General features: G+C 49.9%; 1 protein-coding gene across 2 annotated transcripts; it reads right to left on the bottom strand.

The window, feature by feature from the left end:
- Positions 1-25,392: 25,392 nt before the first annotated feature.
- Positions 25,393-67,902, bottom strand: RSPO4 (R-spondin 4). 2 transcript variants are annotated; one of them, XM_033185344.1, is made up of 5 exons: positions 67,716-67,902; positions 32,962-33,150; positions 32,195-32,335; positions 29,077-29,262; positions 25,405-25,602 (listed from the first exon to the last, which is right to left on the bottom strand). In XM_033185344.1, exons 1-5 carry the CDS (start codon positions 67,792-67,794, stop codon positions 25,493-25,495), a joined length of 705 nt encoding a protein of 234 aa, XP_033041235.1. In that variant the 5' UTR covers positions 67,795-67,902; the 3' UTR covers positions 25,405-25,492. The 2 variants fall into 2 exon arrangements, with proteins under 2 accessions (XP_033041236.1, XP_033041235.1); XM_033185345.1 differs by lacking the exon at positions 29,077-29,262 and having other exon boundaries at positions 25,393-25,602.
- Positions 67,903-71,036: the final 3,134 nt, after the last annotated feature.

The raw sequence follows: 71,036 nt of genomic DNA, 5'->3' as shown, positions 1-71,036 counted from the left end.
TCCCAGCCACAGGGCATGCCTACCCTCTTCTCACCCTGGACCCTGGCTTTGCCCACCATGGCCATCCTGCTCCCACACTCGTCAGAAACTTTCCCCCGGAAACCTGTCCTGGGCCCAGCCTTTGTTTCAGGTCCTCTTCAAGCCAAAGGCTTCCTGATGCAAGTGCTTCCTCCCTCCAGCCATGGTGAATGCTGCCCTGTCCTCAGTTGGCTTTTCATATTCATGTTTCCTTGTGATGCTGCTACTCCAGCTATCAGGGTCAGGGGCAGCAGTGCTGAGGCCCCCCACCCAACCCCAAGGTGGCAGCGACATCCATCAAGTTCCCTCCCTCCAGGAAACCATCTCTGACCCCTCACTTCACAGCATCCTCCCTCCTGTTCCACACCTGGCATTTAACACATACTGCCCCAGTCACTGAGGATGTTGTCGCTGTTGGTGATACAAGAAATAACAGCACTGATAACAATCATAGGGTCAACTACGGGAGAGCAAGAGGTTAAGAAAACAGACTCTGGAACTATTGGATCTGACTCCTCTGAGCCTCAGTTTTCTCATCTGTGAAATGGGGTCAGTGTAGTATCTACCAGCCTTGTGTAGCTGCTGGCAGATAAAATTAGATCAGTATATATCACCATCAGCACTCAGACGGTTCAGTCCATGGGGACAATTGTGGTTATCGTTGTTATTGTTGCTGCTACTACAGGGAGCACTTGCCAAGGCCTTCTTGTGGGCCACTGACTATGTCCCCACTTCCAAGTTCACACCCAAAGGAACAGGGTGCGACAATACCCATTTTGTGGTTGAGAAAAACTGAGTTTCCTCAAAGTGAGGAGATGGGTTCAAGGTACCACAGTTGGGACCTGAAAAGCCAGCAATGCACTAAAGATGTGGGTGACACCAAGGCTCAGACCCTAACGGAGCAGACTCTGAGCCATGAGGGTGGAGATCCTAGCTTAGTTCACACTGCTGCACACCCTGGCTGCAGGAGGACAGCTGGTCTTGGGGCTCTGGCCTCGGATATCCTGGGCTAATTCTTCCACCTTCTAGCTGAGTGAACCCGGGAATGTCACTTAATCTTCTTGAGCTCAGTTTTTGCCTTTGGAAGGTGAAATAATGGTCCCTACCATGCAGGGGGTTGGGGAGGATTCAATGGGTAAGTGGATGGAAAGCTTGAGCCCAGAGCCTGTGCACAGTGGGCTACTCAGGAAGGTAGAATCATGCAAGACCAGGCCTGGAAATTCTAAAGGGCAGGCACATGTTCCCCACAAACGTGACCTTGGCAGAATCAGTTTCTGAGAGCTGGCAGCACGAAGAAGTTGTATGGATGACAGAAATTCTCAAATTTGCGTATGTTCTTAAAGTGGGCATTTAAAAAATTCCACACTGGGGCAGGAGGAATGTTCTTAGCCCAGGGATTGCTATATATAGGTTCATGCATTTACTATGCATCGGTTCATCTAAGCCCAACCTCAGGGTCTTTGTATTTGCTGCTCTCTCTGCCTGGATCACTGTTTCCCCAGTGGGTCTCTTCTTATCATTCTAGTCCAGGCTTAGATAGTTGCCCTTCAAGAGACCTTCCCTGGGTACCCTATAAAAATGCATCCTTCACATAAACTCTTTCTCCCTTTCTCTACTTTGGTTTCTTCATGCTGCTTTTACTATCTGGCATCATCTTCTAAATTTATTTGTTTGTTTGTTTGTTGACTGCCTCCTTGTCTTAGCCTATTCAGGTTGGTATAACAAATTGTCATAACTGGGTAGTATATAAACAACAGAAATTTGGGCCGGGCACAGTGGCTCATGCCTGTAATCCCAGCACTTTGAGAGGACAAGGCTTGAGGTCACGAGTTTGAGACCAGCCTGACCAACATGGTGAAACTCCGTCTCCACAAGAATACAAAAATAAGCCGGGTGTAGTGGTGCACACCTGTGGTCCCAGCTACTTGGGAGGGTGAGGCAGTTGAATGGCTTGAACCCAGGAGGTGGAGGTTGCAGTGAGCCGAGATCGAGACACTGCACTCCAGCCTGGGCAACTGGGTAAGACTCCGTCTCAAAAAAAAAAAATTAAAAAATAAATTTATTTTCACAGTTCTGGAGGCTGGAAATTCTAAGATCGGGGCATGGGTAGGTTTGATGCCTACTAAGGGCCTGCTTTCTGGCTCGCAGGTGGAGCCTTTCAGCTGTGTCTGCATATGGCGGAATGGGTAAGAGGCTGTTCTGGGGCCTCTTTCATAAGGGCACGAATTCCATTCATGAAGTCTCCACTCCCATGACGTGGTTCCCTCTCAAAGTCCCCACCTCGTAATACTGTGACATGGGAATTAAGTTTCAACATGTAAATGTTGGGAAGACGCAAACATTCAGAACACAGCACTTTCCCATTAGATTGTGAGGATAAGGACTATATCTGAACCATTCACTTCTATATCCCTGTTGCCCACTATGTACCTGGCATACAGTAGGTGCTTAAAAAATGTTTGTAAAATGGGTGAATGAAATATTGTACTTTCTAATTCAAGCATTTTCTGAGCACCTACTGTGCACCAGGCCCTATGCTATGGGCTGTATATACAGAACTATATCAGTGAGAGTCCTCAACCCCAAGGTCATTGGGTCTAAAGAAAAAAGAGAAATTGCAACAAGTGCCATAGCAAACACAGCTGGGAAATTCACTGATGTAGTTTGGAGGTGTGTCTCCGCTCAAATCATATATTGAAATGTAATCCCCAGTGTTGGAGATAGGGCCTGGTGGGAGGTGATTGGATCATGGAGGAGGATTTCTTTTTTCATATCAGGAATGCAATATTAATTTAATAATAAAAAATTACCATAATTAACAGACTAAAAAGGAAAAGCCTTACAATTCCCTCACTAGTTTTAGAAAAAGCATATGATAGAATTAAATATCCTTTCATGTTTTTTTAAAATTATACTTTAAATTCTGGGATACATGTGCAGAATGTGCAGGTTTGTTACATAGGTACACATGTGCATGTTGGTTTGCTGCACCCATCAACTTGTCATTTACATTAGGTATTTCTCTTAATGCTATCCCTCCCCCAGCCCCCAACCCCCTGACAGGCCCCTGTGTGTGATGTTCCCCTCCCTGTGTCCATGTGTTCTCATTGTTCAACTCCCACTTATGAATGAGAACATGCAGTGTTTGGTTTTCTGTCCTTGTGATAGTTTGCTGAGAATGGTGGTTTCCAGCTTCATCCATGTCCCTGCAAAGGACATGAACTCATCCTTTCTTTATGGCTGCATAGTATTCCATGGTGTATATGTGCCACATTTTCTTTATCCAATCTATTATTGATGGACATTTGGGTTGGTTCCAAGTCTTTGCTATTGTGAATAGTGCTACAATAAACATACGTGTGCATGTGTCTTTATAATAGCATGATTTATAATCCTTTGGGTATATACCCAGTAATGGGATTGCTGGGTCAAATGGTATTTCTAGTTCTAGATCCTTGAGGAATTGCCACACTGTCTTCCACAATGGTTGAAATAATTTACACTCCCACCAACAGTGTAAAAGTGTTCCTGTTTCTCATGGAGGATTTCTAATGAATGGTTTTGTATCATCTCCTTGGTACTGTCCCTGCGATAGTGAGGGAGTTCTTGTGAGAGCTGGTCATTTAAAAGTGTGTGGCCCCCACCGCCTCTTTCTCTTGCTCCTCCTTCACCAGGTGGTGTGCCTGGTCTCCCTCTGCCTTCCATCAGGATTGGAAATTTCTTGAGACCTCCCCAGAAGCGGATGCCACCATGTTTCCTGTGCAGCCTACAGAACCGTTAGACAATTAAACCTATTTTCTTTATAAATGACCCAGTCTCAGGTATTTCTTTCTGGCAATGCAAGAACAGCCTAACACATTCACCTCCAGCTACTGCAAGCATTCATGGGGATCAGTGAAAGAAAGGAGAGAGGCGGCTGCTGTGTCGAGGGTTTGCTCTGTGACAGGATGGTGCACCTGCCACCTCTGGCTCATTTTACACCTGCCACACTAGCCCATTTTACAGATTAAGCATTGGGAACTCAGAGAGGTGAACTGACTTGACCAAAAGCAAACTCAGGGCAGAACGAAGACTGGGATCAGGGAGGCCTAATTCCAAACATTGTGTGTTTCACCTCGTCTACCATAAGGCCTCTCTTGCCCAAAAGAAAGAATACAAGTCCAGCTAAAGTGAGCTCAAGCAAAGAAGATAGAGATATGTAATTATTATCATTGTTATGACTATTTTTTCTCATGTAACAGATACATCAAAAAGTAACAGCCTTCAGGCATGACTGGATCTAGGGTCTCAAACACTATCACTAGAACTGCTCCATTCTTAGAGAGGCTCTCAAGTCAAAGTGACAAGATGGCTGCCTGCCATGCCAGCCTCCTCTCCTCTCCCCTCCCCGCAAAAGACCAAGTCCAGAGGGAAAAACAATGCCTCATTGCAGGCCTTTGAGGTTGGCTAATCTGGCACCCATTCCCATCAGCCTCTTCCTGCTATAAAGGCTGTGCAGCAAAATGTCCACCTTTCTGACCCTCCTACAGCTGGGTGGCCACAGGACACAGTTCTGCTCAATGAGACATAAGCTGAAGTTTGTGGTGAGGGAGAGCTTTTGCTCCTCAGACAACAGGAGCAGTTGTGGCTGGAGCTGCCCCTTCCCATGTTGCCTTGATCACAGACATGACATCTGAAGCACAGACCATCTTGCAACCAGGAGGAAAGGCCGAGAAAAAAAAATCATCACTATTTTTTAGCCCTGACATTGTTAAGTTGCTAGACTCCTAACGTCAGACTTCTTCCTAAGAGAAAAACAAACATCCGATGTTTAAGCCACTGCATTAAATTCACTGTTACTTGTAGCTGAAAGCATTCCCGACTAATACAACTCTCTGTCTCAGGTCCCCATAAAATTCCTGGGAAGGCATCATATTGGTTCTAATGGGGTCATGCTCTCATTCTGGAATGGACTATGGTGGCCAGCAGAGATGGGATGTGCCAATTGACCACTCCAGTGGCCACCCTTACTATGTAGGCTTCGAGTGGGTAGGGTTGTTCTCCAGCACAAAAGTTAGTAGAGTTGGGAAGTGGTGGCTACACTCCCTATACCTCTGAATCAGTGGAGGCAATACTTTCCTTGTTCTTGGTTTAAAGTTTCTTCCGTTATTTCCAGGAACATGAAGATATTGACTCATTTATCCTCCAGGATTTTTATTTGGAATGTGAGGGGAGGATAATTCAGTGAACTGTCTAACTAGGGGATCTTCCTGGGAATAAAGGACAAGTAATAAAAACTGCATTAAATGCCAGTGTGCACAATGTCCTTTCTATGCACCATTCTGTGCCCCCAAGACACTTTCCCTACGTGAGTTCTTGAGCCAGACAGACCTGAGTTCAAAGCTGTCTCCATCATGCCAGTGAGTGGGCAGCCTCGCCATGTCACCTCACCTCTCTGCACCTGCATCTCTAGAACTGGGGATGGAAGGACCTACTTCAAGGACCCAGTCTTCAAGAAAGAGTGGACCAAGTGCCTGCCTCATGGTGGCCCTTTGACCAGCAGCAACACCCAGAGTGCTTTCTCTCTGAACCCTTCCCTGACAATCCCAGAATCCCAGGGAGAAAATCTGCTCCCACCTGAGGCAGGAACCATCCAGCCATGAGTGAACCCATTGCCATTTCCTCCTGGCATATGGTTAGGCCATATTCCACAGCCTCCCTTGCAGTCAGGAGTGGCGCCGTGCCTGAGTTCCAATCCACTGCACTCCTTCCCCTTTGGTGGGCTTGATGCACACAGGTCTGAGGACCTCAGCAGCCACAGTGGAAGATAGCAGAGCCGCAGGACACCAGGAGCTTGGGTCCTGAAATCATTGCGCGCTAGAGCTGCTCACTCACCAGGGGCACCCATGTTGGGCTTTCGGTGAGTAAGGAAAAAATCTCTTTGGTGTTTGGTGCATGGTGCCTCTTGGGCTTACTAATGTTACCCACGTGCACTGCTTCAGGGGCACCTGTACAAGTCTGCAGATGGTCAGCCCGGGAGGGCATTCCATGTGAGCACCAGCGAAGGCAGAGGGTGGGAGGTGAGGAGGTCTGAAGAGCCAATGGCAGCCACACTGTGGTGTTGGAGCCAGATTGTCTTTCAATCCTCCCACCTTGACCCCCAGATAGCAGCCCATGATCAGGATCACATCAAGCCTGTAGGCAGGGTAAGAGATTAATAACAATAACAACAGTAATAATAGGAGACTCTGCCAATATTCAAGAGCACTTACCACTCACCAGCTGCGAGCTGGTTGCTTTCTAGGCCTGATCTCATTTAATCCTTGCCATGGCCCAGCAATGAAGGCACTACTGATGTCAGTCCCATTTTACAGACAAGAATACAGAGGCCCATGACACGTTGGAGGACATTCTCCAAAGGGCATGTTGTTGAGCTCAGCTTCTTTCCAGCACAGCCTTTCACCAGGGCTTGGAGCTTCATTCCATTTTATGTCCAGCATTATTCATAGGCTGAGGACACAGCAGTGAACAAAATAGATAGAAATCTGGACCTCGAGGGGCTGTGACTCTAGCAGGAGAAAATGGGCAATAAACACACAGAGAAGTAAATGTACAAAAGGAGTTTGGTGAAGGATGAGTGACATGAAGACAGCAGATCAGGATGCTGCCGTGGGTGAAGGGAGGAGGTGGTGCTGTGCATCTCGAGGTCGGAGGAAACCTCTCTGACACGGAGCTGAAAGCATTGCAGCAAACGAGTGAGCCACGTGAAAATCTGGGGCAGGTTGTTCCTGGCAGAGGGAACAGCAAGGGCAAAGTGCAAGTGCTAAGGCCCTGAGGCTGGAAGGAGCTTGTCATGTTCAGGAACAGAAAGGAGAGCAGTGCGGCTGGAGTGGAGTGAGGACGGAGAGGGGAGGGGTGAGGCTGCAGAGCGAGTGGGCTGGGACAAGTGGCAAGTTTTGGTGGGCAATGGTGGGAGGGGTAGAGGATCCTCCGAAAAGACTCATCTGGATGCCAGCTCTGGGGGGCGCAAGGAAGGTATTCCAAGGAGGAGGGGAGACAGTCTTGTGATGACGCCTCCGACCCTGAGAGTCAGCGCCCTCACAGCCCCTGCCTGGCCTCTCACTCGCTGTGTGACCTGGAGCCGACCACTGCTCCCCTCTGGGCTTCCCTTTCCTCCTCTGTTTGAGGAGGGAGCTGGTCTGGTGCCACCATGTTCCAGCTGTCTGTCCTTAGGCAAATTATTCAGCATCCCTGTTGATTTGTTTTTCTAAGACCACCAGAGCGGGCACAAAAGAACCAGCGAGTAGGCAAGTGTAAGAGCAAAACTGCAAGTTTATTTTGGTCACCTAAGGTGTGGGGAAGAGGTCTGTCGGCCTCCGGCAAAGAAGGCCGACAGAGTCCCCTGGTGGGGCTCTCGGACGGAGTTCCTGCAGTCCTGACATCCCGACAGAAGTGGAGGACTGAGGAAGGCCGCGCGTGGCGTCCCTCCGGAGCGGCTTTTCTAGGAGTGGGAGGGCAATAGGCGGGGCACGGGCGTGTCGGGGGGCGTTCTGCAGGTGCGACCAGGTAAATCTTGGTCTCTTCGGATTGACGTCACCTGGCGCATGCCCAGTTGGTCTGCCCCTTCCCGGGTCGCCGGCTGCATTTTCGCGCGCAGGGGAAAAGTTGGGGGGGGGGGATGAAGAACCCGGAAGTGCACCATCTTGCCTCCGTTCATCCAAACACCTGTACCTCAGTTTCCTCACCCGTGAAATGAGGATGGCCCAGTTCCAGGCTTATGGTGAGTATTAAATGCACACTACCTGGTCTCAGTGGCTGCTGGGAATTACCATCATTACTGTTGTTTTGCCATTCTATTGCTATTGCCAGTGTTGCTATTAGTATTCAAAATGCAGATTGGTGGCTGGGTGCAGTGGCTCATGCTTGTCATCTCAGCACTTTGGGAGGCAGAGGTTAGAGGATTGCCCAGGGGTTCAAGACCAGCCTGGGCAACACGGTGAAATCTGATCTCTACAAAAAAATTCAAAAATTAGCCAGGCATGGTGGCACATACCTGTAGTCCTTACCTGAGCCCAAGGAGGTTAAGGCTGTAGTGAGCTGTGATTGCGCCACTGCACTACAGTCTGGGGGACAGAGAGAGACCTGTTTAAAGAGGTATATTCTGAGCCAAATATAAGTGATCAAGACCTGTGACACAGTCCAAAGAGGTCCTGAGAACATGTGCCCAGGGTGGTCGGGTTCTAGCTTGATTTCATACATTTTATGGATACAGAAGTTACAGGCAGACATCAGTCAATTCATGTAGGGTGTACATTGGTTTTGTTGGGAAAGGCAGGACAACTTGAAAAGGGGGCGGCTTCGAGGTTATAGGTGAATTCAAAGATTTTCTGATCGGCAATTGGTTGAAAGAGTTTTCATCTAAAGACCTGGAATCAATTGAAAGGAATGTCTGGGTTGAGATAGGGGTTTTGGAGACCAAAGTTCTTATCATGCAAATGAAGTCTGCAGGTAGCAGGCTTCAGAGACAATAGAGGTAAAGGTCCCAGACTCTTCCTTAAATCTCTCTAGCATCAGGAAAAGACCTGGAAAGGGAAAAGGATTCTCTACAGGATGAAGATTTTCTCCACAAGAGACAGATTTGCAGGGCCATTTCAAAAATATGTCAAAGAAATACCTTTTGGGGGAAAATACTTCAATGTCTTTCAGGTCCTGCTATCTGTTGTGTGACGCTGTATGAGGAATTTGGTATCTTATTGCTACAGTCTGCTTTGTCAGTCTTAAGCTGTCTCTCTCTCTTTTTTTTTTTTTTTTTTTGAGACAGAGTCTTGCTCTGTGGCCCAGGCTGGAGTACAGTGGCAGATCTTGGCTCCATGCAGCTTCTGCCTCCCGGGTTTCAGTGATTCTCCTGCCCCAGCCTCCTGAGTAGCTGGGATTACAGGCATGTGCCACCACACCTGGCTAATTTTTGTATTTTTAGTAGAGATGGGGTTTCACCATGTTGGTCAGGCTGGTCTCGAACTCCCGACCTCAGGTGATCCACCCACCTCAGCCCCTCAAAGTGCTGGGATTAAAAGCGTGAGCCACCATGCCCAGCCCATTTCTATGAATGAAAAAATCTCATAAACTACGGAACATCCCTACACGCGTTACAAGGATTCACACGTATTCAAGCCCAGAGAACAGACTCACAGGAGCCCGTGAGTCTGATCTGCCCGTCTTGGCCTTCCAGGCATGAGCCACCACGACCTGCCAAGTTCTCTGTTTTCATATTAATGTTGGTCAACTGTGCCTGAATTCCTAAGAGAGGAGGGTATGAGGCAAGCCTGATCCCCACTTTCCATCATAGCCTGAACTAGATTTTCAGGGTTTGTTGGGTCCCCTCGGCTGAGAGGGGGATCCATTCAGTCAGTTAGGGGACTTGGAATTTTATTTTTGGTTCACAGTTCTGAGGTCCCTTCTGGCTTTCAGACTGGCCTGGTTGCTTCCCATCTGGTCACCTCTCTGTCAGTGCTGGGGATCAGTGTTCATCTCCCCCACGGATGTTCTGCCTGGAGTAGGGGTGGGAAATGGGACTGGACCTCCCTCCACGGGATGCACCCAGGCCCTCTCTGCTCCAGCCTTCCAGTGCTCCTCACCCAGATACCCTCCTGCAGGGACCCCAATTTTACTCCCCTGAAAAAGAAAGTTTCCATCAGTAGAAGACAGGACCTGAAATAGTCCCTGAGCCTACATGTCTACTAGAGTAGATATTTTTGAAAGCCTGGAGAGAGGAGGAAGCAGGCAGGAAGGAGACGAAACCCCAGGCCTGTCTGCTGCCTCCAGGAAGACTGGTCTTCAGGACCCAGGCGCCCTCTGCATTCCTCCTGCCTCCCTATCTCATCCTAGCTCCTGCCCCGTCCCCACCCCACTTCTCTCCCCTTTCCTAACGGGATGCCCTTTTCTCTACTCTAGTCCAGCCCAGTCCTATTGGAGAACAGCAACTTGAGCTGGTCTTTCTGTGCTCCGGTTGATTAAAATGTAGAAGGTGCCTCTGTCCAGAAGACTTGGGTTGGCCCTAATCACTCCCGGCTCCCTTGGCTGAGTGACCACCCTCTGTTGGCTGCTGTCATCCCACATTGGAAGTGACGGAGGAGCAGAAGCACTAGTGGGTCACCAGTCGGTCTTCAGGCTCCAGGACCAGCATTCAGACTGGGCAGGAGGTTTGTGGGTGGAAGGTGAGGTGGGCAGCCCATTGGCCACTCCTCAGGGCTGGATGGAAATAGTGATTAGAAATGTGGGCTTTGATGTCAGACGGCTTGGGGTTGCAGCCTGATTTTGCTATTTACTATTTGTGAGTTAAGTCCTCTGGGTTTCAGTTTCTCCATCTGTAAAAGGGGACTGATATTGGAAGACGTCCTACTTAGAATGGCACCTGAGCCATCGAAAACACTCAGTGAATCCACGGTGAGACTTCAACCCCCAGACTCCCACTGTTCCCTTGCCCCAGCTTCCCTGCACCTCTCCTGCCACTTCCCTCAAAGTTGCTCTCAGTCAGGCCTGGGGAGCCACAATCCAGAAATGAGGAACGTGACATCCCTCTTCACAGCTGTACCCAGCATCAAACAGTCAGTAGAGACTCAAAACACGGAGCCCCTACCATGTGCCGGGCACGGTTCTCTTTCCCGGCATAAACATGCCTGTTCTCTTTCTTATTTCGATACTGCAATCATTAATTCTGTGAAAAAAGTTCTAGAAGGATATAAGGCAAAGAGTTAGGTTGTGTCCCGTCCATTCACTCATGGCTCCGCTCCCACCCATGGCTGCACTGTGGACACTGCTCTGCAGCTTCTTTTGTCCGCTGCACAATGGGCTCTGGACGGAGCCCTGTTGGCACAATGAGTGAGCCCTATATCAAGCTTTGTCATCGCTGCATCGTTTTCCACTGTGTGGCTGGGCCACCGTCAGTACAGCCAACTGTCTCTGATGGACAGCTGGGCTGCAGCCAGATTCCTTCTCACAGGGCTTCAGGGAAAGTCCTTCTCAGTGTCTCTTTGCGCACAGGGCACGTTTCTCTAAGGCATGTTTCTGGATGTGAGACTGACAGGCAGCATGTGCTCCTTGCATGTGGGGGCCCTGTCAATCCCCACCTCTCCCGCAGGCTGTTCTAGACTCCAGTCCCCGAGTGGGAGGATGCCTATTGTCCTCTTTCTTCCATCCTGGCAGTCCCCAGCCTCCTTGCCTCTCTTGTTTTCTTGTTCCGATCAGTTCCAGGTGGCCAGAGGGTCGAGACTCCTCTCACAGTCGTGCAGTAGATGCTTGTCTCTCAATTGGTCAACTCTGGCTGAGATCAATATTTATCTTCATGTCAGTGGACATCATCACAGGCACCCGCAAGAATCAGCGATCGACGAGGAAGAGGTTTGGGTGCATGGAGGAGTGCTTTGCAGTGAGGGCTTTGTAGCATTGTGCCCTGGTTCAAGTCCTGGCTGTGTTCCTTGCTGGCTGTGTGACTTCGGATAAATTATTTGATGTCTCTGAACATAAAAGCTGGGTCATCAGAAAAGCCAAGCTAGTAAGAGCACGTAGCTCAGATGGCTGCTGTAAAGTTCAGTTAAGTTGATATATGCTTAGTGCTGGTCACATTAACTGTTGGTATTATTTGGGCACCTCCAGCCCACATAATAATAAAGAGACTAGGAGGGATGTTGGGAGATATCAGATGTTGCTCATTGGAGGCTGTACTGAGTGTGTAGAGAGCTTCAGGGAACCTGGAGCTTTGAGAGGTAAAGGAACTTGCCAACTGGAACTAGAAACCCACCGCCGCCTGCAGCTCTTTGGGCTGTTTCTCTGCATGCACAGTGGGGTTGTTCGGGTCCCAGTCGGGAGGGTGGCTGGTATGAGGGTAGCCTGGCCTGGATGGGAACTGGGATTTCCAAGGCTGGCGCTCAGTCCAGAGCGTGAGCCTTGATGAGGAACAGATGCACTCACAGTCCGGGGTCCCCGCCCTCTCCTCCTCCACAGCCCAGGGTTGGGGTGGCGATAGCTTCCAGATGGACTTGGCTCTGAGTAATGCCTTAAATGACTCCCTCTGAGTCCCTGAGAGGCGGGGCCGAGGGCCTCTTCCCTGGTTCTCAACCCCCCTGGCCCTGGGGGATACCTGCGGTAGTTAGGTTCAGGCCAGGTGACCTTGGGACTGTCAGCCCAGCTCAGAGCCTCAGTTTCCCCATCTGAGAAACAGGCATTGTCCATCAAGCTGGCTTGGCAGAGCTGCTGTGTCCTATGATAGCTAAGAAGAAACATGAAGGAGGACCAGGAAGCCCCAGGGAAGTAGGGCTTCTTTGGTTTTATTTTCTTTTTGTATTTACTTTCTGAATGTATAGTACATATCCATAGCGTAACATTTCAAAGGTACAAAAGGGGTCATAGGTAAAAGTAAGTCTGTCTCCCAACCCTGCCCTCCAGACTGGTGGGGCTGTTCGGGTCTCTTCCCCGAGGCAAAATCCCTGTCACCAATTTCTTGAGAATCTGCCCAGAGATACTGTATGCATACGTAGGAATTTTTTACCCAATGACGACAAACTTCACACACACTATTTCACACTGTCCTTTTGTTACTTTAACAATACCCTTTAGAGATCTTCCTATGTCACTCCATAAAGTGCTTCATTTTGTTTTCTTTGGATGCCTGGCTAAGATGGTTTCAGAATATTACACAACTGTTCAACTGACCAATCGGGATGGACCCAAGCAGTGGATACCCCTACAGTTGTATATGGCTGCCGGCTGGATGCCAGCTCTGTGTCTTCACGGTTCACCATTGCATAGATGGGCCAATTGCAGGGATGGGTAATTTGTAAAGGAAGGAGTTTTAATTGACTCACAGTTCCTCATAAGTGGGGGGACCTCAGGAAACCTACAATCACAGCAGAAAGGGAAGCAAGCAGGTCTTACATGGCAGCAGGCAAGAGAGTGTGTGAAGAAGCAAAGGGGGAAGAGCCCCTTAACCAGTCTTCAAGAGATGAGCACTGGCTGTTTCCAACATTTTGCTCTTTAAATGAAGGTTACAATACATACCCATTCTGTACATTTGTGGGAGAATATATGTAGAATAACTTTCTAGAAGTGAAATTGCATTTTACATCCGTATGTTTAAAAAAAAATCAATTTCCACTCCCTACCATACACAAGAATTAACTTGAAATCTACCATAAATCTAAATGTAAAACCTAAAACAGTAAAACTTCCAGACAGCAACATAGAAGGGAAATCTTTGTGACCTTGAGTTAGGCAAAGATTTTTTTAGGTACAACACAAAAAGCATAAACAATAAAAGAAAATAAGATAAATTTGACTTAATCAAAATTCAGAACTTCTGCTCTTCAAATGGTGCTATCAAGAAAATGAAAAGACAAGCCACAGACTAGGTGAAGATATTTGTAAAAGTCATATCTGATATAAGACTTATATCCAGAATATATGTTCAGTGCTTTCACAACTCAATAATAAGAACAAATAATCTAATAACAAATGGGCAAAAGGTTTAAAAAGACATTTCACCCAAAAACAGATATTGATGGCAGATACACACATGAAAAGATACTCAATGTGATTGGTCATCAGGGAAACATATTAGAACCACAGTGGGCTACCACTATATACGTGTTAGAATGGCTAACATGAAAAACAACTGATAATACCTGGAGAGGGTATCTAACAACTGGAACTTAGAAAAACAGTTTGGCAGTTTCTTACAAAATGACCCAGCTGTCCTACTCTTAGGTACAAAGAGTAATGAAACAGAAATTTGTGCTTTTAAAAAAAACCCTATATGCAAATATTGTAGCAGCTTTTCTCATAATCACCAAAAACTGGAAATAACTGTTGTGTTAGTCTATAAAGATACTACTCGAGATTGGCTGATTTATAAAGTAAAGAGGTTTAATTGACTGACAGTTCTGCGTGGCTGGGGAGGCCTCAGGAAGCTCACAATCATGGCGGAAGGGGGAAGCAGGGGAAGCAGGCACGTCTTACATGGCAGCAGGTGAAAGAGCCTGTGAAGGAGGCGAAGGGGAAAAGCATCAGATCTTGTGAGAACTCGCTCATTATTGTGAGAATAGCATGGAGGAAACTGCTTCCATAATCCAATCACCTCCTGCCAGGTACCACCCTCAACATGTGGGAATTATGGGGATTACAATTTGAGATGAGATTTGAGTGAGGACACAGAGCCAAACCCTATCAACTGTCCACTAACAGGTGAATGACTAAACAATGAACTACTATTCAGCAATACAAGGGAATGAATTAGGAAATAAATTATTGATACATGCAAAATACAGACGCATCTCAAATGCATTGTGTGGAATGAAAGAAGCCAGAGTCAAAAGGCTGCGTCACTGGGGGAGGAGAACGGGAAGGCATGCAAGATGGACAGGGGGCCTTTGCAAGTGGCCACAGGGCTCAAGATGCGATGGCATCGCGGTCTGAAGAAAGGGAGGCCCATTGGTAGCGGGGCAGGGATAGGGAGTGATAGGGAGCTATTTGGGACAGGAGGTCCTCTTAGTGCAGTACAGAAAGTATGAGAAACTGATACTATGTGCAGCCTAAAACCCTCCCACCCTAAGCTGTGTGGCCTCAAGCAAGAGACTGAATCCCTGTGCCTCAGTTGACTCTTCTGTGAAGTGCTCCCTTCTCTGTTGGGCTGCCTCAGGAGTGAACTGTGCCTTGGACAGAGGGAGCACCCTCAATGCATTCCTTCCTTTCTTCTTCTTTTTTTTTTAGACAGAGTCTCACTCTGTCACCCAGGCTGGAGTGCAGTGGCTCTATCGTGGCTCATTTCAACCTCTGCCCTGGGTTCAAGCAATTTTCCTGCCTCAGCCTCCTGAGTATCTGGCATTACAGGTGCCCGCCACTGCACTTGGCTAATTTTTGTATTTTTAGTAGAGACAGGGTTTCACCATCTAGACCAGGCTGGGCTTGAACTCCTGACCTCTTGATCCACCTGCCTTGGCCTCCCAAAGTGCTGGGATTACAGGCGTGAACCACCACACCCAGCCTCCTTCCTTCCTTCTTTCATTCATTCCACAACTATAGATTGTCTGCCAAGTGCCAGGTGCTCTTCTGGGTGCTTGGGACATGGTAACAAAGCAGATACAGTCCCCATGCACAGTCTAGTGGGGAAGACAAGCACAGTCAGGTGAGGGAGGCAAACTATAAAGAGGTAAACTGGCTAGGCGCGGCGGCTCATGCCTGTATTCCCAGCACTTTGAGAGGGTGAGGAGGGCAGATCGCTTGAGGTCAGGAGTTCAAGATCAGCCTGGCCAACATGGTGAAACCCTGTCTCTACTAAAAATACAAAAATTAGCCGAGTGTGGTGGTGCATGCCTGTAATCCGAGCTACGTGGGAGGCTGAGGCAGGAGGATCACTTGAACCTGGGAGGCAGAGGTTGCAGTGAACCCAGATCATGCCGCTACACTCCAGCCTGGGTGACAGAGTGAGACTCCCTCTCAAAAGAAAAAAAAAGAGGTAAACAGATAAAGAAAATACTTTTAGATCATGATAAAAGTTAGGAAGAAAAATTTTCAAGGCACTAAATAGAGAATGACTTGGAGCGGGTATGATATTTAGAGAAGGTTATCAGCAAAAGCCTCTCTGAAAAGGTAACATTTGAACAGAGATTTAGAGGGAGAGAAGGAGCCAGCCATGTGGAGATCTGGGAGAAGAGCATTCCAGGCAGAGGGGATAGCAAGTGCAAGGGCCCTGAGGCCAGAATGAGTTTGGTGTTTTTAAGGAAAGAAAAAGGCCAGTGGATGGGGCAAGGAGGAGAGGGCAGGAGGTAAGGTCAGAGGAGTGGGGAAAGTCTAGCTTGCACCCGCCCTGACATGGGACAAGACGCCCTCTATGCCCTTGGTCCTGGTGGCTCCTGCTTCCTCCTTTGTGTCCACCCAACATGATGGGTGGGCTTGGCCATCCCCAGATCCCTCTTGATGCCCCCGTACTTGCCCTGCCCCGCCCAACAGTGAGGTCCAGCCTCCCAAACAGCTCCTCTTGCTTGTCATTGGATTAATGGGCAGGAATTTCTTCTGTTTTTTCAAAGCCATTGCCCCCAACCACAGTCCCCTAAGATCATGACGGTGCCATCAGTCATACATGAACTGTTGAATGATGAATGCATCACTGTTGATGTGCAGGAGGCGCCCCAATGTGAGGGCTCGGAGCAGAGTCTCAGCCTCTCACAGATCTGGCTGTGCCCTTGGCTCCACCTCCTATGACCTAGGGCCCTGAGCCTCAGTCGCCTCACCTGTAAAATGAGGCAAAAAAACATGCAAATAGATGTCCAACCTCAGTAGTAGTTAGAGAAACAAGAGCTAAATAGCAGTGAGGCGCACCCTTTACCTCCGTTTCCTGGATTAGCAAATAGTAGAGTCAGGAACTTCCAAGTATTCATGAGCATGTGGGCCATGGGGATTCCATGTTCTGCTGCTGGGTGTTTCGACTGGTTTAGTACCTAGGAGCCTAACAAAGAGCGTATCTGATCACCCAGGCATTTTCCTCCTGGGTGTATACTCCAGAGAACTTCTCCTGAAGCTCCAGAAGGAGCCCATTCGAGGTCATGGGTCACTGTGATGGTGTTTGAGGATGTGAGCAGTAGATGAGAATCCATGTCAATGCCTGGAAAAGCAAACTGCAGGGGCCTCTAAAAAATACCAGATGAGGGCCGGACGCAGTGGCTCATGCCTGTGATCCCAGCACTTTGGGAGGCCAAGGCAAATGGATCATTTGAGGTCAGGAGTTTAAGACCAACCTGGCCAGCATGATGAGACCCAATTTCTACTAAAAATACAAAAATTAGCCAGGTGTTATGGTGTGCACTTGTTATCCCAGCTACTGGGGAGGCTGAGGCAGGAGAACTGCTTGAATCTGGGAGACTGAGGCTGCAGTGAGCCAAGATCACAGCACTGCACTCCAGCCTGGGCGACAGAGTGAGACTCCATCTGAAAATAAATAAAGAAATAAAAATAAATAAATAAATGAATAAAAAACACCAGATTAAAAAAGAAAACCAAAAAGTAAAAATAAAAAACACCAGGTGTATGGGAGAAAAAAATTGAAGACAGGGAAATCTGTAGCACAAGATCATTTATGTGAATTTTTTTTTTTTTTTTGAGACAGAGTTTTACTTTGTCGCCCAGGCTGGAGTGCAGTAGCACAATCTTGGCTAACTGCAACCTCTGCCTCCTGGGTTCAAGTGATTCTCCTGCCTCAATCTCTCGAGTAGCTGGGATTACAGGCATGCACCACCATGCCCGGCTAACGTTTGTAGTTTTAGTAGAAACGGGGTTTCGCCATATTGGCATGGCTGATCTTTAACTCCTGACCTCAGGTGATCCACCCGCCTCAGCCCTTCAAAGTGCTGGGATTACAAGCATGAGCCACTGTGCCCGGCCCATTTCTATGAATGAAAAAAACCTCACAAACTACAGAACATCCCTACACGCATTAAAGGATTCACACGTATTCAAGCCCAGAGAACAGGCTCACAGGAGCAGACGCTTGGGTGGGAGGGGGAGGGGATAGGGCAGAAAAGCATCAAGAGTGAAATCCAATTCAATCCAATTGTGCAACAGACAGTTTGCAGAATTGATGAGAATGTTTAACCCAGGTCTTGGCACCCAAAGTCCAAGTAAAAAAATAAATACGATAAAGCAGATAAAATGGGGGATGATGGAAGGGTGGCGATAGCAGTGCCTTTCTCATGGTGAATCCTCAAGGCTGTGATGAGCGAAGCCATGCAGAGTACTCAGCCAGGTGCCTGGCACGCAGCAAAGTGTCTGGTGCACAGTAGGGCTGCCCAGCTGTGAGCGGTGTGTGTATTCTCTCCAGCCTTGAATTCTGGCCTGGCTCTTTCTGCTTCTTGGGCAGTGCTGTCCTCTTGTGGCCTACACAGTGATAGGACTTACACTAAATAGAGATTGGCCATGGTCCAAGGTATCTGATAGAGCGTCGGAGGAGGAAAGGGAGGGAGTCATGGGGGAGATAGGATCACAGGAGGCAGATGGGATCACAGGAGGGAGATGGGGTCACAGGAGGAAGAGCGACTTCCGATCGGGGAAGAGATGGTGGATAAGGCCTCCTGGAGAGCGAGTGTCTAGGCTGAAGGACAGATTCGATTGGGCATCAAGGGGATTGATGAGCAAATGAAAGAATGAATGGAGTTAGGATATTGAACTTGAGCATTACTTAGCCCTACTGTGTGCCAGGGCTTTACATGCCTCATATCATTTCATCCTCTACCATCCCTGGGAAGGGGAGTTATTGCTTCTGCCTTCTTTGCAGCTGCAGAAAGGGAGGCTCAGTGGGTTAGTGACTCGTCCAAAGTCAAGCTGCCAGCTGCACACAGAGCTTGGATATACACCCAGGTTGATGTGACTTGCTGGGGGACTCTACCTTCTCCACTTTGGGGTGGACCGAGGGACCCCAGTGAGCATAGGCACAGACCACCCCTGAGTCTGTCTGGACCATGTCTTAGCAGAAGTTTAATACTAGACCTGCACAGCAGGTGGAGATGGGTGGGACCTGTGTGGACAGGAGGAAGCAGACTGTGGGACAGTGTGCAGGGGCTCACTCCAGGGCTGGACCCTCACTCTTTGGCAGGCAGCTGGGGCATCACACCCAGGGGTTAAAGGTGGAGGCTCACTTCTTAAGCTAAAGGATGTCTCCAAGGCACTCTCTGAAGAATGCCTCATTTTGGAATTTACGTCAAAGCCATTTAAAATCCTTATTAAGAATATTTAAAGATCAGTTTTCAAAATGTCTCCTAAGTATTTCATTTTTATTTTTCTTGACTTGGTAATATATTCCCATGGCTAAAAGTTCAAAAGGAACCAAAGAGAAAGGTAAGTCTCCTTTCTTTCCTCCCAGTCTAACCTCTCCCCACCCCAGAGCCATCACTGCTACTGGTTTCTGGAGTGTTTTGTCACCTGTAGGTTTTGTGAATTCATGAATCACACACACATGTGTATTTTCACTCCTTCCCTTCCCCCCACGTGGGGGCTTACTAGACACACTGTTCTGCAACTTACTTTTTTCACTTAACAAGTCACCTCAGGGATGCCCCGTCATTGTGTCAAATCCTTCCTCATGGTGCTTCTCGGCCATGCGGTGTTGCACTGAGTGCCATGAGATTGCATCACAATGCCTCTCCTCTAGATATTTAGGATGTTCCAGCATTTTGTGATCATGCACAGGACTGCAGGGAAAGCTGTGTAAGCAGGTACACCTGTTCTGCTGCACGTGGGCCAGGCTAATTGGAGGATAAATCCCTAGAAGTGGATTGCTGGGACAGGGGACATGTGCACTGTGATCTGAATAGATGTTGACTCACCTTCTGTAGAGGTTGGGTCAAGTCACTCTCCTGAGGAAGGTACGGGAGGGGGGCGGCTTATCCCCACCCAGCCAAGGCCCTGTGGTTTCATTTTCTTTGTTTTTCTTTCTTTTGTATCTTTTTTTTTTGGCTCTTAGCCAATCAGATAGGTGGAAAATGGTAGCTCTGTGTGGCTTGTTGTCATCTAATTTGAGTAAGGGTGACTGTTTGGAGTTCCTTTTCTGGATGAAGCATTTTTGCCTCACGGGGACAGTGCTGAGCTGATGACATGGCAGTGCCACTCTGGACACGCTGATTCCCCCTGACGCTCATCTTCTCGGGCTGAGTGGCACGTGCGCCTGTGGAGGCCAGCTCATGGAGTGGTCGCCTGGTGGAGGGCAAGGTTTTTGAGTTCCCATTGCACTACTTACTTTCTGAGCCTCGGATTCCCCTTCCGTAAAAAGTGGAAAGAATAATAGAACCCACTTCAGATGGCTCTGAGGAGGATGAATTTAAGTTTTTAATGTGAAATGCCTGGCACAGTTCCTAGCTCAGAGTTAGTGCTTAGGAAATGTTTGTTGAATGAAGAAATCAAAGAGATATAATCATTTTAAAAACTTTTATTGAGTACGTATTATGAAGGCTTGCTCATATATTCATATATTTAAACCTCACAGTGACACCATGAGGGATACTTTTCTTATCCTCCTTTAAAGATGAGAAAACTGAGGCACGGAGAAAGATACAGGATCTTGCCGGTCATTGGTGGCGACGGGATTTGTGATCTTCTGTCTGCTCTTACCCATCTCCCTTCCCTGCCTCCCACTCTAGGAGAGAGGTACCACCCTAAACCCCATTCCAGCTGTCCATTGCATGAAACAACCTCCCCAACCTCAGAGGCATAAACAAACAACCATTTTGTCATGTTCCTGGGTTCTGAGGATCAGGAGTTCAGACAGGATAAGGTGGGCAGCTTATCCCTGCTGGGCCTTAGATGGGAGGACTCTGTGGCTGGGAGGATTCTGCAGTGGGGAGGTAGGACAGCAAGGACTAGAAGACCCACTCGTGTGGAGGCTTCTTCAGCTGCAAGTCTGGCTGTGGATCCATTCCACCTTGGGGATGGTAGGTTGGCTATGGCTATGGGTGAGGGTGGGAGTCGTGGGGGGTTGAGTGGGAGCCATCAGACCCCGGGCTGAGTCCACATGTTCCAAGTCTGACAGCTTAGGAGGCTTAGAAATTCCAGGGCTAGCGCCCCAATCAGTAGCTTCTCCAGAATTTTGCAAGTGCTGTCCGCTCCCCCTCCCCACCCATCTCATTAACACCTCACACTCTTTAGTGTCAGCTCCGCTATCTGGTCCTGGAGGAGGAGCTTCCTAACCCCTGTATGCCTTAGATGGGATATGCTAGATCCTGAACTCATGGAAGGTCTTATCACATTGTTGGGATTGACTGTCTGCAGACTGAATGCTTGGAGGACAAGGCAGGGTCTTTATCACCAGCACCCAGCACAGTACCAGGCACACAGTAGGCACTTTATGCATATTCACTGAATGAATCAATGGGTGAGACTGATGGATTTTGAATGACTTGAACTTGAGCCTCTTTTTCCTCCTAGAAGTTAGCTGGCAACATAGCTGTGAAGGTGGCAGGAGATGGGTGGGAAATGCGAGGTTTATAGTAAGAGGAATTGGTAGAAAAATGGTAGTCATGATTTATGCTGAGAAGAGAAAAGCAAAGGAAATTAGATACTGCACCTGAAATGCTTAGCAATGTTTGGTGCATAATAGGTGCTCCATAAATATAAGATGATGTCATCATCCTCATCCTCATCATTACTATTATTTATATTATAAGAATGCATATTTCCTGAATTAGAAGGTCCACATAGGATGGCTTGAAATATTCCTCTGGGCTGGGTGCGGTGACTCACACCTGTCATCCCAGTACTTTGGGAGGCTGAAGCAGGAGGATCGCTTGAGCCCAGGAGTTCAAGACCAGTCTAAGCAACATAGCAAGACTCTGTCTCTACAAATAATTTTAAAAATAGCTAGGTGTCGTGGTGTGCATCTGTAGTCCTAGTTACTCGGGAGGCTGAGGTGGGAGGATCACCTGATCCCTGGAGGTCGAGGCTGCAGTGAGCCGGGATCATGTCACTGACCTCCAGTCTGGGCGACAGAGCTATTATCCATCTTAAAAAAAAAAAGACAGAAAAAAGAAATTTTCTTCCAAGTGAAAATGGAGAGGTGTAATCCCCACAGGTCACCTGGGCCAGATGTCTGGGCAGGAGGTCATGTTGTGGTGACTCACTTGGGGATGCTGGGCTTGCGTCATCCTCTGAGTCAGATTTCCCTTCTGTGCAAGGAAGGGCCTGAGACAGGGACCTGTGAGTCTGACACTCTTTACACAGCTGGGAAGGCAATTCAGCTGAAGTCCTCATTGCAACTATTGTCCTTCAGCCTGAGGCAGTCAGTCCTTCGGTCTGAGGCAGCCTGTCCCCTGCCCTCCGCTGCCCTCCACCCTGCTCCAGTCCTGCTGGGAGAGAACAGCAACAAGTCTCCGTTTCAGAAATGCGCTCCTTTACGAGCCTGGCTGCGACCTGTTCCTGATTGACTGGCGCCATCCAGTGGCAAAATGTGGGCATGACATGCAGGGCTGGAGTGAGGAGTCAGGCAAGGATGAGGATGGAGTGAGCAGGTGGGGGGATCTGCAGAGAGGGCCCTAGTGTGGCCCAGTTGGAAGCGGTGACAGGAAGAACCCAGCAGGGATTCCTTATCTCTGGCCAAGGGGTTGTTCTCTCCTGCTGGCATAGCATCCGGAAGGTCAATAGCAGCGGAACCTCCCCCTGGGCTCTGCCCAGACTGCCCTTCTTTGGCTGTGTAACCCCACCGGGTGTCTGAGCTTCTCCGTGAACTTCTCCAAGCTTGGCTTGTAAGAAGGGAGTGGATGATGCCCACCTGACAGCAGGGTCTCCTTCCCAGAGAGGTGCCTCAGTCCTCCAGAGAATGTGGGAGAGGCTGGGATTTGAAAGGATTGGAGCTGGGGGACAGGGAATGTCTGAGATGGAAAGGTTATAGGAGGGGCTTGGGCCCTGAAGAAATTTCACCTTGTAATCTGAAAATATTAAAAAAACCGCCACAGCCCCCAGCTGAGGACAGAGGACCAGGCCCCCCGCGGGGAAAGAACATGGCCAGGGGATTGCAGGACTGGAAACTTCCACTCTTATCTTGGTCTTTTAGAACTGTGAAAATTAGAACGCTCAGCATCCTGCAATTGGAATCTTAACAGGAAACACTATATATTGTGTGTATGTGTGTGTGTGTGTATACATACATATATTTATTTATATATGGGCTGGACATGGTGGCTCATGCCTGTAATCCCAGCACTTTGGGAGGCTGAGGTGGGAAGATCATTTGAGGCCAGGAGTTCAAAACCAGCCTGGGCAACATATTGAGACCCCCCATCTCTACAAAAAAAATTAAAAATTATCTGGGTGTGGTGGTGTACGCCTGTAGTCCCAGCTACTTGGGAGGCTGAGGCAGGAGGCTTGCTTGAGGCCAGGAGTTTGAGGCTGCAGTGAGTTGTGATTGCACCACTGCACTCCAACCTGGGTGACAGACCAAGATCCTGCCTTAAAATAAAAATAAAAATAAAAAGATATATATACATACACACACACATACACACTAAACTCTGTAGCATCAGATCATTGAGCCTTGAGGTCAGAATCAGAATTGCAGGCACAAACCTAGACTCAGCCCTCTGAGCTGGAAGTCATCTGAGAGCCACCTCTCCCCTCAGCTTGTCTTTGAATGAATGTTTGCTCCTAAACGTGTTCGCAATGAATAGATCTGGGGGAGGGCCCTAAAATCTGAATTTCTAAAAAGCTCTCCAGGGGATGCTGTTGCTGGGTCTTCCAGATTTCGGCAACAGATTCAATTTAGTCATGCTTCCTCTTCATCACATGGGGAAACTGAGGCCTGGGAAGTGGAAGTGACTTGACCTAGACCCTACCAGATAGCTGGTGACAGGCTGGAGCTCCCAACTGTGCCTCCCAATGCCAAGGCCACTCTCACTAGCAGCCCAGGGTGTTTAGATGGCCCCGTAGGACTGTCAACCTCCTAGGTGCCCCTGGTCCCTGAGACATGTGGCTGGTGAGACTGCGAGGTTCTGGGGCTCGAGGTGTTACCCTCTTCTGCCTCTGGCTGAACCTGCTTCTTAAGAGTGGCCTGGAGGGGCTAAGGGCCTGTCCTCTTTTGTCAGCTCCCCCCAAGCTGAAACCCCACCCCATCCCCAATACACCCTGACCCCTCTCAGCCCCAAGCATTCCTGCGAAAACCACTGCACATGTTTTAAATTCTGCTACTCCAAACTCATCAGTATCATGGTTTTGCAACACCCTCTTGATGCTCAAGAAGCATTTGCTTGTTTCTTTTCCCTTTATTAAAAAAATTTTTAAAAAATGTTAGGGTCTTGAAACAATAACAACAGAGCATTTCAGAGGCACAAACGTTTGCAGAAGAGAAGCTGGTGGCCTCGCCAGGCGAAGGAGGGGGCTCTAACTGTTCTCAGGGAGGTGAGAGGAGGGAAGTCAGAGAGAGGGTGGGCCTGGGGAGGGTCAGCCAGGGGCTCCCCAGCTGCCAGGTGGAGGGCAGATCTGGGGGTGGGTGCTCTCTTGGGGTAGGGGATGTAATATTTAGTCACCTAGAGCCTCTCCCCCAGCCTGCTGACCACCTTCCTTCCCCAGGCCACTCCTGGGCCCCTTGGAGCTCCGACTCTGGCTTCTCCTGCCCATTCCTGTCCCAGCCACAGAGCCCTATGTGTTCAGGCCAGCCAGTCACAGCAAATACAAATCCCCTTTCTGAAGATTCCGGGGAGCAGAGCAGGAAGAGGTGTTATGATGGCAGAAGGACAGGCAGGGAGGACAGACTTGCTTCCAAGCTGGGTCTGACCTGGAGACTCCCCCCAGCGTCCTTCCTGCCTAGGGCGAGGGGCATCACAGCGAAGCACAGATGCTCAAGTCACTGGTGGTGGGTGTGGGCGAGTGCGGTGGTGGTGGTGGGTATGGGCGAGTGCGTGGACTTTGCCTTGCTCCCAACCCACAATTTCCTATATTTCCCCCCTCAAATGACCCCCAAAGTCTCCTCTTGGCCGTGAATGTGCTGAGCAGAGCCGTCAGGTAGAAGCAGAGCCTGAAGGCTTCCTGTGTGACCCTGGGCAAGCCACTTCCTTCTCAGGCCTGTTTCCCCCATGGGCAGGAGGCACTGAAGTGGGGAACGGAGCCGCTGGATAATCTCAGCTTTCCTTTCCATTTCAATGGCCTCTTCTGGGCTGGGCAGGTAGATCCCCCAGCAGTGACAGTTCACCTGATCCAGCTTGGGAAAAAGGGGCATGGGACCCATGAGACGGAGGCCCGTCGGGGAGTGCTGATGAGGGTGGCAGGCAGCGTGCAGAGGATGACCTGGCTGGCCCAGGGCTGGCAGCCCAGCCTGGGGGAAGTGTCCAGGCCAGGCCTCTGGAAGCCCTGGAGCCTTGCCCAGCCAGTTCCTCGGGGTGGCTGGTGGCTGAGGGCTGTGGAAATGGTCTCCGGGGACTGTCCAGAGAACCAGGTGCTCACAGCTCAGCATCCTGGAGCCTCCCCCAGAGCAGAAGCAAGGCCCTCAGGACTCACCCTTGCTGTGCTCCAGCTTTACCCTCTGGAAACCCTTTCTCTGCAAAGATGGGGTCAGGGAAAGTCCTGGGAAAAGATGTTTGCTTTCTTTAAGTTGTAGTTAGAGAGAGCTGCAGGGGAGGGCACAGGCTCATGGTCCCTCTTAAAGTGTGTGTGAGAGGGAGAGAAGAGGAGGGAGAGAGAGAAGGACGTGGTGAAGGACAGGAAGAAACACAGAAAGAAAAAGAAAGATAAAAGATAAGTGAAAAAGAAGAGGGAAGGAGGGAGGGAGAAAGGAGAGGAGAATGCAGGTGGAAGAAATAAAGTAAATAAAAAAGAAAAAGAAAGGGAAGGTAGATTGACAGAAAAATGATAGAAGGGTGGAAAGAAAGAGAGGACAAATGGAGAAGACGGAGGAGGAAGGGTAAGAGGAGAGGAGGAGGAGCAGGAGGAGGTGTGCAGGGGCCAAGGACTAGGACCAGAGAGCCGAGAGAGCCGGCGGTCAGGGCTGCAGGCCGGGCTGGCGCGGCCTCACGTCCAGCCTGCGGTCCAGCTTCCTGTCCTTGCGTGGGCGCCGGTCCTTCCTGCCCTTCTTCTGGCCGGAGCTCCTCTCTGCAACGAGAGCACAGGGCCCGGTGACCAAGGCTGCAGGGCCAGTTAGGTCCTGGGAGCCTCCTCAGTCCTCAAAGACAAGGGTGCCCCACCCACTCCTCAACAACGAGGCTCAGAAGAACATTTAGGCACTGACCTTGCAGTCCCTCCTGTTGAGAGTTTGGACCGCGGGCTAAGTTACCCCAAACTGAACCTTTCTCTCTAGTTCTTCAGGGAGTGCTGAGGGCCACTAACTTGCTCAGGGCTCTTTTGTGCTGGAGATCTGGCTTGGCCAGGCCTGCAGGTTCACCTGGGGCCCCCCAGTCAGCACGTAGGGTGGCCCCATGGGAGTCCCATGGCTTTCCCCGGCACACTCCTTCCATAGCCAAGCAGGCTCTGTGCTGGACACTGGGCACCTTTCATCTGTGTCCCTGCACCAACTTCTCCATAACACTGTGGCAATAATACTTGAGCATTTAGCAAGTGCTCACCATATGCAGGTCACAGCCCCAAGCGCTTTATGTATATGAAACTCACAACAGCTGGGAGAGGCAGGTAGGGTCTGAGCCGCACCCAGTCCCGTCTTCTACAATTGCCCTCTCTTTCTCTCCACCCTTCTATCATTTTTCTGTGCCAGTCTACCTTTCCTTTCTTTTTCTTCTTTATTTCCTTTATTCCTTCCACCTCCATTCTGGCTGTGCCTGCTGCCCGGGGAGTTCTTCTGAGCAGTTGCTTGTCATTGTTATTGACAGGTGAGAAGACCACAGCATGGTTGGGAGCAAGGCCAGCCCTAAGTTTCTGCTTTACAAAGTGTCTCCACACCCAGGACATTCTTCTACATTGCTTGGGCCCCCTTCAGTTCCCTGCAAGGAGCTGTGTGTCCATTTGAACATGATGAACCTGAGGCTCCACAAGTCACTTTCTGAAGGTGTGCGGCTAGGCTGTTAGAGACCCTCCCAGCCTAGTGGCAAGGGAAGGGCAGTTTTATTCCTTAGGTGTCAACTGTGTGCCTGTCTCCCCAAGAGTCAGGACTGTGGCTCCAGCCTAAGGTCAGGCTGCCCACTTTTGGGACTCCCCACGCCCACTCTGAGCCCTTGGGGAGCACTGAAGCCAACTCCCACTCTGCGCTGTAGAGCTGACTCTGCAGGCCTCAGGTAGGACTGCATCTGGAGATGGCGTGTGGTGCTGCCTGAGTGGCCTTGCCAGCTCTGATGTGGGGGTGTGGGGGCCAGTGGCTTTGTGTCCCTACCCCTTCCCTAGGCCTGCCTGACAGCTGCTCATGTACCCATACAGTCACCCACCCATCCCTCCACTTATTTACCCACCTACCCGATTGCCGTCCACTGAACTGTCATCCACCTGTTAACTCATCTGCTTACCTCCATACCCACCTCCATACCCAATGACCCATCCATCCACCTAGGCACCCACCCATCAGCCATCCATCCACCTGTTCACCTACCGACCTACCTACCCACCCACCTAATCATCCACCTACCTACTCATCCACCCATCTACCCTCCTATCCACCCATCTACCTACCCACTCAGCCACCTGCGCACTCAGCCATCTACCCTCCCACCCACCCATCCATCCACTCATCCAACAAATATTAACTGGACACCGACTATGTGCCAGACTCTGTTAGAGGCACTAGAGAGACAGCTGTGAACAAGGCAGACAAAGCCCTTGCCCTCACTGGAGATCATACTCTAGTAAGGAAAACAAACACTGAACAAAGCAAATACGAGAATGAGCAGGCTCGTTTCAGAAGGGTGCAAGTGCTACCATGTGATATGATGGAAAATGACTCCTGGGAGGGGGACTCATGGGAAGCCTCTCTGATGAGGAGCCGCTGCAGCTGAGACCTGGATGATGCAGGGAGCTACAGTGGGGTTGTTGCAAGGATTAGAGTCATGTTTCACAGCACTGAGCACAGCCAGCACATAGTAGGTGCTTTACGAATGTTTGCTGTTGTTGTGATTACTATTATCCAGGGGAAAAGTTTTCCCCTCATGGCCCCCCCACAGCCATTCACCCCCCGTTCTTGGAGCCATGAGAGGTGCGATGTGGTAATGAGTGCAGGAGAACTGTCTGCCTCCTGTGTGAGTGCTTCCCTGGCTCTGGGGTCTCTTAGGTTCTCCGGTTCCATCTGAACCTCACTCCATCCTCACCTGCCCAGTATGACTCCCAAAGGCTCCCATCTCTGCTATCTGCACTCCCAACCCAAATAGCACAAGTCCTTCTGAAAGAGGAGTGTCCCTGAGTTCAAATCCTGGCTCCACTACATCCCACCTGGGTGCCCCGGGTGGCCTGGCTCCAGGTCCCTCATCCTTCATAATGACTTTAGATTCCTGTTTGCATGACAAGTTATGTTTGAATTCTAGGTCCACAGCTCCCTGGCTTTGTGACTCTTAGGTGAATGACTCAACCTCTCTGGGCCTCAGTCCCCTCATCTGTAAAATGGGGATAATATTAGTAACATCTACTGCACAGCATCATTGTGAAGATTACATGAGTTAACGATTATAGAGAATTCGGCACAGTGCCCAGTCAACACTGCCAATTCCGTGTAATTACTACTCACCATTCACATCTTACAAATATACCCTGTGGCCTCTCTTCTATGTAAATCAGTGGTCCTTAATATCTCCCAGACATTTTGGAAATACGTGTAGTGGTCTTGGATGCCACAGTGAAGGGGGTTCCTGTGGCATTCAGTGGATGGCAATCGGGATGCAGTGTGGGACAGTCCCCCATGAAGACGAGTTTTCCCCCATTCCATCCAGTTCTCTCACATCGTGCCCCACCCTCATGTAGCTGAAAAGTCTGCTTGCTGGGAGCTGAATTCTGTGTTACTCATGAATGCCAAGTGATTTCGAACACTTGCACTCACTGAAGACTCTAGGGCACTGCGAGTGTGGTGTCAATCAGAGATCAGTTTGGTTGGACCTTACTAACTGCCGGTCACTTTTGGGAAATCGCATCTCTGATGGCAATGCGGCCACACACTTGGAGCGCTGACCACGGCTGCCGTCTTCGCTGGGATTGTGCTCCCTAAGTGTCTGCTGTTATGTTGGGCCAAGCGCTTCCATCATGAAATTTCTTTTCTTTCTCCTCTCTATTACAGTTAGGGCACTATACTGATAAAAAAATTTACCTTTGCAAGTAGGCTACGTTCTCCATGAACTTCATTAAGAATGGTATAGGAGGTATTCCCAAATCCTTCTTATTAAAAGGGGGCTGTTCAGTTTGAGAAGGTTGGGAACTCCTGGCCAGCTCAATTTCCCTAATGTATTTGGGACTGAACCCAGCAAGGAAGGTCCTCCTTTGAAAGGACACTGGGGAAGACGATGTGTACTCCACATGATGGTATGGCTAATGGTGGCCTTTCCGGCAGTCGCATAGCTACTATTTGTGGGGCAGTGTCCTGAGTCCACTCTGTCCCTGTGGGCCTTTCCCGTCACAGCCTCATGTGCTTGTCCTGGGGCTCACCTCCTGGGCAGGGCCTCTGGATGGGACATTTCCTTGACTCAGAAAGCACCTGGCAGGTGGTTGTCTCCTCATGCCCAGCCCGGCCTGCCTCTCGTACCCGGGTCTCCAGGCCCCAAGCCGAGCCGCAGGTCTTTCCATTGTATGCGCAGGGGCTCCAGCTGCCCCAGGGACCCGGTTCACACTGCCCTGTGAAGTGAAAGGAGAGACAGACAGACAGGGTCAGCTGGCAGTGAGGGTCCTTCAGTAGGCACAGAATAAGGGCAGGGTTTGAGGGGTTCAGCTCTCTGAAGACTGAAGACACCACTTCCACCTGCTAGGAGCAGAGGGGGGACATTTAAAAGTTATTTATAAGAGCCTGGAATGAGAGCTAAACTAATGCATGCACAGACTAATATGGGCCTGAAGACAGAGTGGCCGACTGCCTAGCTTGAAAGGGGAAGGCTTCCTGGAGGAGGTGATGTATGAGTGAAAGGGAGAGAGGGGAGCTCACCAGGTGAGAAGAAGGAAGCCCATTCCAGGCAAGTGTGTAAAGCCTTGGGAGCCCGGCCCACCATGTCTGGGAGATGGGGCAGCATGAGTTGGGAGTGAAGTCTCAGGAAGTAGGGGGCAGGAGAGGAGGCTGGAAGGTCGCCTGGAAAGTCCTCAGGACCCAGACACAGGTTTTAAATTTGATCATGTGTCTTTAATCAGCTTTGGAAGGAGGAAAAAGGAGGCCATGGACATAAAAGTTCTTCATGGGGGGAATTAAAATACACACGCGTGTGTGTGTGTGTGTGTGTGTGTGTGTGTGTGTACTTTGATTATTTTAAAAGTCCATGAGAAGTAGGCACAGAATATAAGTAGCTACGAATACTCCTATTTTGTAGATTTGGACACTGAGGCCTAGAGCAGGGGTTTGCTAAGGGAACGCAGCAAGAGGCTCACACAGCAGACACAGCAAGTTCAAGATGCAGTGGGGCCCAGACCTGGTTAGATGCACACATTTGACAAGTAAAGACTGAGCACCCAGTATGTTCTAGATGCTATTCTGGGTGCTGAGGGAGCAGCAGCAGACAAGACAGACCAGGGTCTGCAGGCCTCCTGGAATTCACCCTCCGGACACCGCCGTGATGAGGGAAGCGCAGGCACTGTGGGAGCCCAGAGGCGGCATGGGTTGGGTTGTAGGGGAGGAAACTCCTGGACTGGGTCTTGAAGTGGGGGTGGGAAGGCAGGGAAGGGGACCCTAGCCAGGCTCAGGGAGGGACAGGAGGTGCTCTGGGTGAAGGCATAACCCCAGCAGAGTCCCCAGGATGATGTGGCCTGGAACTGGGCAGGCCGGAGAATGAGCTCAAATGGAAGAGGAAAAAAATGTTGGGGGTGGAAAGACTGGCAGATGGGACAGATTGCCCAGGTCCCGGGTGAACTCCGCCCGAGGGCAGTGGGAGCCACTGAAGGGTCCTGGGAGGAAAAGAAATTGAGCAGACTGTCATTTTGAAATACTCCCTCTGCTGTTGAGTGGAGAGTGGGTTGGAGGGACTGAGAGCTCAGGCAGCAGACGGGCAGGAGCTGTGGCCAGAATCCTGGCAATAGGCAGGGGGTGGCGAGAAGGCGCGAAGAGCGGGGCACAGAGGAGAGCAACAAATGGGTGGGGCTGGGGTGGGGAGAAAGGGTGAGCTGGATGGTGTGGGTTTGGGAGCTTTGTGCTGCTTCATTTTCCCCCCAAAGTTCCTCCTGCCACCCGAAATATTATGTATTTGTTCTCGGGGGTCGCTTCTGCCTCTCCACTGAAATGCCATGTCCATGAGTGCAGAGGCTTTGTTTTGTTCTCTAACATGTCTCCAGCACCTAGGAAAGTGCCTGGCCATAGCAGATGCTCCAGTAGATATTTTCAGAGTGAATAAATGAACAGATTGGATTGAATATAGGGTGAGGGAGAGAGAAGAGTCAACAGTGATATCTGCATCTCCGGCATGGTCACCCAGGGATCAGGGAGCTGGTTATTGAAACCCAGAAGAAACCCAGAGGAAGCGTTAGGCAGTGGATGGTGGCAGTGGGAGTGGAAAGGAGGAACCCAAGGGGCAGTGGAGGTAAGGGTCTGCTGCTCAGGGAGGCTAGAGACATGGAGTCAGGGGCCATCAGCAGCTGGAATGACCATGAATATGAGCCCAGAGGGAATGCATGGGCAGAGATGCACAGTTTAGCTGAGAATGCCAAGGAGCAGCCTAGTGCAGGGACGGAAGAGGGCTCACAGGCAGGAGTATGACAAGGAGCTGTCAGGAAATAATCAGAGCAGCAATAACACTGATACTGACATGTACTGAGCACCTACTGTGTGCTGGCTGCTGTACTGAGCACTTTAAATTGTACTAATTCACTTAATCTTCGTAACAGTTCCTCCCCATGAGGTAGGCTCTATGTTCTATTTTTTTTTTTTTTTTTTTTTTAACGTTTGGAGAAACTAAAGGACAGAGAGCTGAGGTGGTTTGCTTAAGACCACTAAAGGGTAAGGTTTAGAGCTAGGATTGGACCCCAGGCCAGTCCTATTCCAAAATCAGTGCTCAGCCAGTGTGGTGGCTCATACCTGTACTCCCAGTGCTTTGGGAGACTGAGGTGGCAAGAATGCTTGAGTCCCAGGGGCAGCCTGGGCAACATAGCAAGAGCCTGTCTTTGCAAAAACATAAACGCATCACTAGCTGTTGTGGTACATGCCTGTGGTCCCAGTTACTCGGGAGGCTGAGGCAGGAGGATTCCCTGAGCCTAGGAGTTTGGGGCTGCAGTGAGCTATGATCATGCCACTGCACTCCAGCTGGGTAACAGAGCGAGACCCGATCTCAAACAAAACAAGCAAACAAACAAACAAACAAAAATCAGTGCTCTTCATCTGCACTCTGCTGATTCCCTTGGCACTAATATCGATGCCAGTGTTGGCTGCAGTAGTAATCATAGTAATGGTGGTTACGTTGGCTCTAGTGTAACGCAGTTACTATGTGTAGGTATCTGGTGTACCTGACACGGTGGTGCTCGGCCTCCCCTAACCATATGGCATTCTACTGGGATTTCTTCCAGGCCCCCAACACCTCTCACCAAGCCCCCACTCCAGGGAGGTGGGGGGCAGGGTCAGGGCGGGGAGGTCACTCACCCTGGCACTCCCGTGTGTTCTGGTGGGCCAAAGTGCCTGGCGGGCAGGTGGGCAGACACTTCCCCTTGTACAAGTAAAATCGCCTCTTGCACCGGATGCAGAAGTCCTGGCTGAAGCAGCTCTCACAAGTGGCCCCACATTCTGTAACAGAGCCAGGGATACCCGGGGTGAGGGAGATTGCCAAGGATGGGGCTCACTGGAGGAGGTGGGAGGGCCTCTGGGTAGTTCCAGGCTTGGTAGCATTTGTGTCAGGACTCAGTATCTCCTTTGAAACCCAGACTTGGCCAAGGTCAAACTGGGCTGTATGTGAAGAGAACTCCTTTTCTCATTTGAGGGGAGGCTCAGAGAGAGCGAGTGACTTGCCTGAAGCCACCGGTAGATCAGGGCTGGAGTGAGGACTCCCTGCTTCTTTTTCACATCAGAAATAGTGATGATTTGCCCAAAGTTACAGCAAAAATTAGAGCCTGGAATTAGGACTCCTTTTCCTATTGGGCTAGGACCAGAGAAGGTGAGCTACATGACTAAGGCCACACTACAAACTAGGGTAGAAGTGAAAGTTCCCTGCTCTATTAGTGCTAATTAAGGCTGAGAGGGGACAGACTTGCCTTAGGCTGCAGAGCCAGCCTGGATGCAGGCAGGTATCTCAGCGTCTGGGCTTAAACATGCACCTACTTCCCTGCTGTCTGTGCTGAGGTGAGAGGGTGGGATCTAAGCCCGCGGTGTCTAGGAGCCCAGCACTAGCACAGAACAAGGGAGAAGCCACGTACTTTTGCACCTGTTGACCTCCTGGCCGCGGATGCCGAAGTAGCCAGGGGGACAGTCGTGCAGGCACTTGCCGTACTGGCGGATGCCTTCTCGGCGGATGAACAGGAAGAGCCTCTGCTGGCAGGTGGAACAGCCATTCTCCTCTGAGCAGATGATACAGCCTGTGCAGTTGCCTCCCAGGCCAGTGCCCACTGCCCACCAGATCAGGACAGAAGGAGGGAGAAAGGGAGAGAGAGATGGTCAAACCATATATGTGAACAGCTGAGATGGTCTCATTGGGATAGCAGCTGGGCACATGGCCACCCAAGCAAAAGACTACATTTCCCAGTTTCCCTTACAACTAAATATGGTCATGTGACAAAAATCTGGCCCATCAGATGTAAGGTAAAGTAGCATGTGCCACTTCAAGAAAGCTGCCTTAAAGGGCAGGGGTGTGCCCCTTGTCATCCCCTCATCCTTTCTGTTGGGTGGAATGTGAACAATGACTGGAACACAAGCAGCCATTTTCGATCACGAGGTGGAAACTGTGTCCTGTGAGGCGGTGGAAAAATCAGATAAAAAACACCTGGGTCCCTGAGGAAGGCAGAACTGCTGTACTAGCCCTAGCCTGCCTGTGCAGACTGTTACATGAGGGAGAAATCAACATCTATCTTGCTTAGATCACTGTTACTTGGAGTTTTCCATTACTCACAAGCAAACTTAATCTTTACCAAAGTAGTATGTATTTTTGAGTGTGTGTGGGTGCACATGCATGAGTGGGGTGGGGTGAGACCCTCACCCTCCTGCTGGATTCCTGAACAATACTCAACAATACTCCATTTCTCACTGTCACCATCAGCAAGGGCTCCCACCATCATCAGGAATAGCAACGGGATAAATATATTTAAGGAGAAAAATTTTTGTTGCCCCAGAATTGGTACTCAGGAGCCAAAGCTGGGGAAAAAGAGGTGGAAAGTGCTCTAGAATCTTAAGCGAGCCGTTCCCAGGCTCATAAGGAGTCTCTGTTACCCTGACCATCACCCCAGGACCCTGATTAAGCTGAACACTTGCAGGAAGGAACTCATGGGAGTTAGGAATTGTCAGCCTGGCCAGGCACAGTGGCTCATGCCTGTAACCCCAGCACTTTGGGAGGCCAAGGTGGGAGGATTGCTTGAGTCCAGGAGTTTGAGACCAGCCTGGGCAATATGGCGAGCCCCTGTCTCTACAAAAAAAAAAAATACAAAAATTAGCCGGGTATGGTGGCACACACCTGTAGTCCCAGCTACTTGGGAGGCTAAGGTAGGAGGATCACTTGAGCTGGGAAGGCCGCAGTGAGCTGTGTTTGTGCAACTGTACTCGAGTCTGAGAGACAGAATGAAGCCATGTTTCCAAAAAAGAAGAAAATAAAAAGAAGTGAGTTGTGGTGCTGTGACTTTTCCTCTGTTCCCAACCCTCCCAACAAAGTGAGGAGATGCCAGAGAAACTTACAAAGACAAGGGGTGCTAGCAAGAAGGTGCCAGCATCTCATGTCTTGCTTGAACATAAACTCATGTCCATAGTCCTGTGAATCTGCCCCCTTCCCATTCCTCTTTGAGCAGACAAAGGAGACCGGGAGACAGAAGGGCAGAGCTGAGGGGGAGAGTGTGGTAGAAGAAGCTGCACATCCTTCCTGGCACGCATGAAGGGTTTCTCAGTGGTAAGGGGCACCTTGGGGGTAGCCAGGCTTAGGTGGTATTCCTGCTGCCTGGCACAAGAGGGCTGGTTGCTGGGAGGTGCCCCAGCAGTAAGAGGCAGCAGGGGAGACCACTGGGAGTAGGAGGTGGGGGAGAGTCAGAAAATGACCAGGTGTCATTAAGTGACAGGAAAGGATAGGGCAGCTTTTGAGAGGCGGCAATTGGGGAAACAGTAAATGGTTTCATGTTTATATGTCATTAGGGTCAGACTGATTAATAATCCGGTTACGCGCCTTGATTCATCTGAGCCCCAAGACCACCCGGCAGGAAACATTCTTAGCTCTCCAGCTCCCAGATGCTCCCCTCTTCCCATTGGTGCCCATCTCCCTTTTAGAGGAATTCCCCATTGTGCGAGGTCCCGATGAGAAACACATCCTGGCACCTTCCCACTAGAACAGAAACCAAAAGAGGTCTGACTCTTCTTTAAATTGGCAACAGGTGAGAGCTAGCGAAAGTCCGGCCAGATACACATTCTGGTGACTCTAGTCCTGGGAGTGGGACTCAAGAGTGAGGGTCACACAGAAAGGGGGTTCATGGTGGAGGCAGAGCAGGCTCTCTGCCTAGCCCTGGCTGCGGTCTTTCTCTCACCCTTCCGTCCCTCAGTCCCTCTGTTCCTTCCTTCCTGCTCCAGCTCTCGGATGAGTACTGCTATGTCCCCAAACCTCATCTTCCGTTCCTTGGATTCGGTGAGGCCCCACATCCTGCTGATAACCCTATTTCTGTGGCTTATAACTCAGGAGCCTGACTGATCCAGGGTACTAACGTGTACCCTGGGATCCTTTCCCAGCCAAAGTTGGCAATGCCCTCAATTTTCTTGCCCTGGGAGGAGAAACTGCAACAGGAGAGCAGAATAAAGAGTTTTGTGTTCTGGAGCTGTATACCTGGCAGGGACCTGAGGGCAGAGAGCAAGTGTGATGTTGTAAGGGGTATTCCCAGAGTCAGAGAGATAACAACATCCACTGAGAATTTAGCAGAGTCCAGACTTCTCACTCAGCAAAAGATTCAGATTCTGATACTACCAAGAGATGGCAAGAATGAAGGAAACCTTCACCTTTTCACCTTAGATAAGAGTGTCAACTTTGGGGAAAAATCTAGCAGTATCTAATAAATCTGAAGATGTCTCTTTTCTTTTTTGTGTTAAAATGTTTGTTTGTTTTTGTTTTTGTTTTTTTTTTTGACAGGATCTCGCTCTGTCACCCAGGCTCCAGTGCAGTGGCATGATCCTAGCTCACTGCAGCCTCAAACTCCTGGGCTTAAGCAATCCTCCTGCCTCAGCCTCCTAAGTAGCTGGGACTACAGGCATGTGCCACCACACCCAGATAATTTAAAAAATTTTTTGTACAGATGGTCTCTCTCTGTTTCCCAGGTTGGTCTTGAAATCTGGCCCCAAGTGATCTTCCTGCCTCAGGGTCCCAAAGTGTTGGGATTATAGATGTGATACCAATGCCTGGCCTGGTATCTCTTTTCTAAATGTAGCAAATTAGCTTCTGGTGTATACCCTAGAGCAGCAGTTCTGAAACTCTGGCACACAACAGCAGCTCCTAGAGAGCTTGTTGGAGTATAGGTCCCTGCGTTCCACCCTGGTATGTCTGATTCAGTAGGTCTGAGAATTTGTATTTCTAACAGGTTCCCAGGTGATGCTGATGCTGCTGGTCCAGGGATCATGCTCTTAGAACCACTGACCTAGAGAAATCCTTGTATATGTGTAGAAAGAGACAAAGATATTTATTGCAGCATTATTTAATAGCAAACAACTGCAAAAAGCCAACCCTCTGCCAAAGGAATAAATACATTGTGGTATATTCATACACCACTGCCAGATACCACATACACAATCCAGCCATGATAAATGACTGTGGTAGCTACAGTTATCATTGTGGACACAGCTCAAAGATGGGGCTGAGAGGAAAAAAGCAAGGTGCACAGTGAATTATATAGTAAGAGCCATTTATATAAAGTTCAAGGACCTGCAAAGCAATATTTTGTAGCATTTGTTACTTGTAAATATGTATTCAGAGCAGAAGACATGAGACTAACCAACACTGAATTCAGGATCATGGCACACAAATGTTTATTGTATTATTTTAAATTCTTGACTTTAGGTTTGAAATAGTTCACCCTAAAAATGCATAAAGAACAAAAGAATTTAGCCTCTACTATGTCCTGGGGCAGAAGGAGGTCTACATTCTTTCTTCTTCTCCACTAGCTCCCCTCACAAGCTCTGTCCCATCTTCAAGCTGAGGTCTTGAGCAGAGGAAAGTGACAAATTCTGAAGACATGGGACTTGGGTTCCAAGAGCATTGGAGACTCGTGCCTCTGCACACTTTGTTAGTCATCCCCTCGTCCACTCTCCCCTCGTCCTCAGTAGTGAAATCCTGATTTTTATTTTATTTTTTGAGGCAAGGTCTTGCTCTGTTCCCCAGGCTGGAGTGCAGTGGCGCGACCTTGGTTCACTGCAGCCTGGACTTCCCGGACTCAAGCAATCCTCCCTCCTCAGTCTCTCTAGTAGCTAGGACTACAGGCATGCATCACTATGCCCGGCTAATTTGCGTATTTTTTTTTTGTAGAGAAATGGTTTCTCCATGTTTCCCAGGTTGGTCTCAAACTCCCGGGCTCAAGCAATCCTCCTGTCTGAGGCTCCCAAAGTGCTGGGATTACAGGCCTGAGCCACAGCGCCTGGCCAGAACCCTGATATTAAGCAGAGTTTACGTCCTCTAAGACTACATTTCCCAGGCCCTTTGCAGTTATATGTGGTCATGTGCCTATGCTCTGACCAATGGGATGTGAGTGGGCATGCCCTGCGCAGCCCCTTGGGAAATGCTGGCGCTGTTCTCCTCCCATTTTCCCTTCCATCTGCAGGACTGCAGGCTTGAGAGTGGAGCCACGGCAGATCCAGGAGGCAGAGGGATCTTACAGAAAGACAGCTTGGCGTGGCTGTATTAACCCAGGACTGCCCACCGCTGAGATTCTTTCCTGGGGAAGGAAGGAAAGCATTGCCCATCTTGTTTAGGTCACTGGGCCTTTCTGACGCACACACTGACTGATGATGTTGGGTCTTCTGCCACGCAAGGCAGCACAGAGTCATATCAGTGGAGACCAAGGTGCCCTGCTCTGTGCCTCAGCACTGTGGAAGCCCACTGGACCTGAGATGCGACCCCACTACCAAAGAGCAAGGGGACCCTCAGTTGACTTGCGGTGATCTCTACCACCTGGCAGAATAGGACTTCAAATTGCAAATTATGTTAAATTACAGAAAAACAAAGTAGCATTTCCTGCAAAATGAATCTGTGGACAGAGACTCACACCCTGACATGGTGTTGCTGCCCATTTTGCAGCTGAGAAAAACCGAGAATCAAGGAGGTGAAACGACATGTCCAGGGTCACACAGAATTGGCAGGGGCGGACCCACATCACTCTGCCCCATGCTGCCCTCTTAGAGCATCTGTCCAGGGCCTCCTGTGTCAGGCAGAGCCTGGGGCCATGCTGGTGAGCCACGCATGGCCCCTACCCCTAGAGGACAAACAGCCTGGTGGGAGGAACTGAAGTCCACAGAAGTGACAGCAAAGCAGGATGAGATAAGGGGTCAAGATGGAGACAAAGCAAAGCTCTTACTACTCTTAGAAGAGCTTAGAGGTCACTCAGCATGTCTCCTGCAATTTCATTGGGGACACTGAGGCCAGAAGGGGTGGAGCTTTCCCCAAAGGTAGGCAGCCAAACTGCAGAGAAGCCTCAGTCCTCTGTTAGAGTTACAGTACTATTTGTTTTTGTTGTTGTTGTTGTTTGTTTGTTTGTTTTTGAGATAGAATCTCACTCTGTTGCCTAGACTGGAGTGTAGTGGTGCGATCTCAGCTCACTGCAAACTCCGTCTCCCAGGTTCAAACGATTCTTGTGCCTCAGCCTCCCGAGTAGCTGGGATTACAGGCACCAGCCACCAAGCCCAGCTAATTTTTTTTTTGTATTTTTAGTAGAGACAGGGTTTCACCACGTTGGCCAGGCTGGTCTCGAACTCCTGACCTGAAAAAGCTTGGGTATATGCTGAAAGCCAAAGAACGCAACAAAGACCCTCCCAGACCTCAAAGAGTGTTGGCTCGCAGGATGGTGTTTAGCATCCTTCAACATCCCAGTCTTTGAAGGGTAGTGGCTGTTTCCGGCCTCATCCTCGACCCTGGCAGTTGGCTAGGATGCCCTCTTGTGCCTCTATGTTGTAATGGCACCTCTTTCTTTTCGACTTCTGACAGCCTGTCTGGTGTTTCATCATGTCTCTGTAACTCATTAGAAAAGCAGTGCTATTGCCTCTCTCTACCCCCTACCCTAAAGTCATGGGTGTAGGCACTTGAATGTTCACTTTGTGAATCATCAGTGATGACAAGAGTCTGTACAGTGCTGCTCTAGAAAGATCCAAACGATGGTTCTTAAACTTGACTGTGCATAACGATCTCCAGAGAGGCTTGTAAAGTGTCTGCTTTGGGCCAGGAATGTGCACTTTAACAAGTCCAAAATAAATGTAACAGGAATTTTGGAAGTGTCTTCCCTGTTCACAGTCTCCTTTCCCTGAGAACTGGCCCCAGTAATCATGTTTGTAGGGCATGACTCTGACCCTAGCCAATGGCTGTCTCTTCCAGAATGGGCCAATTAGACTTTCTCTCTCTCGGCTGATGGACAATGGTCTGGACTGGCCTTGACCTAAGGCTATCTGCAGGTGGGAGGGTAGCATGTTCCGATGCATATGTGTGACAAGCCTTGGTGGGCACTAGCTAACAGAGGCCCTGCTCCTCTGCACTGTCTGGCTTTGAGATTCATGTGCTGCCATCTCCACCCAGATGCACTTAACCTGGGCTTGGCCAATCAGAGCATCAGGTCCCCTTGACTACAGTGGTTGTAGGTTCAGACACAGGCGCGCATCCCCACAAGAGCTAGTCTTGGGGTTTTTGCTGAGGTCAACAGATGTGTGTGGAGATGTGTGTTTTCCTTTTCTCTCTTTGGATCTAGGAGGATATAGATCAGAGCTGATGGGTGCCACATGAGGGAAGAGCTTCTGGAGAATGGAGGCCACACAGCAGAAGCAGAGCCAGGAGACACAGACAAAGACCAAAAAGAGTCATCTGTGCATGTGGATCCACCCTGGGGATCCATAAATTCTCTTCTTTTCTCAAGTCACATTGAGTTAGGTTTTCCGTCACTTGCAACCAAATGATTCCTGACTAATATAGAAGTAGAGAGAGAAAAATAAATCAGATGCAGAGAGAGAAGTGGCAACCAGAACCTCATGGGCTCCTTAAGACAGAAAAAGTTTCTCACTGCCTCCCAGTCCTTCTCAAAGCTTGGCTTGTCCCATAGCTCCAAATAAAGTGACTTTTTCACTTGAGCTAGTTGTCTTCTGTCAAACTACAATAAAAATGGATGTAGCTCACTAGATAGCAAACAGATCACGGCGGAGCAGCTCTGCTTTGGCACGGATGAGGAGCCTGGAGCACCACCTACCCAACCTGATCACCCTGGTGCTCCAGGGGACACTGAGGTTCCAGGGAGCACACTTTGAAATCCCCTGGGTCCTTCTACACATCTCAGCCTCTGTCGCCGTCCTCTCCCAGCCGAGATGCACATTTTAAAAGCATTTAAGCTCTAATTGCAACCTCCCCAAGTTTTCTTGGGACATTACAATGGATGGCAGGCACCCCATGTAATTTCCATTAACAAATGTCTCCCATAATCAAGACCATCCTCCCTCAGTCAAAACACCAGTAGGCCACAAAAGCATGGCCCTGTGTTGCTCCAGCAGCTGGAGAGGCTTAGAATGAAATCTGAGTCACTCCATGTTTCCCCAAGCACCCGAGGGATGAGTCCAGACTTGGATGTCCATTTTATGGAGAATGACAGTGGAATCAAACACACCAGATTTGACAGTTTGCAAAGTGATAAAGGCTTATGACAACTCTGAATGCATGCATTAACCCATGGTTCAGTGATCCATTCATTCACTCACCCATTCATTCAACAAACAATTACTGAGCCCCTATTCTGGGTCAGGTCCATTGCTGGGACTCAATGGTTATGAGCTTTGCAGGAGCTGTGTGACATTGGGGAAGGTACTTTACCTCTACAAGCCTCAGTTTTTCCAGCTGTAAATGGGAATAATAAGGCTTATCTTGCAGGGCTGTTGTGATTAAAGGAGATGGTACATGAAAAACTGTTAGCTCAGACCACCTGCAGCAGGCATCTCATAAATAATACTATTATTATATTGAGAATGATGTGTTTTCTGCCCTCAAGGGACTTAAAAATCTAAAGATGTGTAACGATGCAGGTTCCCAGATTGATATCCTGGCCCCATCACTCATTGAACAAGTCCCCTCCTCTCTGTGGGACTCTTTCCCCATCTGAAAAATTGTGGCAGCAATTCCTACCTCCCCGTGACTTGTTATGAGGGATGTGCAAACCAGCAAGTGCTGGCACGTAGTAGGTGCTCCTCTGTAAACCTAGATTCCCTCCCCGTTCCCTCACTATCATGACACATGGTGGGACTGTCAACCAACATCTGGACCCTTCTCCTTTTTCCCAGGTGAGCAAAAAGAAGGCAGAGATGTTGGTGAGGCTGGAAGGAGGCCAGCAGGGTCCAGGGACATGGTCTTTTGCCCTCTGGATGGTGACGTGCTCAGGGCAGAGATATTAGCCAGCAGCTTTGGTCCTAGGTGAAGGGCAGGCTTATTCTTTCTTTTGGGAACAGGGAATAACCTGTGTTCTTCAAACAGGGATCCCTAAGCTCAGAGTCACCCATATCCTGAGAACTGCCCTAAGCACCTTGTTTCAACAGGAGTCAACGGCTCAACATGTGCAAGTGATGGCTGTAATTTTTTTCCCATTTCAGGGCTTTGAGTGAATTTAGGGTCATCTCTGCCATATCATGCCTTCCATCTGCCTTCACTCTGCAGAACTTCCCTGAGGGGGTCAAAAAGTGCAGGGTGACATCTGGGGCCCTGAAAACGTCACCTTCTCCTATGCAAGCTCGTGTCCTCAGCAGCCCACAGTGAGTCTGTCATTGAAATTTCCTTAATACGCAAGCCAGAAACTCTAGCCCCATACGTTTTTTAAAAACAAGACTAATTTGGATAGATTTCTAGCATTTAAAAAAATCAAGAGATTTCACATTAAAAAGCGGGAATTTGAACTTCCTTGGAAAAAGTCAGAACATCTGCCAACACTGGGTCTGCTGTCACAGGGCAGTGAGTGGTTAGAGTTACATAAATAAGGCACATACTCCCCAGGTTACTGCAGACCCTACCCCTCTCTGTTGTATTCCAGATACTGAGGGCAAAGGTCAGCTGCCTTATGTTCTCTTCCTTGAGCTACCTCTTAACACCCACTTCACTCGCTCACAGTAGAACACAATGTAGAGCAGGGGTTCTCAAACTTGGACATGCATCAGATTCACCTAGAGAGCCTGTTAAAAACACAGGCTGCTGGGCCTTACCTTAGAGTTGCTGATTCAGTAGGTCTAGGCAGGGCCTGAGAATCCACACTGCTAACAGGTTCCCAGGTGATGCTGACCTTTGCTGGGCCTGGGCCCACACTTTGAGAACTGCTAGTGTGAAACAGGGTTAACAGCCAGACTAGCTGGATTGAAATTTCAGCTCTGCCCCTTACCCTTGCCATGTGACCTTGAACCAGTGCCTTAACCTCTCTGTGCTTCAGTTTTCTCATCTGTAAAACAGGAATCCTCCTGGCTGACCTCCCAGGTGTGCTATAGGGGCCTGGGCAGGGCTGACACTCAAGCGGGTCTCCATGACATCACTGTTACTACCATTATTATCACCACCCACCCTGCCTGTGTTGGCATTTGTGATCCTGGAACTGCTTTGACAATCAGTGCAGAGCTTTTGGTTTTGATGCCAACATTTTTGGGGGTAGTGTTTCTTCATAATTGGGGTGTGCCGCGGGAAGTATGTCTTGCATGAGAACATCATGTCATGGTGAACTAAGGATTTAATACAGCTGTCCTGGAGGACTCCCGGGGGGTAAGAAGGATGGGGAAGGACAGCAAGACACCACTGCCCCCTGCCCCAAGGCAGTGAGACTGAGGAGGGCCAGACCCTGCTGAGGACCCTGCTCTGTCCTTGGGAAGGACCCAGAACCATGCAGGAGAGCCCCACACAGACAGTGCTGGGCAGTGCATCCTCCAATACTCGCCTGGCAGTGCAGGATGCATGTTACCGATGACCAAGGGAAATAGACAGCATCTGGGCACCCGCCTGCCCACTCAGGCCTCCACATATGGGAGGCAATCGCCACCACTGGAGGCTTGCTCAGAAGATCCTCCAGCACATTTCTGCCTGGGGGTGGATTGCACCATCCCTAGCAAGGGGGTGGGCCATGGAGATGACTCCCAGCTTAGAGACTCCCTGGAATCAGGGCTAGAGGTTGCTAGCCCACTGGACCCTTCTCAGCACTCAGGAGGTGGGGGGACCAGCAGGGCGGAACATTCAGCAGAATGTTGTGGTTGCCTTGGCTTTGGGGCATGACAAACCACCACTTCCTAGCTGGGTGATATTGGGCAAGTGGCTTTGCTATTCTGAGCTTTGGTCTTCTCTTCTGTGAAATGGGGACGATAGTAGCAACCACCTCCCAGGCAGTTGTGGGGATGCCATGAACTCATCCACGCAAAGTGCTTAGCACAGCTCACAGCAGATGAACGAGCACTCTGTTACTACTTGACTCATGCGAGATGCTCCCTTGAGAGCTGGGCCCAGCTTGGCTTGCCCACCTTTAAATCCCCACAGCCCTGCACATTGTAGGTGCCCATTGACTACCCATTTGTGATTATACCCATTATGCCCATTCATTATTTCTTAAATGAATGCATGAATGGTGGCTCAATAAAGGTTCTCAAAAACTGCTCTTAGGCTGCTCACAGCCTATCCGGGAGGACCAGGCCCATACAAATGTGGAGAAAGCCAATGACCTCCGCCAAGCAGGGCTCAGAGCCAAGTGAAGGACCCAGGCAGGGTGGGAGTGAGAGTCCAGAGACTGGAGACATCAGGGGTGGTTTTCTAGGGAGGCAGATGTAGGGACACAAGCTGAGGCCAGGGGCAGGACTAGTTTGTGTAGATGGAGGAAAGGTTTCTAAGAGAGGTGAGTACAAGATGACATTGTACTCAATTGGTAGAAAGGGCAGGGCTTGAGCAAGGAGCAGATGGCAAATCCCTGCTAAGGTGCCAATACAGGACACCTAAGGGGCTGATAGATAAGACTCTCAAAATACAGTAAGAATAGGCACACATCCAATACGGGAACTTTTCATCCTTTGCCCTCCAAACCTGCTTCTCCTGTCCGTTTTAGCCAATGCCTACTCCACTCAGGGCTGAAGACTTCAGCAGCATCCTTGTCTCTTCTTTCTCCTCCATATCCTACTATTGGCACATCAGGAATCCGGTCAGCTCTACTTCTGAAATATGTCCGGAAATACTTCTCTCCACCTTCCCTGCCCCCACCCCCTTCCCTGCTCCTGCCCTCTTTCCCCACCACTCACCTTCTCTGGCTATGCTGGCCTCATCCTCCATGTTCCCCATCTGCCAAGACCACTCCCACCACAGGGCCTTTGCACTTGCTCTTCCCTTTGTCTGGAATACCCTTCCCACATTCATCCACAAGGCTTCCTCCCTCAAATGTCTCCTTGTGGGGACAAGAGTGATTCCTTCTTAGATGCTAATCTGCCACGTCGACTCCTGACTAACCTTGAGTCCAGTAATGCCTCCAAGATGTCTAGCTGAAGCATTACTCTGTATGCAGAAACACTTATTTGCTGCGGATTTCACTTTTCCTCCAAAACAAACCTTGATGCTGCTGCAGGAATCATAGGCTATGACGCCCATAGCACAGCACCAGTCACCTGTGCACTCCTCTCAGAGCACACAGACCTTTCTCCCCAAGATATATAAGCCCTGGGTCTGGGGGGTTACAGCTCGGAGATCTACCTATCTTGAGGCTGCCCAAGATCTTGCTCTGTTCATAAGTTCCCCAACTAATAACCCTTTACCAACAAATTGGAATTGTCTGCCTCATTCTTTGGTTTCTCAGCTCCTTCTGCATTTGGGGTTGCCTTGCGTATACAGCCCTTTCACAGAACACCCCTTCCCTGTGATCCCCCCAGACCTCCTGCCTGCAGCAGCATCACACCCACACCCCACTCCTCTCCCACGTTGCTATGTTCTTCGTGCCATTTATCCCCACCTGATAGGGTCTAAATTTGGCCAGTGCTGTTGTCTCTTTCCCACCAGTGAAAGATGAGTTCCAGGAAGGCAGAGATGAGCCACGGCACACTGGACCAACTATGCAGTACCTGCCTTCTCACTTAACCAATTATTTCTTTTATAGCTGCTTACCATTCTGCACAGAGGGGCTGCAAAACTGGTTCAAGTACTATTATCACACCCATTTCAGAGAGGAGGAAACTGAGGTTCAGAGCAATTATGCTGCTTGCCTGAGGTCACTTAATAAGTGGAGCAGATATTCAAACCCAGGCAGTGTGACTCTGAACCTGAGGGTTATCCTTGAGGCTACACTGCAACCTGGATACTCAACATATCCCCGTGCGCCTCCTCAGTCCTCCATGCAGAGTCCCTTACCTACTGAGGCCTTGCTAAGTTGCCAGTGCTATGCTGAGGCCTTCTTCAGCGTCCACTTGACCTCACCTGAGACAGGAAATTGGCCAAATGGTGGCAGTGCAGGCTGCCCCGGGACTGACCCTGCCCGCTCTGCATTCCTCATCCGTCCTCCCCTCATACCCAATAGACAGTGAGCAGATCAATAGGTGTGTGTTCAATCAGGGGATGAAATGCCCACTCCATCTCTCAAATTCTTCAGGAGTGAGTCTCTTGCCTCGCAACTGGGACTTGGGGAGGATGCAGAAAAATTACCTGCTAAGTTGCAGCCACTGCTGGACATTCTGGCCAGAATCCTCTTTAGACATTGACCTATATGGGCTGGTCGCAGGGGTGGAGATGGTGTTGGTAAAACCAGGGTTCAAACTCACATTTGTTGATTTCATGGCCAGTGGTGATCTCAGATTTCAACCCACATCAGAATCACCTGAGGCTGCTTATGAAAAACAAGAGGTGCTGTCGCCTCTTGACACATGTAGTTGTTTTAACGTGTATGGTGTGCCCAGGGTTGTATGTGCATGAACTCGGAGATCTTCAAAAACTGCCCTGTGAGGTCAGCCAGGGCTTCCCAAACTGTAATATGCACACAAAGAAATTTAACTCAGGGATCTTGGGTTAAAATGTGGATTTTGATGCTAAAGTTCTGGAATGGGGCCGGGGTGCTGGCCCGAGAACTCACTTTAAGAAGCGAGGAGGGAGATGCTGTTATCATTCCTCACTTTACAGCTCAGGAAGCGAAGGCTCAGAGACCAACAACTCTAAGTGGTGGAGTTAGATTTAAAACCACAGCTGATGAAGACCCCAGACTCATTCTACTGTGTCACACTGCCTTACCCTGTTGGTCTGATGATGAACGTGGAGGGGGACAATGGGGGTGATACTCAAAAGGGGCAACCTGACTGGGCAGAGTGGCTCACACCTGTAATCCCAGCACTTTGGGAGGCTGAGGCAGGTAGATCATAGGAGGGTCAGAGTTCGAGACCAGTCTGGCCAACATGGCAAAACCCCATCTCTACTAAAAATACAAAAATTAGCTGGGCGTGGTGGTGCACACCTGTAATCCCAGCTACTCAGGAGGCTGAGGCTTGAGAATCACTTGAATCCAGGAGGCGGAGGTTGCATAAGCCAAGATTGCACCACTGCACTCCAGCCTGGGCGATGGAATGAGACTCTGTCTCAAAAAAGATAAGATAAAATAAAATAAATAAAAAATAAAATAGAATAAAATATCAAAGGGGCAACCTGACTCCTTTCGCCACTCATAGGAGGGGCATTTCCCCAAGCAGCCTGAGTTGGGGACAGTCCCGCCAGGCCCAGCATGACAGAAAAAGGAGGGGCTGGGTTCGTGTGTGTGTGACGTGTGTGTTTGGGGGACAGGGGTAGGTGTGTGCTGATGCGTCAGACCCCCGTCTAAAGGGATTTGCCTGCCCCCAGGTTAAAGCATGGAGAAGGCCGGAGCCCCTGCTCCATGCTGGTCCTGTAGGGCTCAGCTGGGGCCCATATCGGGGGTTGACACAGTGGAACAGGCTGCTTGTGCCTGGCATTCCCCACTTCCTGACCCACATGAACCAAATCTCTGCTTCCCCATCCTCATGGACCTGCCCTGGACCACATTTATTCTGCCCCCCATTAGCTACTCATTAAGAGAAATTACATTTGTGTTTTTGGTGGGAGCCCTGGGGGTGCTGAGCAGCCCAGAGCAACCACTAGTGACCTTCAGAAAAATAATATTAAAGAAAAAAGGGTTGTTTTTGGATTCCTCATCATTTGGCAAGCTGCGCTGAGGGTAGAGCAGCCAGCTGAGTTTGGGACCGGGGCAGAGAGTCTACCCTCCAGCTGGCTTCTCCAGACCCATCGGTCCAGAACTAGTGCCCTGTTAGCCGTGAACACAGAACTGTCACAAAGCTGTCCTGAGCTTGAAACTGTTACCAACCAATCTGTCTGTGGAGTTGTTACAAAACTGTCTTGTGTGTGACTGTGTCACAATGTTGTCAAGTATGTGACTTTGTATAAGAAATTGTCGTGCAGTTGTCCTCTAGGTAAAACTGCCAAGAAGTCGTCAAGTATATGCAGTTGCCACTCATTTGAAAAACTACTGGGAAAAAGTTTTTTTTCTTTTCATGTATGAGGGACAGGTTGCTGTATGTGTGACCTTGAGCAAGTTGCTGACAGGCACTGTGCGTGGCTGCTGCTTCTGCAATAACAGTGCCTGGTACACAGTAGGTGCTCAATGAGTACTTGCCAAATGTCTCCTCAGGGCTGCAAAGTGGACTCAGATAGGTTCCGGTTCTTTCAGGTGCTGGTTTTGTCCCATAGTGGGCTAGGCTGGGTGCCCTGGGTAGGTCTGCTGCCTTTCGCGTCCTCTCTGAGCCTGCTTGGGTTGTTGTAAAGTGCACTGAGGCCTGAGTATGACGTGCCCAGCAATACTGGGGAAAATAAATGCTGGCTGCTAATTCCTTCTCTCCCTCTTGTGGGGGGTTTATGATTCCTCAGGGCTCTTCAGGGTAGCAGAGGCCTCTCGTGGCTCTTTGGGAGGCTGTGGGAGCTTCAGCTTAGGCTGAGTAGGACATTTGCTGTGGTTAGGACTCTAGCAGGACACCTCCAGTCAATCAGGATGCTCATTGTCACAAGGATTGGGGGCAATGCCCACTGCTTCAAACCCAGAAGGCCTCCTCTGGGGAGGATGTGAGCTCCAGGATTCCAGGAAGGGTGGGAGGAAACCTAAGGAGAGCTGAAAGCTTGTAATTCCTAAGATAAGCCCGTGTGAGAAAGGTACCAGCTTTTGAAGTTCGTTCTGCAAACGACCTTCTTCACTTTTTCGCGTTGAAGTCCTGCAATCAGCAGAGCTCAGGGCTAGGAATTAGGGCCTTTACTCCTGTCCCAGCTTGGACTCAGACTCATTGTATGACCTTTGGCAGGGCACCTCATCGCCCCCTGCCTCAGTTTCCCTATCGGAAAAACAGAGGCTTGGTCTTGATAAAGAACTTTTGAACTTTTTCTTAGCCAAAGGAGCCTTCTTTTTTCCAAGATGAAATGTGATATGAGAGATCGATTCCTCAAATGAATGAGTTGAACTGTTTTGGCTGAGGCCAGGATGGGGGTGAGGGTGAGGCTCTCGAGCTGTCTTTTTGGTTTCCTTTGCCTACTTCTAGAGGCAGGCTCTGAGGGCTTGGATACTCCCTAAGGACCCTTTGAACCCCAGACTTCCACAGGGCTAATGGCTGTAAGGAAGGTGATATAACTTTGTGGGACTCTGGAGCCTGGGTTCATTCCCACACTAGCTTCTCTGAGCATTAGTTTTCCCATCTGTAAATGGGGATAATGACTATGCTCACATGTTGTTGTGACAGTTCAATAAGCTGGTTTTGTTGTGTGGCATGCCAAAACAGGGTTTGGCTGACATGGGGTGCACAGCAATGCGGGAGCTGCTAGCAGTTGTGGATCTCTTCTCTCATGAGCAAGACTGCCTCAACAACTCTGCGATATGGGTAGTAGTATCTGGTCTTGCAGACAAGGAAGCTAAGGCACAGAGAAGGTAAGTAAGTTGCCCAGATCACATAGCTGGTGAGTGGCAAACTCAAAGCCAGGCAGTCTTAGTAACAGATAGTTATTATTATTTTAAGTACTGGGGAGAGACTAGGCCCCAGAATAGGTCCAAAATAAATACCCTCCTCACCTTATATAATTAAGCCCTAAGAAAGCTTAGAAATAGGCCGGGCATGGTGGTTCATGCCTGCAGTCCCAGCATTTTGGGAGGCCGAAGCGGGTGGATCAGGAGGTCAGAGTTCAAGACCAGCCTGACCAAGATGGTGAAACCCCGTCTCTACTAAAAATACAAAACACCTGCACTGGGTGCGGTGGCAGGCACCTGTAATCCCATTACTTGGGAGGCTGAGACAGGAGAATCACTTGAACCTGGGCAGCAGAGGTTGCAGTGAGCCGAGATCATGCCACTGCACTCCACCCTGGGTGACAGAGTGAGACTCTGTCTCAGAAAAAAAGAAAGCTTAGAAACATAACCAGCTCCCAGTGCTGAGAAGACTTGGGGCCCTGCTGCCAGTGAGCATCAGGCAAGGGGGCAGGTCTAAAAGTCAGGGCTGACTGAGGCAGGTTCTTGGTCAATGTGTCCCTGCCAGTGTTCCTGGGACAGCCCCAGTTCTTCTCAGCCAGCAACCTGGGTATCTGGAGCTTCCAAGGGGTGGCGGAGAGTTGGGAATGCAGTTTGGGCCTCCAGCCACTTGGCACAAAGTAAGCATCTTCAGGGACCCTATTCTGGGTCTGGTCTCTCCCCATGGGCCTTCTTCAACACTCAGATCCTAGTACAAGGGAGAGAGCCCCAGATGTGGTCTCTTGTCCAGTTCTGCAGGTCCTCAGGCAAGTGTCTCTCTGTCTCTGGGCTTCAGTTTCTCCATCTGTCAAATGGATGTTTAAACTCGGTGTTTCTAAAGGCCCACTGTTCACCCATCCATCCACCTACCCACCCACCTACCCATCCACCTACCCATCTGCCCACCCATCTATCCATCCATCCATCCATCCATCCTTCCACCCACCCACCCATCTATCCATTCATCCATCCACCCACCCACCATCTATCCATCCACCCACCCCCCATCTATCCATCCACCCACCACCCATCTATCCATCCACCCACCCACCCATCTATCCTTCCACCCACCACCCATCTATCCATCCATCCATCCATCCATCCATCCATCCATCCATCCATCCATCCATCCATCCTTCCACCACCCACCCACCCATCTATCCATCCACCACCCACCCATCTATCCTTCCACCCACCCACCCATCATCCATCCACCCACCCACCCACCATCTATCCTTCCACCCACCACCCACCCATCTATCCTTCCACCCACCCACCCATCCATCCTTCCACCACCCACCCATCTATCCATTCATCCATCCACCCACCCACTCATCTATCCATCCCCCACCCACCCATCTATCCATTCATCCATCCGCCCACCCACTCATCTATCCATTTATCTATCTATCCACGCACCCACCCATCATCCACCCAACCATCTATCCATCCATCCATCCATCCATTCAGCAGATATTTCTTGAACACCATCTATGTGCCAGGATCCTTTATTTATTAAAGTTAAAAGACAAATCACAGACCTGTAGAAACATTTTAGAAAGACACACAAAATCATACTGGATTGGAAATGTAAATTTCCCAGGGACTTTTATTCACCAGTGACTCTCCAGTGCCATGCATAAGGCCACATGTCTACTAGCTGCTCTGTAAAATACTTGTTGGATGTAAGAATGAATAGGACATACTTTGCTGTTCTAAAGAGAGCTGCCTCCTGAATCTGAGAGTGGAGTCAGACATCCTCTCTAGGACTTATTGAGAGGGGGCCAACTATCTTTGTCACCCCCACCCCTGACCTGCCCCACTGCCTCCCCAGCCCATATAATCCAGTTTCTAAAAAGGATCTAAGGAGGATTGGTCAGCAGTGGCTGGGGCAGGGCAAGGCACGGCATGTCCCCAACTCCCAAGCCCAGGTGGGCTCATGGTTTGGAGGGGAGAAACTATGAACCATAGGGAAACAGGCATTCCATCCCTTGATTGAACACACACTTGTTGATCTACCCTATGTCTATTGGGAGTGAGTGGAGAATGAATGAGAAATGCAAAAGGGGTGGGGTCTGGCAGGGGCAGCCTGCATTGCCACCATTTGACCAATTTCCTGTCAATTTCCTATACTCGGTCAAGTGGACATTGAAGGAGGCACTTGAGCTTAATCTAAGCCATGGTTTTCCAGCCCAAGGGGCATGAGGCTGTCGAAGGGGAATGGGGTAGTGAGGAAGCTAGGGTGATCTGAAGAGGTCAAGCTCGTGCTCCTTGCCCAATAATCACACCTGTGTCCCAATTAGGCACCTGCCACACGTGGGAGAAAGGGGAGGGCATGGATGGAGGCAGAAGAACATTTAGTCCCAGTCTCTCCCTGCTGCTCACTGGTGATGGCCCCAGAGTTTTCTAACACTGGGAATTGTGGAGGCCACAGCAGCAGCAGGGTAGTGACAGCTGTCTCTATCCCCATTCTTTCTTCTGCTCCCCAACATACAGGGGAGAAATCAACCCAGAGGGTGGAGAGAAGAGAGTGAGACAGCATGACATATCTCCCTACAGGGTAAATCAGTGGAGTCAGAACCCGAGTCAGGCAGTGATGGGGAAGGCAGTGATGGGAAAGGAGAGCTTCAAATCAGACCTATGTTTTAAAAATTTAGCACTGGACTAGGCTTTTTAATAGCTGAAAGTTACCAGAAAGCTTTGAGATCTGCCCAAAGTTATTAAGGATTGGAGTTAAAAATTTGACTGTGTATTGGGGGCGGGGGGTGGGGGATGTGTGGAAAGCATGTCATGTTTGTAATCCTCTGTTACAACTTCAATATCATCATTAAGCCAGTTACACACAAAGTAGCCAAGAATATCCTTAATACACAAAGAGCTCCTATAAATCAATAAGAAAAAGGGGAATGATCCAAGTGTGTTGAGGGAGAATGGGCAAAGACATTACAAGTAATTTAAAAAAAGAAGACAAATGGGACAATAACCATATGCAAAGCTGTTCTACTTCCCTAAGAATTTTCAAATTGAAGATGAGAACAAGAATGAAATACTACCATGACCTACAAGATACAGAAACTGTAAAAGACTCTGGCACCTTATTTTGAGAAGACAATTTAGGCAGAGTCTATTATCTGTAGCATGAGGTAGTAACAGCATTTGACAGGCAGTGTCCTGAGTTCAGAGACGGGTAGGCACTTGTTAGGAGCCACACAGTGAGTCATGGGAGGGGAGGAGCTAGAACTCAGACCTCTGGATAGGCACCTTCGACTCTTTATCTCCAGCCAGCTGGTCCTCTCTATCTGGGCTAGTGAACAGCCTGGCCCCTGGCCCCTGACTGGGTAGCCCAGGTCTGCTATATCCATTGCTGCACCCTGCTCTGGGCCTGAGGATGGCTGGGACACTGCTATTCCAAATGACACGTCTCTCATGGTTACCCTGTCCTTCCCAGAGATGAATCTTTCTTTTTTTTTTTTTTTTTTTTTTTTTTTTGAGGCGGAGTCTCGCTCTGTCGCCCGGACTGGAGTGCAGTGGCCGGATCTCAGCTCACTGCAAGCTCCGCCTCCCGGTTTACGCCATTCTCCTGCCTCAGCCTCCCGAGTAGCTGGGACTACAGGCGCCCGCCACCTCGCCCGGCTAGTTTTTGTATTTTTAGTAGAGACAGGGTTTCACTGTGTTAGCCAGGATGGTCTCGATCTCCTGACCTCGTGATCCGCCCGTCTCGGCCTCCCAAAGTGCTGGGATTACAGGCTTGAGCCACCGCGCCCGGCCGAATCTTTCAATTAGTCCTGCCGGGCAGCAGCCTTAGAGGGTAGAGGTAGGACTCCAAGTCTGGGGATAAGATAAGCCCGTTCCCAAATCCCAGCCCCACCTTTACTCCCTGGGACAGTTACTTAACCTCAGATTGCTCATTTGTAAAATAAACACTGTCCAGGTGTGGTGGCTGACACCTGTAATCCCAGCACTTTGGGAGGCTGAGGTGGGAGGATCACTTAAGGCCAGGAATTTGAGACCAGCCTGGGCAACACAGTGAGACCCTTATCTCTATGAAAATAAAATTAAAAAAAATTAGCCAGGCATGGTGATGCATACCTATAGTCCCAGCTACACAGGAGGCTGAGGTGGGAGGATTGCTTGAGCCCGAGAGATCAAGGCTGCAATGAGCTATGATCATGCTACTGTCCTCCAGTCTGGGTGACAGAGAGAGAGACCCTGTCTCAAAAACAAACAAATAAGATTAAAATGAACACAATCACCCACCCACTGAAAAGCTTGTTCCTTCCTGCTAGGCACTTTTCAAGGCACTGCGGATACATCAGTGAATGAGACAGACCTTCCCCTCATGAAGTTTACATCCTAAGTGGGAGAGGGAGATCATTTCAGAGAATGACAAGGAATTGAATTTGGGTACACAGAGTGGCAGGAGGGAGGGCCTGGGCTGCCTAGAAGGGCATCTCTGAGATATACAAGAAAGCACTCTTGGCGGAGGGACCAGTGGGTACAAAAGCCCAGAAGCAGGAAAGAACGTGGTGTGGAAGAGAGCAGCGAGGCCAGAGTGCAGTGACCGAGGGGAGAGTGGTGGTTGGTGAGGTCTGGAGGCAGAGGGGCCAGACCCTCAGGACACATGGACGAGTTTGGATGGTGCTGGGTTTTCCTGGAATTGAGTCAGGAAGCACTGTGGATTGCAAGCCGAGGAGTGTCTGCCACCTTGAAAGTTTCTCTGGTGCTGAGGGGAATGGACTGTGGGGCAGGAGTAGAAGCTGGGAGCTCAGGGTGTAGGGGTTCTGGTCATTCTAGTGGCCTGGACGAGGCTGGCAGCTATGAGAAGCAGGTGGATCCAGGGAGGATGGACAGACAAGCTCTGCTCATGGGTTATTATGAAAATTAAAGGGTAAGTGATTTAGTCCACAGTGCAGCACATAACACATGCTAGACAGATCTTAGTTTTTTTATTTATATATTTATTTATTTTTGAGACAGAGTCTTGCTATGTCACTTAGGCTGGAGTGCAGTGGTGTGATCTCAACTCACTGCAACCTCCGCCTCCCAGGTTCAAGCAATTCTCCTGCCTCAGCCTCCCTAGTAGCTGGGATTACAGGTGCCCGCCACCATGCCTGGCTAGTTTTCATAATTTTAGTAGAGATCGGGTTTCACCATGTTGGTCAGGCTGGTCTCGAACTCCTGACCTCAAGTGATCCACCTGACTCAGCCTCCCAAAGTGCTGGGATTACAGGTGAGAGCCACTATGCCCAGGCAGATCTCAACCTTTAAGAGACCTAGACCTAGAATCTGAGATATACAAGAAAGCACTCTTGGCAGAGGGACTAGTGGGTACAAAAGCCCAGAAGCAGGAAAGAACGTGGTGCCTCCTCCATAAATGTCCCAAATCGCTTCTGCCTCTCCTGGTCATTGGTTCAAATTGTGATTCCTTGACCTCTTATTGCCTCTTGACTTTTGCAGCCTGCTGGGATGAGATACTTGTTCTGAGTTCCTCTAGTTGTTATTTTAAGCAGACTGCATATCCTCCGGCCCCCATCTCCCAAGCTGGTGCAAAACCCAAGGCAGTATCTGGGTGGCTCCCTAAGTCATTTTCCAAATTGAGAATAGGTAGTAAAGTCACCTATTCTCACAACCATGACATCCACCCAGTCCAGGTTCCCAGACTAACTGCCCAGTCCCCAGAAGTAGAGAGATGGGAGGCAGCGCCAGGCAGGAGGGAACCCAGGTCGCATACACAGGTTTGAGTCCCAGTTCTGCCACCTTGGCCCTAGGAAGGCCCTCTGACCTCTCAGAGTCTCTGCACCTCATCTGCAAAATAGGAATGATATTATTAAAGGATTGCTTGCAGGGTAAAGTGAGGTAATAACCTGCAGAGAGCACCTGGCTGTGTGCCAGCTCATACGGCAAATGCTCACCAGGTAGGAGGATCCTAAGGTTGTGGGCAATGCATACAAAGCCTCTGGTGCATTGTAGGTGCTCAATAAATGGTAGGATGCTAGTAGGGAGGAGTTGAATGAAAGAAGGGGAAAGAGACCCAGTGCATGGTGGGGGAGGCAGGAACACAGGGAGTTGGGGGCTCCACCTTGGAAACCTCTCCTGGCCCTGGGGGCACTGTCTCCACCAAATCCAAATCCAGGCAGCTAGAGGGACCTGGGCCTGCACAGGCAAGGAAATTCTGCACTCACTATTAGTGGGCCTCAGTTTCCTTATCTGCGAAGCGGGAACCATAACCCTTCTTACCCAGTTATAACCTGGATTCTGGGCTGGAAACAAGATGAGCAGCTACAACCTGTCGTACACCACCCCCAGTTGGAGATGTGGGCATCTGGGAGCTCTGGCCGATTTTCAAAGGGACTAGAACTGCAAAGAGCAGAACCAGGCTAATGCTGGCTGAGTGTTCACAGTGTGCCAGGACCTGTGCTACGCAGGTCCTTGTACTAAATCATTAAAACTTGCCATAACCCCACAAGGTGGGGACTACTCTTACTCCATTTGCAGGGATGAGAAAACTGAGGCTCAGAGAGGTGAAGGGGTTGGCCCAAGCATTCACAGGAGGTGCCAGGTGGAATGCAAACCTGAGCCCAGTTCCTAACCACTGGGGAGGAGCCTGCCTTGTGGCCTGTCACCCTTCCTTGCCGACTCCTGCCAGCTGGGCCTCCAAAGGCCAACAAATGCCATTTAAAGCCATACCTCTCTCAGGGCACACCAGGGATGAGATCCAACCTGTGGGGGCAGACAGGAGGAGTTATATCAGCCAAGTGAAGGCAGGAGGGAGAAGGCTACTCCAAGTGCCTTTATTCTGGAACTGTTTGCATTGCAGGGATGGAGCCCTTAGCAGCAACCCCCAGACCATCAAAAAAGCTGGCTATGCACACAAATGTCCTAGTGTATGTTTCCCTTCATTCTCTCTCTCTTTTCTCCTTCCTTCCTTCCTTCCTTCCTTCCTTCCTTCCTTCCTTCCTTCCTTCCCTCCCTCCCTCCTTCCTTTCTTCCTTTCTCTCTCTCTCTTTCTCAATCTCTCTCTCTCTTTCTTTCTCTTTCTCTCTCTTTCTTCCTGGGGTGGGGAGTTGTTGATGCAAGAGAATAAGATGATCCACAAACTGAACTGATTCAGCCAAAGCAACCCTCAGCCAGAGGCGAGCGGGAAGTGTAATCTGTTGGCTGGGGATACTCCTTGTGGGGGACTTTGAACCCCTGTGGGGTGTTGTTCAAGCCAATGTCACTCGCCTTCAAGGGCAGGGAGTCTCCAGCTGATGTCTCTTCTACAAGAAAACTCACTGCTGCTGAGGCTACTACCTCCATCAGAGTAGGGGGGAGGGGGACCCCAAGGACAGGGTCTGGTTTGGAGCATATGCGTGCCAACTGCAGGCAGTGATCCAAGGGCACAGTCAGGAAGGAGGGTGGACAGAGGAGCATCACCGCAATTGAGCGTCCCAGTAGCATGCTCAGGAAGGCCTGAGGGCTGCTGCAGCAGCACTAACACTTGTTGGAAGAATCCCTCGCAGGAAGGGTGGTCCAATGGCGAGCCGTAGTGGATCCAAGCTCACACTCTGAAGTGTGATTTTGCTTGTTTATTTTAAGAGAAGGGGTCTCACCGTGTTGCCCAGGATGGCCTCGAACTCCTGAACTCAAGCCATCCTCCCTCCTCAGCTCCGTGAGTAGCTGGGATTTCAGGTGAGAGTCAATGCGCCTGGCTCTGGAGTGTGGCTTCTTGTAAGACCTTCTATACAGACTTTTTTGTTATTGTTTTTGAGACGGAGTATCACTCTGTCACCCAGGCTGGAGTGCAGTGGCACGATCTTGGCTCACTGCAAGCTCTACCTCCCAGGTTCACGCCATTCTCCTGCCTCAGCCCCCCAAGTAGCTGGGACTACAGGCGCCCGCCACCACGCCTGGCTAATTTTTTGTAGTTTTTAGTAGAGACGGGGTTTCACTGTGTTAGCCAGGATGGTCTCGATCTCCTGACCTCGTGATCCGCCCACCTTGGCCTCCCAAAGTGCTGGGATTACAGGCGTGAGCCACTGAGCCCGGCCCAGACTTTTTAATAAGATCAGAAAACCCAGACCATAAGGCAGAACAACCCCCCTCTCCCCCCTCGAAAACCAATGGATTTGACCACATTGACAGCATGGTAAGTAATGATTTCTACTCTCCGAAGGTGAGGACTCTACAAAGTCAGATTTAAAAAGATATTTTTTGTGTCAAAATCAACACAGGATTGATATCTAGGTAATACAAGGAAGCCCTATAAGTTGACAAGAAAACTTCAGGAAATCCAATTTTAAAAGTGGGAAAAATAAAAATAAAATGTTTAAAAAGTGAAAAAATAAAATTTAAAATTAAAAATCAGGTCAATAAGAACTACATAATTAAAACAAAAAAGTTAAAATAAAATAACATTCAAAAACAAAATTAAATAACAAAATAAAAATTTAAAAATAAGGTATAAAATATAGTGTAAAAATCCATTCAAATAAAAAATACATTTGTAAAATAATTTAAATGCATTAAAGTTAATAAAAACAAAATATTAATAAAAGTAACATGTTTAAATGAAATAAAATTTAAAAATGTAAAAATACATGAAAGAATTTTTACGAGTAAAATAAAAAATCAGCTATTTTTAACAATATAAAGAATAAAGGAAAAAAAATAGAACGTCAAAGGAGAGCAAGGTCTTGCTAGACCTTGCTAGACCTTGCTGATGATGTGCTGTGAATTCAGGAGTCTGATTGGCTCAAATGCCTGCAGGGAGGCAGGGGAAGTGAATGAGGAGGGTGGTGTAGGGGGTGAGAGGGGAGGAGGAAGGAAAAGCATGCCCTCAGGCAGCATCTGACTCGGTTTTTCCAGCCCGCTGTGGGCAGAGGGCAGGATGTCAGGCCCCACCATGGCCTCACCCCAAAATAGCCATCACATCATTTATGCATTTGTAATGTGCTGGCAATACACACACACACACACACACACACACACACACGCATACGCATGCATGTTACATCATCCCATTCTCACTGCCGTCCTCTGAGGTCCACTTTCATAGAGGAGTGAACAGAGACTCAGAGAGGGTGGGTCACTGTGCCACAGTCACACAGCACTTAGGACCACCCTATCCTCTGAATCTGGCATCCTCAAAATGACCTTCTTTGGACGAGTTAGGTCTGCCGAGGACTTTCAAACAGAGGCAGGGCCATCTCGGACATGAGGTTCTAACTTCTGTACGCTAGGAAGAGCCCATCCCCCATGACGCACGGCAGTTACCACCATGAAAGAAGCACTGACCGTCTGCCAGGGGGTCACATGCATAGTCATCTTGACAACCATATGAGGTCGATGCTCTTATTGTCCCCATGGTACTGACAGACAACATCAAGATTCAGGAGTCAGACACTGTCACCCAAGCACGGCAGTAACAGAACTGGGAGCTGAGCCCAGCACTGGCACAGCCCAAATCTCACACTCCCTGCACGTCACCAGGCCATTTTAACCATCACTGACGAGCACTCCCTATATGCTAGCAATGTGTTCGTCTATGTTTCATGCCTCATTTTAAAAATCAGCCAACAGGAGCACAGAAGGGAGAGATGACCTGCCCAAGGTCACTCAGCCAGTAAGTGGTAGAGCCCACAGCCTTCGGGACAGCCTGCCAGCCCCCAGTGCTCATCTGGGACTTGCTAGAGACAGCTGTGCCCATTGGCCAACCCCAGAGCAGGCTCAGAAGGGCAGCTGTGACATTCCTTCTCTTCACGTCTCCACCCTGGCGGATGTGGGCTCTGCCGTCGGGCTCCAGGGAAAGTGGAGGTTTCCAGCGAAAGGGAGTGGTTTCCCCATGTGGCCTGGGTCCTCTGGGCTTGGGAATGCCTCTGTTCTGAGTTGGTGAAACAGAACCTCCCACCCCGTGCGCAATGGCACATCAGAGCCCCTACTATGGGCCACAGAGCAAGGGCCCTATGAATCATGCTGTTACTGCAAGCCATCATTCCAGGGCAGGCAGTGGCGGCCCAGCACGGGACAGCAGTGTCCGGGTGGAGTTGGCGTCACCCATCCGGAGATGGGAAGCAGACCATTCCCGACGGGATCTGGAAGAAACTCCGAGGGCGGGGCTGAGGGCACATGTGTCCTGGATATTGCTGTTACACAGGGCTAGGAAAAACGGCTCCAGCCCACAGAGACCTGGGAGCACATCACGACCTTTCCCCAGCCTGGTTGTGTGTCCTTGGCAAGTTGATTCCCCTCCCTGAATGTGGAAGGTCTCGTCTGTAGAAGAGGCAGAATAATAGGGTCAAGCCACTTCATGGGGCTATAATGTGGGTAGCCCAGGAGGAGGGCTGCCGTGGTGGTTATGGACTCAGGCTTTGGAATCAATCGTCTGGATGGAATCTTGGTTTTTGCCAAACTTACTCTGTCAAGCTATGGGGTAGAAACATGAAATTGCTAATATTTGGCTGTTTATGACCTGCAAAAATGGCAACTGCACATACTCCAATGACTGTGCCTCTCTTTTAATGGCTTCCTCCTCTACAAAATGTGGGTAATGACAGGCCCCTCAGAGGGGTGCTGTGAGGATGAAATAAGGCTGGGAGGCAATTAAGTTCAGTAGTTAGAGCTGGGCTCTGGGGCAAGGAAGGATTTGAACCTTGGCTGAGTGGCCTTGGGCAGTTACTTAACCTCCCTGTGCCTCAGTTTTCTCGTCTATAAAACAGGAATACTACTACCTACTGTGCAGGTTTATTAAGATACTTTAATCAATGAATACATACAAAGTACTTAGAACAGTGTCTGAAATTGTTAAATAAAATAAAGGAATGCAGGCAACATCTGGCGTCTCCTACACCCTCACGTCTACTCACCTAAATGCTCAACCACAAAACCAAATCCAAAGTGACTTTTGTTAACCTTTGATGCCAATGAAAGTTAAGTATTTTTAAAGAAAAAATATGGTTTGGGGAACATATATGTGTGTAGAGATGTAGGTGAGGAGTGTGTTCCCTGATGTCCACCCCTAGGGCTGTTCTATGTCCTGATGGTGCCTATAGCCCAATACTCTAAGGACAGGACTAGCCTTGAGACCATGATGGCTCCGTGGCTTGGTCCCTCTCAGGAAATCACACAGCCAAGCCTCCGACCCTATGGAGAGGCTCACGTTGCCCAGGTAACTCTGGAGGCCCTTAAGAGGCACTCAGCCCTGGGCTGGCCTCTGGTTATTAAGAAATTCCTGCAGACAGCCTTGGATGTGTGAAAGCCCTCTAGATTCCATCCTGTCTTAACTTTTTTTGAGACAGAGTCTTGTTCTGTCACCCAGGCTGGAGTGCAGTGGTGCAATCTCAGCTCACTGCAACCTTTGCTTCCCAGGTTCAAGTGATTCTCATGCCTCAGCCTCCTGAGTAGTTGGGATTACAGGTGTGCACCAACACACCTGGCTAATTTTTGTATTTTTAGTAGAGATGGGGTTTCACCATGTTGGCCAGGCTAGTCTTGAACTCCTGGCCTCAGGTATTCTGCCTGCCTCAGCCTCCCAAAGTGCTGGGATTACAGGTGTGAGCCACTGTGCCTGGCTCCATCCTGTCTTCTGACATTTGTCCCAGCCCTGGGAAAAAAGGCAAAGCACACTGGGCATTTCCAAGTCACATGGGGGGAAACTGAGGCTCTGAGAGGCTCTCAACCTGTCAGGCTCTGAGCAGGCTGCCTTCCTCTACCAATTCAAGTTTTGCCTTCACCACTGGTTGCCTGCACCCTCACTTCTACTCATGGCTGGGTAACCTTGGGTAAGGTGCTTCCCCGCTTGAGTCTCCAATTTTACAAGGATTGGTCTCAAAGATCTCACTTGACCTTTTTGGCCTTAACACTTCATTATTCTAGAACTCTTCAGAATTTCAGAGAGAAAATGAAAGCTGAACTGCTCTGCAAACTATAAAGTGCTATACGAACAAGAAGGTGGTTAATGGCAGCATTAGATGGGTTTTCAGGAGAAGTCTACCGTAGGCAGGATTTGCTGTGGGTTTTGGAATTAAGAAGACCCAGCTCACACATGTATTTGCGATGTGACTTTGGACAAGCCAGCCCCCCTCTCTGAACCAACGTCCCTCTTCTGTAAGCAGGCGGTGGGGGCATATCCACCAGGCAGGGCTGGGGTGAGGACCAAAGGAAAGGAGCGCGCAATGTCTGCCACACCCCGGCCACGCAGAGGTGTTGATGCAGGAGGAGATTTAGGGCCCCAACACGTGATTCCACCTTCCAGGAGCTAAAGTCCACACACCTGGGGAATGATGTAGCTGTCAGATTCAGGGTGATTAGAAACAAGCATCTGAACTAAGGCAATTGTTTGGAGCTCCAGAGACAGACTCTCTGGGCTTACATCCCAGCACCCCTGTCTGTTGCTGTACCACGCACTGGGCCTCAGTCTCCTCAACTGTAATATAAAGATCCTCCTGGAATCTGCCCCTTACAGCTGTCAGGAGGGCCTTCATTAGGCCATAACTGAAAGAGGCTGAGCACAGAAGATGGGCTCAGCTGGTCCAGCAGCCTCCACACTATTTTGACAATGGTAAGAAATACACTTTTATATCAGTACACACACTAGTACACGCATGCACACACTCACATACATCCACATATATGTGCATGCACACTCACCCACTCATACACACATACACATATATGTGTAAACTGAAACACATTCCTTAAAATAATAGTTTTCACACTTACAATGCACTCTGATATAGTCTAAAAACGAGGTTGGCAAAAACCGTAGCCTCTGGACCAAATTTGGATGTTTTTGTGTGGCCGGTGAGTTAAGAAGAGTGGAGGATGTGACAGATCATATGTGGCTTGCAAGGCCTAAAGTATGTACTATCTGACCCTTCGCAAAAAATGTTTTCTGACCCCACTCTATTTTATTCAGTTATATTCCATTCCGTTCTGTTCCGTTCCGTTCCGTTCCATTCCATTTCATTCGAAAATGCTGGCTATAGTTAATTTATCGCCCTCACCTGCTGATGCATCGTAACCCTCAGTTTGGAAAACTTTAAACTAATGGGAGCTTCAGTTTTTTCACCAGATGGGAGGATGGATGAATAAACCCTATTCATGTGACACCTCAGCCAAGCAACGTCCCCTCTTTGTCTCAGATTCCTCAGCTGAGGCTGGGACCACCACCAGCCTGCTCTTAAGGGTGTGTTGAGGTGCAGTCTCAGAAGTCTTGTCCATGATGTTCTCATTGATGGATCTTAAGATCCCAATAGTAAATATTTTAGGCTTTTTGAGCCACATACAATCTGTTGCATATTCCAATATTCTTAGCTTGAAGGCCATGTAAAAATAGTCCTCTGGCCACAGAAATGGAGGAACACCCATCTCTGCTGTCCTTTTCAACACCTAGCACAGGGCCTGGCCTAGAGAAAGGACCCAATAAGTATTTCTTCATGAGGATGGTGACCAGAGAATGGCACCCAATGCCTTCCATGACTGGACTCCGGCCCAATCTGCAATCAGAACTTCACTTCCTTCGGCCATGTGGTCCCTTGTGCCCTTCCCACCTGGCCACACTCTCCCGTCATCCTGCAGAGGTCCCCACCCTACTGCCACCTCTGCCTGACAGAATCCTAAATCCTACTCCCCACGATGGGGTTCCTCTCAGACGCTTCCACCTTGCAGTCCTGGCAAATCACTGACATGATTCATTTCTATATCTATTGCACAGGCTTCAGAGCCTCCAAAACTCTGGGTCCAGGTCCTGGCTCTGCAGCTGTGAGCTCCTGGGCAGGTCATTGATGCTTTCTGAGCCTCAGTTCCTGTGTCTGGGAAACAGGCATAACACAAGGCAGTGGCAGAGTGAGGATGTGAAGCCCCACCTTCACAGTTCCTGGCACGTGGCCCGCCTCCCTCCTTGCTCCGTGGCCTCAATCTCAGTGGCCTGAATCTCCTTCGGTGGCCGGGCAGGGGGGTTGGATAGTTTCCATCCACAGGAGAGGGAGGTGGGGCAATGGGATGGAAAAAGCAGTATCTATTTTGCACCCAGGCTTGGCTTCAGAACGCTGAGTGGAAGAAGGATGGCAAATAAAACTCAATTGATTGACCACCTACTATGTGCCAAGAACTCAGCTTTCCATTTCTCAGCCAGCCCCTATGTTATGAAGAAACCCAAGCCGAGAGGCCTGAGGTTACGTTCTATTAAGACTCAGCACCGTTCCCTCAGTCCTCAATGTCCAGTCATTACCCAGCCCCGCCCTGTAGGAATCCCCTTCAGAACTACGCCTGCATCTAAACCTGGCTTCACCTGGATGCCAGCACTCAGGGGACATACCTTGTTCTGTGCCCAGCGATGGCTCCTGCTTGCCCAGGGCTTGGTGCATCTGTGTGTACAGGAGACAGTGCTGCCTGCCTGGCCCTCCACATGGGGCTTTGCAATTTAAACGGAAGTGTCATATTCACTCCACATAACAGGCCTCTGGAGTGGGCACCACCGCAGTCCATTTACAATAAAGAAACAAGCCCAGAGAGAGGAGAAGATTTGCTTCGGATACGTCACAAGCAAGAGGCGGAGGTGAGCCTAACCCACGTGAGACCCCACTCCCTTCCGGTCCAGGGCATGTCTGCTCTGCTGTAAAATGGGAAGGGAAAGTGGTCAAATCCTTATGAAGCCCCTACTGTGTGCCTTCGGCCCCCTTCCCTCTTGGACTGTGGTACATCTTCCCAATTGCTCGAGGTAGGTGTAAGTTTTCCCATTTCACAGGTGGGGAAGCATGGATGGGAGAAAGCATGTGGCCTGCTTAATGTCACATATCTAGGGCAGGAGAGGGCTCAAGGTTTGAACCGAGGGCTCTTCACTTTGCCCCTTGCTTGCTCAGGTCTAGAAAGATCCAGAAACTCCATGTGAATGTGGGAGTCCCTCCCCAGCAGGCCTTGGATGTCAGGGAAAGTCAGTCACAGGCTGGCATCTCCTCCTTGCCTAAATGGACCTCCAGATCTAGGGATGCAAACCAGAGCCCCCTCACTCTGCCGGACTGTCCCATTGCCAGGACACCCCAGCATGTTTCAAAAAAATGTCCCCATCTGGTTCTGATTCATTTATACTTAATTAATCAAAATGCTGTTTTGTAAGAGACACTTGAGATCCAAGAATCTTTCTCAAGTCTTTTATTTCATTCTTTCTTAGAAACAGAAAAATTGGGCTTCATTAAGAAGCAGTTACGCCGGAGCCTGAGGAAGGATGGGTCTGTGGGAACCAGGCCTCAAGGGGGCTCAGACAGGGCAGATGCCAGCCCAGCAGATCACTCCTCGGGATTGTGCCGACCTGGCCAAACGCTAAGGCCAAAGACTCAGGCACAGGGGAGGCTGGAGAAAGGTGGGAAAGGGTCATCCCTCTGTGTTGGCCGTTCCCCAAGGACAGGCCCAGGGCTGCTCACCTGGGTATCTCCAAGGTCCCCAACACAGAACCTGGCACAGAGGCTGCCTTGTGAAACTTGTTAAATGAGCAAGGAAATGAATAAATGAATGAAGTGCTGCCAACAGCCAGGTGTTTTCAGGACACATTCTCCCGCCAAAGTTAGAATAAGGTCAAAGTTGGTAGGACCCTCAGGGATTGCGTACAGAATTTTCCAAGCAGATGCCTTATGAGAAATGGTCTCTGATGTGTAATATGTTTGGGAAAGTCACTCTCTCTCGGTCTTTTTCTTTTTTTTGGAGATAGCATCTGTTCTGTCATCCAGACTGGGGTGCAGTGGCACAATCACAGCTCGCTGCAGCCTTGATGTCCTTCCTGGATTGAAGTGATCCTCCCACCTCGGCTTCCTAAGTAGCTGGGACTACAGGTGTGCACCACCACCACCATGCCTGGCTATTTTTTGAATTTTTTATAGGGACAAAAAAATGTATTTTTTTTAGAGTTTTGCCATGTTGCCCAGGTTGGTCTTGAACTCCTGGGCTCAAGCTATCCTCCCATCTTGGCCTCCCAAAGTGCCAGGATTATAGGCTTGAGCCATCACACCTGGGTTACACTGTCTATCTCCACCTCTTCAGCATGCTCTAATAAGTCTCATCGCCAAGAAATCTGCTAAACCCAGCATTTCCCAATCTATTTGACCAGAATGCCTGTGGCTGCCTTGCAAAAGATGCTACAGGAAGGGTTTATCTAGCTCTGGTCCCCACTCCAGTGCCAATGGGCAACTGAGGCTATGGGCGGGGGACAGAGAAAAATCTACTGACCCAAGGTCACGTGACACAACTGGGTCAGGGGTGTGACTGAAATTCAAGGCTATCTCCATTGTATCCAACAAATAAAAGGAGCCCTAAGCCTCTTCTGAAGATGCTAGGCAGGTGTGTGTCCCAGAGGCAAGAGATCAGGTACTACAGGAGGGATGCTGAGAGCCCCTCACCAAATTGCAGCCGTATCCCTACCTCCTCACTAAGCTCCTGGGGAGGTGGTGGTGAGCTGTAGATGGGGCGGGGGGCAAAAGGGGCAGGATAGAAATTTATCATTTTTCTTTTTCTTTTTTTTTTTTGTCTTTTTTGAGCTGAGAAGCATCTTAAAGTCTTCTAAACCAGCTCTTTTTTTTTCTTTTTTGTTGTTGTCATTGTTGTTGTTGAGACAGAGTCTCACTCTGACACCCAGGCTGTAGTGCAGTGGCAAGATCTCAGCTCACTGCGACCTCTGCCCCCTGGGTTCAAGCGATTCTCCTGCCTCAGCCTCCCAAGTAGCTGGAATTACAGGCGCCTGCCACCACACCCAGCTAATCTTTGTATTTTTAGTAGAGACAGGGTTTCACCTTGTTAGCCAGGCTGGTCTCAAACTTCTGACCTCAAGTGATCCGCCTGCCTTGGCTTCCCGAAGTACTGGTATTACAGGCGTGAGCCACCACACTTGGCCTAAACCAGCTCCTCTTTAGATGAAGAAACTGAGGCTCTGAGAAGGGAAGACTAGCACACCTCGGAAGATATCTTCTCAGCATTATGTCAGGCGGATTGGGATTCGAGCCTGCTTTGCTACTCACCTGCTGTGCAACCTTGGACAAGTCGATTTCCTTCTCTGAACCTCAGTTCCCTCATCCAGAAAACAAGGATCTCTCCCCTCCCTCCACTAGGCCATTGTGAGTAGCCAAGGACACAGTGGACAGGAAATGAGAATGATTAATACTTACCAGCACCCATTAGGAGCCTGTGTCCTCAGCTACTCATTTCCCATACACACTCAGTCTTGCCCACAATCGTCCTTATGAGCAGGATACTTAAGATGGGTTAATGAAGGGAAAGGGGGTTTGTTTGATTTTTTGGTATTGTTTAGAATGGAGAAGGATCTCAGAGATCTTCTAAAGGACCCTCAGATGGGTAAAGTGAGAATTGGAGAGGCAAAGTGACTTATCCAAGGCCACTCAGTTGGTAACTGGGGAAGCTGGGCTTTGAACTCAGTTGACCTGGCTCCAGAGCCCATGCCCCTAACTACTAAACAAAGGCCATTCACAAAGGAGTGTCCCCATAGAGTCCCAAACTCACCCCAGCTCAGCTGAAAACCACATGCCTCTCCATTCCCTTGTCCCACTGTCACAGCAAGAACTGGAGCCTCTTGGGCCACAGTCTCCCTGACCCCATCCAATCCCACCTCCCAATTCTCCCACAGCCTCTGTCTGCTTCCTGCTCCGTTTCAGGAGTGACTGTCACTGTAGGGCTTTCACACAGATGGAAGGCCCCAGAGGGCAAGCCATTCTCTCTCATTTTCTCTCCCCTTTATCCTTGCTCACACCCAATGCCAGGGCTGGAAAGGGAGAAGACACCAGCTGGACAATTCAGCAGTTATGTAAACCAGTCTGAGCCTTGGAATCCCAGGCTTTATTAAAACTGAACGACCCCTATGTCATGAGGATATAGTTGGGATTTGATGAGCTAGGACATGAAAAACCCCTGGCACAGTGGCTGGCATTCGGCTGCTGATCTTAAGAGTGGCACCTGGAGGCCAAAGGGCTGCCCGGCTCAGGCAGGCGATTTGCTCATTTGCTCAGCTGCTTACCCTTCTCTGAGGCACAGTCTCTACCAATTCCTGCTCTGCAGGGACAGCCTCCAGCCCACCTTCTGAGGGTGTTCTGACTCTCACAGCGAGGCTGTGGCATAGGACTCCCAGGTGGGAGTGCATTGGGCCCCTGGTACATTTATGATCTGAACCTTGGCTCATCTTCCTAGCGGCCTGGGAGGTCAAGAAGAAAAACTAAGGCTCTCTGAGGCGCTGGACTTCTTCTAGGCCATCCCCTATTAGAATAAATGAACCTGAATTCAGGTCTCAGGTCTGGCTGAACTCGACAGAGGGGGCCACGGAGGATCACTGCCCTCTGGGAGGTGACACCAGGAGTCAGGGTGAGTGATGAGGCTGGGACTGGGGCCTCTGGACTCCCAGCCCAGGGCTCTCAATGTCACTTCCTGGCCCAGTGTGGATGCTTGGGATGGCTTCTAAGCCACTGAGTCTGTCTCCTAGTCCCTGTGCCCCCCAGTCTGGCTCTTGAGGCTTCTGTCTCTGCACGGAGCCGTCCTCCTTTCTGCCGACCATGTGGCTACTACAGAGAGCCCTGCTACTCTCTACCTTCTGGGAGAGTCTCCTTGGCCCACCCTGCTCAATGGCTCACTCACTGGGTGCCCTGGAACCTTAGTCTCCCCATTTAAAGTGAGGTTGAGACTCATCTGGAGGAGCGAATGATCCAGGGCGCCAGGCACCAGGCAGATGCCCCCTAAGCCGCCACCCCGCCCTCCCGGCCCCCGGTCGGCCCAGCAGCGCCTGCCCGGCCGCCCTGTCCTGTCACCCCTCGTACCTTGCTTCTTCCTTCGGTTCAGGGCGAGCATGTCCACGGCGTGGGCGACGAGCAGGAGCAGGCAGAGTGGCGCCCGCATCTGGGCAGCCTGGTCCGGGCTGGCGCTCCCTGGGCGGCCCGACGGCCCGGCGGCGGCGCGGAGGGCGCGGGGGCTGCTGTGCGCGCGCCGGGCGCATCCGCCAGTCGCGGGTCGGTACGGCCGCCAGGGACCCGCGGTCCGCCCAGAGGCCAGCAGCCAGGTCGAGTGAGGGCGTTGGCGGAGCAGGGGCACTGCCCTGGCGGGGAGGAGCCGGCGCAGCGGGGGCGGCGCGTTAACCAACTCGGGGCCCGGGAGCGCGGGGGGAGGGGCCGGGGGTCGCCCGGGTCAGGGTGCTTGAGTTAGATCTGTCCCGCAGCGCGCGGTCTCGCGTCTTTCCCGCCCCCGGCACTGCCCCAGAGCACGTGCACATGCCCACAGCCAGGCACAGGTACACAAGCGCGCGCAGGTACAGATGCACGGACACCCGGAGACCCTTACCGTCTCCCGCGCTCTCTCCGCGTCTGCGGTTTTCTTTCCCTGCCCCCAGCCCCCTTTCTCTGTTTGTTCCTCCTTCTAGCCCTTAAGGACCACTCCTTGGCTCCTGCTTTCTCTGTCTTGCCGCGTCCCGCGCTCCCTCGCTCTGCCCCGGACCCTGCCTGGCTGTTCCTGCATCCTTTACTCTTGCTGGTGGTCTCTCTCTCAGGCTCACAGTCTCCTCCTAGCTGGGCCTCTGGTTCTCCCTTTTCTCTGTCTCTCCCTTCAACCCCATCTCTCCCCTTCTCTCCTCCTGCAGGGTGGGGTGTTTGCGGGGCTCCTGCTGCCTGGTTTTCTCTTTTTCTCTCTACCCTGTCTCATTCTTTTGACAGAGTCCTGAGCCCCTTCTAGCCACTAACCCTGAATGTTTCCTGCGCAGCCTGTGGGGATCATCTACTCTGACTCAAAGTGACCAGCACCTCATAAATCCGCTTGTGACAGGGCTAGGGACCTGGACTGTGTTTCCTCCAACCTTATCACCAGGACTGGGAGCAGCTGATTCGAGTTTAACCCTTTCAGAGCAAATTCCTCCTTCAACCCAACAGCACGCTCACCTCTCCTGTCACTATACCCACCAAAAACAACAACAATAATGCTAGCTGTCATTTGTGAGGCATATATGGTGGGCATTGCTAAGAACTTTACATATAATAGAGTCTTCAAAACAACCCAATGGGTTGGGTTTCTATTCTGAGTAACCCCACTTTTCTGGGGAGCAAAGGGAAGCTCAGAGAGTCCAAGTGACTTGCCCCAAGGCCACACAGCAGGTCAGTGGCCATTCTGGTCCAGTGCCTGTCCCTTTTAGCCACTTCTCAGGCACAGACTCATCAGAATGGAAGGGGCCTTGGAGGGAGGCCCAGCGGAGCTTACATTTGACACTCTCTTGCTGAACAATTGTCCTTCCTTTTTTTTTTTCTTTCTTTCTTTGTTTCTTTCTTTCTTTTTCTAGATGGATTTTCACTCTGTTACCCAGGCTGGAGTGCAATGGCATGATCTCAGCTCACTGCAACCTCCGCCTCCTGGGTTCAAGCGATTCTCCTGCCTCAGCCTCCCAAGTAGCTGGGATTACAGGCGCCTGCCACCACACCCAGCTACTTTTTGTAGTTTTTAGTAGAGACGGTTTCACCATGTTAGCCAGGCTGTCTCAAACTCCTGACCTCAAGTGATCTGCCTCCCTCAGCCTACCAAAGTGCTGGTACTACAGGCATGAGCCACCCTGTGCAGCCTGTCCTCTTTTTTACTACGTGTGAAGTTTATTCCAAAAGAAATGGAAGGTAAATGCTGGTACCTCCTCTAGCTCCTTCTCCCAGTGCAATGAGGGACACTTGAAGGCATAGCAGGGGCAGGAGAAACACACAGAGAGTGTGGCAGCTGAAGGTACAGCCCTGGCCTGGCCATTCTTTCTGTGGGGCTCCAAGAACACTGGCAGACAACATGGAAATCTTGGTGGAATGTCAGAGTCAGCCCACCCAAACTGCTCCGTTTCACGGATGAGGCCACTGAGGCTTCAGGACTGGGGGTGCCTGGATTAGGCCACCCAGTGAGTCAAGGACAGAGCTGACATGGGCATCCAGGTATCCCATTGTGGTCACCACCATGGCCTGCAAGGCCCTCTTGTTCTGACCTCTTGATCTCTGATCTCAGTCTTTCCCACTGCCCCACCCCTCTCCCTTTAGCCTTAGAGATTTCAACTCTTGATTATTTCACAAACACCACAGGCCTCTCATACCTCTGAGCTTTTCATGTTGTGGGGCCTCTCCATGGAATACCGTCCCATATCCTACCTCCTTCTTCGCTGCCTCTGCTCCAGGAAGCCTTCCCTGATCCTCAGGCCAGGTCCAGTACCTCCTCTGGGCATCCACAATCCCTTTATCACAGCTCTGATCACATCAGGTGGCAACAATGGATGTGTCTGTTCTTCCCTCTAAACTGTCATCTCTTTCAAGCCAGAGCCAGACACACAGCGGTGCTCAGAATGTTTGCATAACGAATGCATAAATAAATGAATGGTGAATGAAAGAATTCTCCAGATGCACAAGTCTCCCCACCTGTACATGGAATGCAGGTACTTGGAGAAATGAGGTGACCCCAGAAGATCAAGCTGTAGGAAAGCAGAGTTCATCCTCTGTCCCACTACCCCCAGTACTAGAGCCTCCAAAGTCCAAAGGGGACAGCTTCCATATGGCAGGGCCAGAGAGGACCAATGTGCATTGTGAATTGACAGCCAGCCAGTGGCTCTGCAGGACGAAGCTGCTCACCCCTTTTGAATTTCTACCCCTATTCATTCCCCACTGCCTTTGCTCTAGCTAGCCTCATGTTTCTCAGACTCTTGTCACTCATCCTGCGGTTTTTGCTGTTCTCTCTACCTGGAAAATCTTGCCCCAGATATGCTTGGGGCTTGTTTCCCCTCGATGTTGCCTCCTCAGAGAGGCCCCCTGTGACCACTCCAGTAAAACGGACTACCATTCACTTTATCCTCTTGTCTTGCTTTACCTTCCATAGTACCTCTTCATGTCTATCAGTTCCTGTTTGCTTGTTTGTGAGTTCCATGAGGACAGGAATCTTCTATTTTGTCCCTATGTGCCCTATACTGCAGTGATTAAGACATACTTGTGGAATGGATTTTTTTAAAAAAATGAATGAATGAATAAGCACTCATTCATCCATAGATTCATTGCGGGGCCTCAAGTACTTTCTGCTCTCTTAGGCTCAGTTTCCCCAGTTGTTCAATGGCACAGATGGGATTTTGTGTTCTGTGAGAGCCCCTT

Source organism: Trachypithecus francoisi, unplaced genomic scaffold, assembly GCF_009764315.1.
Source record: "Trachypithecus francoisi isolate TF-2019V2 unplaced genomic scaffold, Tfra_2.0 Lachesis_group21, whole genome shotgun sequence".
NCBI lineage: Eukaryota > Metazoa > Chordata > Mammalia > Primates > Cercopithecidae > Trachypithecus > Trachypithecus francoisi.
The sequence above is the reverse complement of the archived record's forward strand: the minus strand, read 5'-3'. Positions and strand labels throughout refer to the sequence as shown.

Bases quoted from the DNA above. Each gene is read 5' to 3' on its own strand.
- RSPO4 (XM_033185344.1), bottom strand. From the start codon at position 67,794: ATGCGGGCGCCACTCTGCCTGCTCCTGCTCGTCGCCCACGCCGTGGAC. The intron at 32,336-32,961 runs GTACGTGGCTTC...GCTCTGTTACAG, and splicing joins GGAGGTCAACAGGTGCAAAA to AATGTGGGGCCACTTGTGAG. The intron at 25,603-29,076 runs GTGAGCCCCAGG...CTCTCGTTGCAG, and splicing joins CCAGAGGCCCTGCCCAGGAG to AGAGGAGCTCCGGCCAGAAG.